This window comes from Hoplias malabaricus, chromosome 7, assembly GCF_029633855.1.
Source record: "Hoplias malabaricus isolate fHopMal1 chromosome 7, fHopMal1.hap1, whole genome shotgun sequence".
NCBI lineage: Eukaryota > Metazoa > Chordata > Actinopteri > Characiformes > Erythrinidae > Hoplias > Hoplias malabaricus.
This window is the reverse complement of record NC_089806.1, coordinates 26,010,962-26,083,050: the sequence shown is the minus strand read 5'-3', so window position 1 is coordinate 26,083,050 and position 72,089 is coordinate 26,010,962. Positions and strand designations below refer to the sequence as shown.

Sequence of the window (72,089 nt, the reverse complement as noted above, 5' to 3'; positions counted from 1 at the left end):
TAATCTGCATTTTTATCTCTTAGGAACTGTGAAGAGCTTTTTTAACCTTCAGCACTTGACCAGAGGTGAGTAAAGAAATCATTCTCACTCTGGTTCAAACCCTGTGTTAGGCTCCATGCGTTCACCTGCTAAGTATAATACTTATGTAGATCCATAACGACTACTGGTGTGTAGTATCCATATATAAAGGAGATAATTGAGTATTCGTAATTGGTCAAACCTCAATTTACAGGTAACCACGCAAATGTTTAGCAGAGCTTATCGTTTTTTAGTCTTGGCAAGCTTTCATAAATTCTGCAGAGTGAGCCTATAAACATACGAGGAAAAAGAGAAAAAAATAAATAATGAAATTAGCATAGATATGGGCTTAATAACACTCACTAAATGACACTTAGAACACTGACAATAAGAAACAGCAGTAAAGAGTAAATAAACAAGTATAGTGACATTTTGATGGTATCGCCAAATAAATTTTACAATTATTTAATAGGCCCTGTGAAGGACTGGCGGCCCCTCCAGGGTGTATTCCCGCCTTGAGCCCAATGATTCCAGGTAGGCTCCGGACCCACCTTGACCCTGAACGGGATAAGCAGTTACAGATAATGAATGACTTAATTTTTTAATAGGCAAGTCATCAATCATTTGTTAGTACATGAATAATATATATACCTGAAGAGAATGACCTAAGAAAATACCAAAATGCAAAAATGGAAGGATAAGGATAATGTCACAAGTACACAGAGAAGTACACCCATTTCCTTGGTAGCGGCTTGAAACAGGAGACATATAGTAGATATTATTATGTACATAGGCATAAGGAAAATAACATCTGGAATTTATCCAGCTTGCCTGTTAACAGCTTAAAAACAACGACATTCTATGTTACATGTAGTATTACATTTATATATTTTTTATATACTAAATTCTATAGATGTGATATTGTTGTGATATAAAAACTTTAAATATGAAATAAAATGTAAGCAAAAGAAAATGTAACAATAAACACACATAAATTACTCACAGCTGTATCTCTCTGCAGCCAGCAAACTGATGTTTTATAAATGACAACAGCACAGAAGCCTAAGTAGAGATTTGGAGGCTGCAGTTGCGACGCTACTAATTTATGACACAGCTTATATATAGTCTCATCAAAATGTAACAGCTTGTTAAAAGGCTTGATTTATTGAATACAGTCCTAGCTTTAAAGGTTGTTGCACAAATGTTTCCTTAGCAATATATGGTAAATGTTAAAAATACTTAATATACAGCATTTTTATAAAATATAGTTAAGCTTATTTCATTGACACATACATAAATTTACATACATATGCTTATGAGTGCACTTACAGTTCTGTGTTTAGTTAGAACTGTAAAAAAAGCTGTTACCAAGATGGCTGAATATATTTTGCTGACATGTTCATGAGCTAGCTATACTCTATATTACAGAAATCATAAGGAATCAGAACTAACTAACCAATCACCCTACACTGCTGTCATCTATTTAAACATTTGGTATCACAGATTGTAGAATTCAAAACATTTGCTGAACCATGTATGATGTACAATTCCCATGCATTTACCACACAGACAGACTGGAGCCTATTGATTTACGTTTCCTCTGTCAGTAGAGTTTGTTTAATTGCTATTGTGAAGAACTAGAATGCTGCATTAACTTGCCTATGCAATTGCCTTGTAGTGCAACAGATAAAGTAGTTACAAATGTAATACCTTTCAAAATGTGCATTCTGCAAATAATAGAGTTAATTCAGTTTGCAGAAAAAAAGCTGATGTCAGCATTTTTTTTTTCTTTTCTTGAGATTTTTTTTTTGTGCTCACGAACGCATGTGGGTGGGCTTAACTTAGCATTTTTTGCTTTTCCATTAGGCACATTCAGTACCTAGATTCACATGCTGATTTTTTTTTTGTTCCTGCTCACTCCAAGCTAGCCAAGTAGGGGCTAAATGTGATATGTAAACATTACAGTGAGTGCTGCTTGACCAGAGAGACCAACCTCCAGCACAAACTAGGCATTTGTAAAATCTCCATACTCCAGTAGTGAACACGTTTTTGTCTGACCCACACTGAAAGCATGTAAAATTACACCATTGTGTTTTGAAGCAGTTCAAACATTCCTTGGATTGGTGGACAATGAAAAGCTCTAGCAAAAGCTGGTTACAGAAACAAAGAACAAATAAACTACACAGATTTGTCTGAACTGATGCGTGGAGCCATGTTCAGTATTAATGGTATTAATGTTACAGCCGCTGCTGTTGTGGTTTCCAAAGCCTGCGGTTCCCATTAGTGTTTTATGATGTCCCTGGCTACATTTCGGCATGTGGAGCTGCTAATGAAAATGTTACCAGGAGATTGGAGGTATACACATTTTTCATACCATCATTGTACAGTCTCAAAATATTAACATGGTGTACAGTATTACTGTGGGGTGGTAGGGGTACTATCATACATATCTGAGAGTGCAAGTCCAGTGTTTTTGGTGCTAGGTAGTTCAGCCTATGAAGAGTTGTCCATCAGACAGTATGGTCAGTTCTGTATTTGTGTTCACACACCTCTGAGTTCTGTTGTGAAATTTGATACCCAAGTCTGTGCTACATATATATTTCTGCTCAGTTCAAGTTGGAGAGTAGGGGTGGGCTATATTTTAGGGTATTGTTGAAATAATAAACTTGGTGATATGACAGACTTTGAAAAGTATTTAAATAATTTCAATAACATACTGTTCCAACCAAATTATTTATTTAAGTATAAAAGTAACAATTTTAAACAGAATCAAACAAAAAAAAAAGAACTATATAAATGTGGTTATTTTATATGCAAAAGTAACATACCAAGGTTCTTTTTTGTATGAAAAACTGTAATAAATACCACAAATCAAAGGTGTATCAAATTAAGAGCATGCATATACACACCACACATAAATATTTATACAAAAAATTCTTTTAAAGATGTACTTTAAATATTCAAATAAATAATGAAACAAATACAAAGTGGATGCTATACTGAGTTAGTGTAGTCAATCTGTTTGGGTCAGAGATCACATACTCACTCTTGCCATTGAGCTCACCTTAGAGAACTTTTGACTTTCTTAAATTCAGCTGGGTGTTTCTGCTTGAAGTGGTGAACCAGATTAGTAGCTTCTTTGGGCGTTACAGGCTTTTATCATATTTTACATATTATTGTGGTTTGTTGTATATCTGAAATTTTGTGACCAAACCACCTCCACACTACCGTTGCTCCAATTTTGGAACATACTTCTCCACACAGTCACTTTTTGCTGTACTTGCTGCTGTGATTGACTCACACAATGAATATACTCCATATTATACATAACTATATGATGTTATTATGTAAACAAGTCAGAATATTGTAATTATCACAATATAGGTTTTTAAAATAATTTTTCCATGTGTACCAATATTATTGCAAAGGGACAGCCCTAGTTGACAGTCAAGTTTTGTAGGTATCAGTATGTCAAATTTTGCACCATTTAAGGTGGAATTGAAAGCTCAGCTGTGCATCCCATATTGTGTTTCTACAAAGATCATACACAATTTGTGCAGAGTAGTATGTTTGGGTTAGGTTTGTTCCAGCCTTGCACCCAGTGATTCCAGATGGGCTCCAGACCTCCACAACCCTTACCTGGGAAGAAACAGTGACATAAAAAATATATGAATTAATGAATGTCCAACTAGTAAGGTAATTTGGTCTGGTGTCCAAATACACACTACGGGAGCAGCATAGCGACAGACTGCTAGTCATTTTCTGTTGATATAAGTTGATTTGTAGTCACAAATCATGCTACTTAATAGGTTATGACAGATTCATCAGATCAATCACAGAAACACTCTCCGAGGTCCCCACACTGTACACAAACACCAGTGACATCACAACAAGCCCTGAACACACCCACAAGAGACAAATGTGGGTTGAGTGAGCGTACCGTAAGCCTCTCAGCCAATCACACTGCAGGACAGAAGGTGTAAGTGATGTCATACTGTGTCCACCAACAGCTGCCTGTGCAGTTCGTATCTTCTTTGTGAGGTCACACGAGGTCAGAATTCTGGAACTCTGGAATTCTGGTCTTGGTACAACAGTCGGGGTAAGAGTCAGTGTCCACCTGCGCTCATTATGGAGGAAGAGAATCAGAAGTCCCTCTCTGTTCAGAGGTGTATGGAGGAAAGGGTTATAAAGGTGGAGGCCTACTCCATCTTCAATGAACTTCGTCTGGAAGATGAGCTCTGCGATGCTGTCATCAAGGCTGATGGAGTGGAGTTTAAAGCTCACAAGCTCATCCTGTGTGGATGTAGCCCTTACTTCAGGTCAGAGTCAGAAACATAGAGTCTAGATCAGAGTTATTCAAATGTTTTCATCCTTGCCAGACTTTTCAGTACTACTAAACTAAAATGTGTTAATACTCAATATACTGCAGCATATGTATAAAAAATCAGGTGCAGAAGTTTTACTTTAACTGGCAAAACCAATGAAATGTAAAGCGTACATAAATAATTCGTTGATGTTGCTGATTATTTGGAAATAAAGCTGTCCATTTTGGAAAATTTGGTCCATTGACAGTTGAAAACACAATGTTAAATTACTTACCTGATGCAAAATTTTTTGTGTTTAAAACTGTAAGTGCTTTATTTAAAAAATATTTTTTTAGATATATTTTTATTTTAAACAATGTAGTCTTTACAATATTAATTCTCACTCACTGCATCATTCTGAATCATGGGAATGATTTATATTTTCAGACTCATCACCCCAGATCAAAATCACATTGCATTCACACTCATTGCATTATTCCTAATTCATTCATTATCTGTAACCGCTTATCCAGTTCAGGGTTGCGGTGGGTCCAGAGCCTACCTGGAATCATTGGACACAAGGTGGGAATACACCCTGGAGGGGGCGCTAGTCCTTCACAGGGCGAGAATGAATTTTCCTAAACATGAGAATGAAAATGTGTAAATCTTCTTCAACACTTCAACTATGCTCCATTAGTTCATGCAAATTATGCAAATTATTTTTATCCAGGGCCCTGTTCAGGAGCGACTGGAACCTGTTGGAGAAGCGAGAGTACAGCATTCCTGGTGTGTCTGCGGAGATGATGCGGATGATCATTGACTATGCGTACACACACTCAGTGGAGATCAACTGTGAGAAAGTGGAGGAGCTGCTAAAGGCAGCAGATTACCTGTTGGTGCCTGGTTTGAAGGAGGAGTGCTGCCGGTTCCTAGAGACACAGCTGTGTTTGGAGAACTGTTTCAGAGTGTGGACATTCGCTGAGACCTTCTCCTGCACCGAACTGCAGAGGAGCGCCAACCTCTTTGCTCTGCACCACTTCCCAGAGCTCGTCCACGTGTCTCAGGAGTTCCCACAGCTCTCGCTCTCGCAGCTCGAGAGACTGGTAGAAAAGAATGAGCTCAACGTCAAGCATGAGGAGACTGTGTTCGAAGCTATCATGTGTTGGATCTCACATGCGCCCGAGGAGCGGAAAGGATACATCAGTGTCTTACTGCCCAAGGTCAGAAATTTTTAGTTTATTATTGTTTGTAGAGGAAAAGCTTTGAGAATCACTGACTACTCACTCACTCGTCCATTGCATCAACACAGTTGTGCTGTGTGTTCAGGTTCGGCTGGGGCTGATGATGCCAGACTACTTCATGAATGAGGTGAAGAACAACCCCCTGGTGAAGAATAACAAGGAGTGCAGGCCCATCATCATCAACGCGCTTAAGGCTTTGTTCGACCTGAACATTCACGGACTGAGTAACAGAGACTTTAACAATCCACTGACCCGTCCTCGTCTCCCAAACAACATTCTTCTGGCCATCAGCGGCTGGAGTGGAGGTGGGCCCACCAACTGTATAGAGGCGTACGATGTCCGGGCCAACCGCTGGGTCAACGTGACAACAAACGATGAGAGCCCCAGAGCCTATCATGGCACAGCATTCCTCAATGGTTTCATCTACTGTGTGGGCGGCTACGATGGTGACATCTATTTTAACAGCGTCAGGAAGTTCAGTCCCGTCTCTGGAACTTGGCACGAGGTCCGTATTCACTCATCAAATGTGATACAGTGTGAAAATAGGCCGTGGTGGCCATTATGTGTAGAACTTTGTGTGCACATGTGTTTTTCTTTTCAGGTTGCCCCCATGTACTCTAGACGCTGTTATGTCAGTGTGTGTGTGATCAATGGCTGCCTCTATGCTATGGGAGGGTTTGATGGTTCCAACCGGGTGAACACGGTGGAGTTCTACAAACCTGACAGTAACCAGTGGACAATGATTGCACCGATGCATGAGCAACGAAGTGACGCTAGTGCGACCTCCCTGAACGGCAAGGTATATACACACACAGAGAGGCATGGTGATTAGTACACTATTACACTACATGGTTAAAGTTTAGCACTTTTTCTGAAATTAAAGCAACAGTAGGTGATATTTTTACCTGTTAAATTAAAGCTTGAAAATCATTGTGATGCCTTAATGGCCTGTAATATCAAGAATAGATCCTTAGTCATTGCTACGTGCAGCTCAGCACTGTAACTAAAAAAAACTGCATGTAACCACCCATCCTCCTTCCCTTCCCCCTTGATTTTAGGACAGTGCTGTAAATGTGAATAACACCCTGCAACTGACATTAAGCCACGTAAACAGAAGTGAGCTCTGGTACTGATCATTGGGATCATTAGTTTTGCATCCCGAAGTTACTGGATGGCTCTCTCCAGATAACACAGTGGCTGTTCCACAGTTCGGTGTGTTATACCCATCTAGTTCACACTTGGGGTTGAATGAAGTGATCTTAGTCTGATGGTGGCTGACTGACATTGTCATATATTCTGCATGAAATAGGTTTCTAGTTTAATCCAGCTGTATGAGGGCTTGAACAGTGAATGACTGATCTACCTGTACAAAGGTATATACAGACTGTGTGTGTGTGTGTTTATGTGCAGGTGTATATCTGTGGAGGGTTTAATGGTATTGAGTGTTTGTTTACGGCGGAGTGTTACAATCCTGAGACAAATCAGTGGAGTCTCATCGCTCCAATGATGAGCCGCCGTAGTGGAGTGGGTGTCATCGCCTATGGAGACCATGTCTATGCTGTATGTAACACACACACACACACACACACACACACTCAACTAGAGATGTCACAAGAACCGATATTTTGGTACCCAGTCGATACCAAAGTTCTGAAAATGATACGGTTCTTGTTTCCTGTGGTGCCGAAGGGCGAAGCTCTCAACTTCCAACACGTCTGGCATTTAAAGGGGTAGAGTACTGGCTTAGAAACAACATTAAACATTCATTCATTCATTCTCTGTAACTGCTTATCCAGTTCAGGGTCGTGGTGGGTCCAGAACCTACCCAGAATCTTTGGGCACAAGGAAGGAACACACCCTGGAGGGGGCGCCAGCCCTTCACCGGGCGACACACACTCACACATTAACTCTCACACTCAAACTCCTCACAGACAGTCACCCAGAGCAGGAGTCACCCACAACCTTCAGGTCCCTGGAGCTGTGTAACTGCAACACTACATGTTGTGCCACTTTGCCGCCCATAGCATTAAACAAAATAAACAAACAAATAAAAGCCCTAACAAATTAACAACGGACTTGCACCTTGTGAAAAGACTCCTGTAATGTCTGCGGTTCTTGGTGTTTGCAGGTGGGAGGTTTTGATGGAGCTAATCGTTTGAAATCTGCAGAGGCCTACAACCCCCAGACCAACACCTGGAGAGTCACCCCCCCCATGATAAGCCCTCGCAGCAACTTTGGCATTGAGGTATACACACACACACACACACACACACACACACTGCATTTCAGTGTTATCAAGATTCTCGCTCTGAATTAGACAGACAGAGGCTGTTCCCCTGTGTAGGTTCTATTTTATTCCAATACCCTCCAATTTGTGGGTGTGTATGCTCACTCCCCTTATTGTGTGTGTGTGTGTGTTTGGGTCTCTCTCTCTCCCTCCTCGATTTTCTCCAGGTGGTTGATGACCTGCTGTTTGTTGTCGGAGGATTTAACGGATTCAGTACCACGTCTGATGTGGAGTATTATGATGAAAGACTGGAGGAATGGTGGGTTCCCAGCCTTTTTCTCTAATGTGTACAAGAAGTAACAGAGTGAGTGTGTGAAACTGTCCACAGATAAAAGTACTAGATGAATACTGTCCCTCCTGTGCGCTGGTGAAAATGACTGACTGCTCTGTAACCCACCCTCCTCAGGTCTGAGGCCCAGCACATGGAAATCAACCGAAGTGCTCTTAGCTGCTGTATTCAGCCTACTCCACTCAGTGCTCTGATCAGACGACCACAACTGCAGCTCCCTGCCTCCAATGACATCGAAACTGTCTGACACAGTTCAAATCACAGTAAAATTAATCGTAATAAACCTTTCATAAAAAGCATCCTGTCTATCTGATACAGCCTTAATATTAATTACAACAACAACATTCATTCATTATCTGTAACCGCTTATCCAGTTCAGGGTCGCGGTGGGTCCAGAGCCTACCTGGAATCATTATGCACAAGGCGTGAATACACCCTGGAGGGGGCGCCAGAAGGGAGTTTGCTCAACCAGTTCACATGTGCTTTATGGATCTGGAGAAGGCATTCAACTGTGTCCTTCTGGGTATTCTGTGGGGTGCTCTGGGATTATGGGGTACTGGGCTCTTTGCTATGAGCTATCCAGTCCCTATATAAACAGAACAGCAGTCAGGTACGTCTGGCTAGCAGTAAGGCCGAATGTCGGAGTTGGACTATGTCAGGGCTGCCCGTTGTCACCGGTTCTGTTCAGAACTTTTATGGACAGAATTTCTCGGCGTAGCCAAGTGGTTGAACGTGTCCACTCTGGTGGTCTCAGGATCTCATGTCTGCTGTTTGCAGATGATGCTGTCTTGTTGGCTTCATCAAGCCGAGACCTCCATCTCTTGCTGGACCAGTTAGCAGCCGAGTGTGAAGCGGCGGGGATAAAAATCAGCTACTACAAATATGAGTCCGTGTTACTCATTCAGAAAAGTGTGGTGTGCTCTCTCCAAGATCCTGCCTCAAGTGAAAGAGTTCAAGTATTTCGGGGTCTTGTTCACGATGGAGCGGGAGGTTGACAGGCGAATCAATGCATCATCTGCAGTAATAAAGACTCTGTACCAGTGAAAGTGGTGAAGAGAGCTGAGCCGAAAAGCAAATCTCTCAATTTACCATTCAATCAACGTCCCAACTCCTACCAATTGTCATGAGCTTTGGGTTATGACCAAAAGAATGAGATCTCTCCCTTGGGTGAGGAGTTCAGACACCTGAGAGAGTGAGCCAGTTTGAGAGGAGCCAGTTGAGGTGGTTCACGCATCTGGTCCAGATGCCTCCCGGTCGTCTTCCTGGTGAGGTGTTTCGGGCATGTCCAACAGGGAGGAGGCCCAGGGGAAGACCCAGAACATGCTGGAGAGATTATATGTCTCAATTGGCCTGGGAACACTTCAGTATCCCCCCAGAAGTGCTGGAAGAAGTGGCTAGGGCGAGGGAGGTCTGGGTTTCTTTACTCAGACTACCTCACCTACGACCCAGATTCGGATACGCAGTGGACAACGCAGCTCAACGCACGTAGTGTTGCAGTCACACAGCTCACATTAACCCATGTGATTAATCTGGAACCTTTAATGCATAGACAAATGGATCCTTTTACCAAATTTGCATAGGGACGTGATTGCGATTTTACCTATTAGTGATGTAAACACAGCATCACTACAGCTGAGTTCAGAAGTTAGATTACATTATTTGATGCTGAAATATGGTCTCATAACTAACTCACTTGTAGTGTCTTTTTCTCTCGCTCTCTCTCTGACGTGCATTCAAAACTTTTTGTCTATTTTATTTTGATGCCTGGCTTAACCCACACATCTGTCTCTTATAAAGTTGATGAAGCTAGAATATAGAGATTTTTATTGTCTGAGTTGTGAGCTGCATCCCTCAGTTTTCTCAGTTAAAGCTTGTGGCTGTGCATTGTTGTGTTTGATGTTAACTCACTCCCTTAAACTGTGATTAATGCAATTCATTTTTATAAATCGATTGACAGCACTAAAATTAACACATTGAGACATAAACCCAGTCTGCTCGAAAAGTAATAATAACAAGATGCACGCAAACTGTACAACCTATGGTCTCTTCCACACAATGAGTTTAGCAATAGGGATCTACACACTGCATGCTTGAACCATAATCAGGATAATCTTAAAAAGCATCTTTTCCTGTCTGACACCGTAATCATAATAAGGTTTAAAAATAATTTGGCATTAGATGGAGATCACTTCTGGTAACACAGCTGTAGGTATTATACCTCTCTTATCTGACACTTACCATTGGGCATGGTCAGTGGCGGATGCTTGTCTTTCAAGGAGGGGAAGCTCAATTTCGGCCTACATCATAAAAAGTTTATTCATACGTAAAATCTACCTTCCGTTCCTTTTCAAGAAAATGATCTATGACCCTGTCGTACCAACAAGGCGTCTTTTCCAGGGACTTGATTAGTGTCCTCTCAATGGCCAGCAGAGCTAGGCTGCTTAAACGGCCTTGGCCCATGTGAAGTGTGTCCGCCTGTGAGTGCTTTGTGACGGTGGAGAGGCTCAGCAGCACCCGCTGGACAGAAACTGCGATAGAAGTCAGAAAGAGTGATAGAAGTCAGTCTCCAAACACAAGCAGCTACAAAAAACCCACCAGAAATAGAAGCTCGATTTGTCGCTAGTCATTTTTAACAAAGAAAATGCCACTAAGAGGATAAAGAAAGTCTCAGGTTCAACTCAGAACAGAATGAAAATGTAATGCTCCGACGGATCTTTACACCAAAGGATTGCTGATTCGCTCATTTTGCTGTCAATCAAAAAGGGATTCAGCCTCAGACAGATCATCCAATCATCATGCAGAAGCTGAGCATCCGGGCCAGCCGAGGCCAGCCCACTGCCCCATAGACCCCCAGAGACGCTGAGCGTCCGATGGGCGGGACAAAGCCCAGCATTTATCCAATGACTCGTCTCGTTTGGCTGCACTTCGCTGCTTCGCTATTGAACTCTTTTATTGAACTGTTTAAAGCACTGAATCTGCGGGAATGATTGAGAGGAAAGCTGCATCTTTACCAGTGATAAGAAGCTGATTCTGAACAAAAGTTGAGCGCGCTGTAGTGCATATTTATTCAATGACATGTACACACAACAGAATATATTTGATCACTTATTTTTTGACATTTTAGGGGAAGCTGAGCTTCCCTTGCAGTCTTAGAGCAATCACCTCTGGTCATGGTGAAGTTAGGCTTAATTTTAGGTGCTCCAGAGTGTGAAAATTTGGACTGTACCAGTTTTGATGGCAGCCACATAAGGAGAAGTGAGGGCAAGTTCTGATCAGTGTTCAACAGGCTTAAGTCAGAGGGCTTTATACCCTTCTGGCCCATGCGTGGCACTGGGCATGTTGGCCTTATTGGCTCATCTCCAGCTGCTCCTGTACATCCCATAAACTGATTTTCTATACAGATTATACACACTGGGTGCATGTTATAGTGTCTTTAATGTTTCTGCCTTGGGCCCAGTGATTCTGAATACCCAGTGATTCTGAATACCCACCATTTGTTCACTCTAGGGGGGCCAGAGAGCATCAGGAGCATCAGGTCAGAGTCAGAAACATAGAGTCTAGATCAGAGTTATTCAAACTTTGTCCTCCTGAGGCCCCCTTGCCAGACTTTTGAGAACCTTACTCCCTTACGAACTTAGCTACCTTAGAAAAACTAAAGTGTTAATATGCAAACTGTTGCAATGTATGTATAAAAAATCCAGAACTTTGACTGACTAACCCTATAAAATAAAAAGGCAGCACATAAGAGCTGAAGCGATCCATTGTGCAAATTTTGACCCGTCGCCAGTTGGGTCACCTGACACTGATTTTGTTTACAATGTTTGGTTTTTATATAAAAAAAATACTAATGTTAATAAAGTGCTTTATGAAAAAAACAGAGAAGTAGGTGGGAACCATCACCTGAACATGAATAATGTGGACATGAGCATCTAACACTCATTGCATTATTCCTAATCATTCATTCATTAATTATCTGTAATCGCTTATCCAGTTCAGGGTTGCGGTGGGTCCAGAGCCTACCTGGAATCATAGGGCGCAAAGCGGGAATAGACCCTGGAGGGGCGCTAGTCCTTCACAGGGCGAGAATGAATTTTCCTAAACATGAGAATGAAAATGTGTAAATCTTCAGCACTTCAGCTATGCTCCATTAGTTCATGCAAATTATGGAAATTATTTTTTATCCAGGGCCCTGTTCAGGAGCGACTGGAACCTGTTGGAGAAGCGAGAGTACAGCATTCCTGGTGTGTCTGCGGAGATGATGCGGATGATCATTGACTATGCGTACACCAGTGGCGATTGCTCTAAGACTGCAAGGGAAGCTCAGCTTCCCCTAAAATGTCAAAAAATAAGTGATAAAATATATACTGTTGTGTGTACATGTCATTGAATAAATGTGCACTACAACGCGATTAACTTTTGTTCTTTTCCTCTCAAACATTCCCGCAGATTCACAGTGATTTAAACATTGCGGACGCTGAGCGTCCACAGAGTTCAATGGAGAAGCAGCGAAGTGCAGGGAAACGAGACGAGTGATTGGATAAAGGCTGGGCACTCACAGGCCGACACACTTTATGATGTAGGCCGAAATTGAGCTTCCCCTCCTTGAAAGACCAGCATCCGCCACTGGTGTACACACTCAGTGGAGGTCAACTGTGAGAAAGTGGAAGAGCTGCTGAAGGCGGCGGATTACCTGTTGGTGCCTGGTTTGAAGGAGGAGTGCTGCCGGTTCCTCGAGACACAGCTGTGCTTGGAGAACTGTTTCAGAGTGTGGACATTCGCTGAGACCTTCTCCTGCACCGAGCTGCAGAGGAGCGCCAACCTCTTTGCTCTGCACCACTTCCCAGAGCTCGTCCACGTGTCTCAGGAGTTCCCACAGCTCTCGCTCTCGCAGCTCGAGAGACTGGTAGAAAAGAATGAGCTCAACGTCAAGCATGAGGAGACTGTGTTCGAAGCTATCATGTGTTGGATCTCACATGCGCCCGAGGAGCGGAAAGGATACATCAGTGTCTTACTGCCCAAGGTCAGAAATTTTTAGTTTATTATTGTTTGTAGAGGAAAAGCTTTGAGAATCACTGACTACTCACTCACTCGTCACAAACTGCTCCACCAGTGGGCGCTGTTCAGTCCATTGCATCAACACAGTTGTGCTGTGTGTTCAGGTTCGGCTGGGGCTAATGACGCCAGTCTACTTGATGAATGAGGTGAAGAACAACCCCCTGGTGAAGGAGTGCAGGCCCGTCATCATCAACGCGCTTAAGGCCTTGTTCGAACTGAACATTCACGGACTGAGTAACAGTGACTTTAACAATCCACTGACCCATCCTCGTCTCCCACACAACATTCTTCTGGCCATCAGCGGCTGGAGTGGAGGTGGGCCCACCAACTGTATAGAGGCGTACGATGTCCGGGCCAACCGCTGGGTCAACGTGACAACAAACAATGAGAGCCCCCGAGCCTATCATGGCACAGCATTCCTCAATGGTTTCATTTATTGCATGGGGGGCTTCGATGGTGACATCTTTCTTCACAACGTTAGAAAGTTCAGTCCTGTCTCCAGAACCTGGCATGAAGTCCGTATTCACTTATCAAACATGATTTCTGCAACTCTATGCATTTTGGTTTAATTTCTCAGCCTCAGTTGTTGTTTTCTTTTCCTGGGGGCTCCTTTTACATCCACACTGTAAAACATGGTCTCAGCTGGTTATAGTTTCACAAGTGTTGCAGGGGTGCCTACTGATGTTGACCCTAGTTTCATGAATTTGCTGGTTGGATCTAAAGTAATGCATCAACTGTCCAAGGGGGCAATTGGCTTCTCTCTTTGAGTGGATGCCTTATGTCTGTGTGATGTCAGCCACTGTGGGTTTCAGACACCTGCTAATGCAATGTCAGCAGAGGAGATCACCAACTGCCCAGTTGACGTACATCAGAAATGTGAACAGAGGCAGTGGTGAATGTCAAATGTCTCAGAGATAGCACCTGCTGGTCCTGATCCTCCCAGTGTTGGGGGAATCGTGTGCAATAGCTGGAGCTCAATTAATAGTTAATGGGCTGGAATTAGAAATGAAGGGTCTGTCCCAAAGCCTAGAGAGCTGTTTACATAAAGAACATATGATGTCAGTGTGCGCACTCTTGAAACTCATAGGCTGTCCCAATTTTTTATACATTAAATATATTGCCTACTGAGACACTTTAATCTGGATGAATTTTAAAGCAGCATCCAACCATACCTCAGCCGTGAAGGCAATCCCATGATGCAACTCAAGCACAACTCCTGTGTATTTTGCTGTTCTTCCAGAGCAAAAACAATTAAAAGTGTTATATAAACAAGAGCAGAATCCATCGTGTTGAAACGCTGAGTGTCTTTGTGTGTGTATCTGTTTTCAGGTTGCCCCTATGTACTCTCGGTGCTGTTATGTCAGTGTGTGTGTGATCAATGGCTGCCTCTATGCTATGGGATGGTTTGATGGTTCGGACCCGGTGAATACGGTGGAGCTCTACAAACCTGACAGTAACCAGTGGATGATGATTGCACCGATGCACGAGCAATGAATTGACGCTAGTGCCACTACCCTGCATGGCAAAGTACACACACACACAGAATAGTACATTACACACCATTACATGGCCAAACATAGATACATAGATAATTCTTCTGAAACTAACACAACACTACGTAGTATTTTTGCCTTACAATTGTACCTTCAGAATGATTGTAATGCTTCACTAACCTGTAATAGGGAAAATAGAGCTTTGGTTTAGCACTGACACAGCACTGCAGAAACTGGTAGGGAGGGTTGGAAAACACCACATCCCTCCCCCTTGATTTCAGGACTGAGCCGTAAAAGGGAATTGCACCCTGCAAATGTAGGGGGAGCCCACCTACCCTGTGTCTGAAATGGCTCCCTATTCATTCTTCCCTATATTGTTCACTATATAGTGCACTATTATAGGGAACTGAATTCAGTAGAGTAGTGGATGATTTCGATGACTAACTTATGCGGGTTTTCACCAAACAACATAGTGGATTATGGGTAATCTGATATCTGCTAGTATACATGGGTAGTACATTACTTTTTGCAGTGCATTGTGGGATTGTTTGAGTGCACTGAAAATTTTCCACTATGTTTTGGACACTACTACAAAATGGTTCCAAAAATAGTTCACTATATAGTGATATACAAGGGCCAGTGGTAGCACCTAATGTTAGCTGGATGGGCTCACTTTTTAATTTTTTTATCATTTCTGTGTGGTTATAATGGCTAGAGTAATACCAAATTTACACTTTATGATTGTAATAACACAGTGTCCAGTGTATATTACGAGTGATATATAAGTTTTATCATGTATTCAACATAATTTTATTCAATTACCCACACTCCCCAGGCTCAGCATTGAGGTTGTGTATCACTAGAAGCCCAGTGTGCTTATAAATTGAAGCGACAAGAGACATTTATGACAGATGTGAATATTCCTCTACTCAGAAGGTCTCTGTATGTGTGTGTTTCTCTGAGAGAGAGAGAGAGACAGAGAGAGACAGAGAGAGAGAGAGAGAGAGAGAGAGAGAGAGAGAGAGAGAGAGAGAGAGAGAGAGAGAGAGAGAGAGAGAGGCAGGCGTGTGTGTGGGTATGAGGCTTGATCTTATGACAATACCGTAAACGTGAATTACACTCAGCAACAGGTAGGAGGAGCTCAGGAGAAAACAAAGCCACTTCTTACATAGTTTTTCTTTAACAAGGCTTTTTGTGCTCTTTTCTTAAAATGCTTTAAACACGATACAGGAACATTACAGTGAGGACCTACATCTGAGTGAGCTCTGGTACTGATGTTGGATCATTAGTGTTGCATTCTGATGTTACTGGATGGAGCTCCATCTCTCCAGAGAACACAGTTCCCTAATCCACAGCCCAGTGCTTTATTCCTCTCTAGTTCACACCTGGGGTTGAGTATAGTGATCTTAGTCTGATGGCGGCTGATTGCGATTGTCATCATATTCTGTATGAAATTAATTTCTAGTTTAATCCAGCTGTAAAAGTATTTGAACTGTGAATGAATTATCTACACAGACATTCTCTGTCCAATGATCTATACAGACTCTCTCTCTGTGTGTGGTTGTGTGTGCTTATGTGCAGGTGTATATCTGTGGAGGGTTTAACGGTATTGAGCGTTTGTTTACGGCCGAGTGTTACAATCCTGAGACAAATCAGTGGAGTCTCATTTCTCCAATGATAAGCCGCCGAAGTGGAGTGGGCGTCATCGCTTATGGAGACCAAGTCTATGCTGTACGTAACACATGCGCACTCAACAGTGCAACTCCAGCGCATACCAGCGCAACACACACTGACATACTACAACCACATCAGTGTCACTGCAGCACTGAGAATAATCCACCAACCCAAATCTGTCTGGGTTCTATGTGGGCCCTGAGTACTGAAAAATTTGGTGAAAGGGGTCTAACAAAGTATGTAGAGCAACAGCTGATCCTTGTTGCATGTTATTTTTGATGTTTGCAGGTGGGAGGTTTTGATGGAGCTAATAGTCTGAGATCTGCAGAGGCCTACAACCCCCAGACCAACACCTGGAGAGCCCCCCCACCCCCCCACCCAATGATAGGCCCTCACAGCAACATTGGCATTGAGGTGGAACATACACACACACACACACTTTCATTTCAGTTTAAAGTTATCAAGATGCTTGACTCTGATTTATGGGGTCCGTATGGGTTCTAGTTTACTCTTATATACTCCAGTTCTTTTCTCTCTCTCTTCTCTTTTTCTCTCTATCTCTCCTCCATTTTCTCCAGGTGGTTGATGACCTGCTGTTTGTTGTCGGAGGATCTAAAGGATTCAGTACCACGTCTGATGTGGAGTATTATGATCAAGTACTGGAGGAATGGTGGGTTCCCAGCCTTTGACTGTAATTCATACCGGAAGTGTGCTAGTGATAGAGTGAATGTGTGTGAGTAAGTGGGTGAGTGTGTGAAACTGTCCACAGATAAAAATACTAGATGAACACTGTCCCTCCTGTGCGCTGGTGATAATGACTGACTGCTCTGTAACCTGTGTCCCACCCTCCTCAGGTCTGAGGCCCAGCACATGGAGATCAACCAAAGTGCTCTTAGCTGCTGTGTTCAGCCTGCTCCACTCAGTGCTCTGATCAGACGAACACAACTGCAGCTCCCTGCCTCCAATGACATCAAAACTGTCTGATTCTGTCTGAAACTGACAGTTCAAATCACAGTAATATTAATCATAATAAACCTTCATAAACAGCATTCTGACAAAATTACAAATTACAAAATGTAACAAAAATATCAATAGCAATGATTAAAACAACAATAATCATAATCATCATAACATGATAATAAAATATAAGTTTAATTTAAAAAACAGTAATTAATAACATCATATGTAATAATAATCACATTAGAACAAAATTAACAATCAAACAAGAACTAAGAATATTAATGATAAAATAGTAAATATAATTAATAACATATTTTAATTTCCTTATTTCTATTCAGGGTGGCACCTGTAGCGTCACTGGTACTGTCGCTGTCACAGAGCTCGAGGGACCTGGGGTTATGGGTTTGGGTAGGACCCACCATGACCCTGAACTGAATAAGCGTCTCTAGGCAACGAATGAATGAATGTTTCTGTTCACTTTTCACATTCACAATAATAATGGTAAACAATCTCAAAATCAACAGCTTCAATTTCTGGACTGTCTACTATTATCAGACCTTTTTTAAGAAGAGGATGGGAATATGGAAGTTGACAACAGAAAAAATAACGGCTGAGCCATATAAAAGCTGACTTATATACATGATCCAGGCTCTTCGTCCATGCTCAGCACAGGCTTTGTATCTCTGTCTGCATTCAGTGCAGATTCCGTCTCACTGACCATACTCGACACAGGCTCTGTCTCTGTCCACACTCAGCACAAACATTCAAAAAGCAATTACGTGATAATCATCAAAGAGATAAAAGGCAATTAAGTATAGGAATTAAGAAACAAGTGTCAAGCATTGGTCTGTTTTTCTGTTTTTTTACCTCATGCTTGTGTTTATCGGCCCTGTGGGGCTCTAGATTTTGCATTCCAGGTTGTCCATTACCGTACGGCAATGCATATGTTGGTGAGGATGCAGTTTAAAGGCTGTCTCAGACCTCCTCAGAATCCCCAGAAACGCCAACGATAGATGATGTCTGCTGATGATGGCCAGGGTTCTGCATCAGTGTTCTGGAGAACTCCTGAGTCAATTCATTAATAGAACCCTGGGTGACTCCTAGGCAGGGTACAGGTCCCAGCCACTGACGGAGGACCAGATAGAAATGTACAGAATCAAGGGCTTTTTTAAGTTCCCTTCCAAGTGTTGTTCCAAGTTATATTCCAAGTGAGAAGTCCAAATAAAAGTTCTGTGCCAAGCAGAAAGTGTTATCACGTGTTGGTCTCCTGTAATGTGTTCTGTTTTGCCTTGTGCATTTGTCTTAGTGTCCTTGCTTAGTGTCTTCATGTCCAAGAGCTAATGCTGGAGCTCTTGTGTTTCTGTTTATTTGTTGGCAGTGTTATTAAACAAGTACATATTATATACATGAAAATCTGAACTTATAAAGTGTTACAGTTGGGGCGCATAACACCGTTTGGCCATTTATTCCAGATGCATGAGGCATGTCATCTAAATACTATTTCACAACGCTTGTCTGAACTCTGGTCTTGATTAACTGTCGTGACCTTGTGAATCTGAGAGGCCTACTCAATTTGTATTCTCTAAACATATCCGAGAAGAATTCTGGGTCTGATATTCTATAGACACATTATATATCATATTAACAACATCAATTTAAAGTCTATTCTGTAACTTCTGTAACGGACTGGTTGCCAGTGTAAAGATTGTAGGACTGGGCCAGTGTGGTGAGTTCTTTTAGTGCGGGTTAAGCTGAATCTCTGAGGCTGGTTAAAGCTGGCTCAAGACATGGTGGAGGGTAAAGATATCAGCTGCTGCTGTCAGCTGGCTGAGTGGACACTGATTGTATACCAGTTTAGCGTATCCTGTAAGCTTTTATGTAATTGGTGTCATATGTTTTTTTTTTTTAACTTAGCTTAAAGGATTTCAAATTTCACAAGATTGCAATGCACATAGAGAATGACATAAAGACCAGAGAAATGAAGCTCCTGTTTCTGCCTTCCTCCTAACCAATTGGCTAAATAATAATTCCTGCCATTTTATGTTATTATTCGTCTTTTCATCCAGGCCATTTCTGCGAATGATATGCTGTTGTTACACTCTTTTCTACTTATAACATTTTACAAAGCCTTGGTCCCAGCTTCAAACACAGATGATTACAGGATAAAAATGCATCATTCTCAGAAAAAAAAAAAAAAAAAAAAAAAAAAAAAACATACAAAAGAAAAATGCTAGATTTTTTTTTGACAAAATAAACAAACACAATAAAAAACATGTATAATCTAGAAGTTATATATATTTATAATACATATATAATAGAGAGGCCTCCAACCCACTTGGAGAAGTAATATGTCACAGTCAAAATGTACTGGAATCCATCTTAACATTATTGGAATGGTCCACTCATTCATATTTTCATTGTCTATAACCACTTATCCAGTTCATGGATGGTTTACGGTGGGTCTGGAGCCTGTCCGGAGTAGAACCACACCCTGGAGGGAGCGCCAGTCCTTCACAGGGTAATACATTCACTCACACACTCAAACCTAGGGACACTTTTGTGTCACCAGTCCAGTCTTACCAATGTGTGTTTGTGGACTGTGGGAGGAAACTGGAGCACCCGGAGGAAACCCACGCAGATCTGTGACTGTGACACTACCTGCTGCGCCACTGTGCTGCCCTGGAATGGTCTAGTTATATCCAAAATTTTACTGGCTATAATTTTACTGTTGTAAGCACCATCAAATAAAGAAATGTCTATAAAATTATCCTACCAGTAGGTTTACTGCTGAAGCACATACTGTTATGTACTGCTGCTAATACAAACACAAAACATAATTTAAAATTTCACGGACATTTTGTTTCAAAGTTTGAGGCGTGTTTCTGAAGATGGTGTCTCTGTGATTTATTAAAATCTACAGGGTATGATCCCATGGACAGAAAAGCATAAATGATGTCCTATTCCTTTACTATTGCTGCATCAAATGTAAAAATTAAATAAATAGAAGAGCATGTCAGGGCAGTGTTAACCCCATTACATGATTATTTACTTACGTTTAAACCGAAAATAACATCATAGATAGATTAAAAACAACTCCATTACTGAGATTTCATGTACAGACACATCTATCTCAAATAGAGTCATGATCAGTTTCTATTAACAGTAATTATTGAAACCATCCCGTTACATTTTAAAGTTTATGTAACCTTGCATCATGTGAGACAGGCAGTGTCTGGTAAAGTTATACCTAAATGTAATTAACATTTAACATTTTCCAACAGGGATAAGAATGGTTCTTGCGCCAACCGGCTTGTGCCCCTCCTCTTGAAGGTAAGTACTTTATGTCTTTGCGGTGGGCTTAAGCTGGTGATCGAATGAAAGGTTCGCACCACATCACAATGTCATCTGTCAGCTCACTGTATTTCTCATTACTACAAAAAGATTCAATCTCCAGCAGCAAATAGGAGCTCCAGGAGCAACTTCACACAACTTTACCACCATACATCCTCATGCAGAAAATTGATCACTAAGAAATGGAATCTTCCATTTCACGGAGGTTGAATAGCTTTTACCTGAATTGAGTTTAAAATTTTGACCACAGTAGTAATCACATAAGAAATCCACTACATTGCTGAGCATTGGGTCTGCATCATGTGCTTTGTGTCATCAAATGACACCTTCACTCCTGAAGGCCTGTGCTTTGATTTGCATTAGAGCTGTCACAATCATGAAATTTTAACTGAAGGTTAATTGTCATACAAGTAATTGCGATGATTAATGATTTAATTATCTGTTTTTTACACCCCCGGTATTTTAATAGGCCTGTATGCTTAATGATAGTGTAATAATGTGTACACACTATTATGATAACATCAGTTTATTGAACAGTTTATTCATAAAGATATGTAAAGAAATCTTTAAAATAATTTTTTATGCTATGAAAATAATAGTTGCAAATTCTCAAAATAACAAACAACCTAATCAAATGTACTATGGCTTAAACATCTATTATTTACTGGCTTAGCATATTCCGAGCAAAGAATATAAGCCTAAATTCACGTTAGGTAAAGAGACCCAAATCCGATCTCATATGTGACGTTCACGTGGACAGCACAAATCACATTGAATGTGACTTTTTCATATCAGATTTGTAAGTGATAATGAGTATAATAATAGTATAAAGGGATTTATATATATATATATATATATATATATATATATATAAAAAGAGTCAGAATCAGTTTTAAGCATCGTTCTTTGAGCGTGTGGGTCAGATTAGGAGTGTGATCTATTCAGACTTATGTCAGATATAGGGCATATTATATACACAGTGTGAACAGCAGAACAGAAATATCAGATTTGGTCACATAATCAGATTCAGTTCAGTGTGAACATAGCCTAAGATACTTGCCCGATAGCCTCCGGAAGAATCTGTTGATGCAGTTGTATTCCCAAGTTCGGCGAACAGTGGTGATGGATCCACAGATGATTTCTCAGGTTTGTTGTATTTACACTTTTTACCACCACCATTTTATAGCAAATTCAACTGTTCTGACGAGCCACATATTGTACTTTTATACCCACAGCTGCTTAAGTAAAACACATACACTGATAAATTCAGTGTATCAAAAATGCTGCCGATAGAAGTATAAGCAGGAGATATGCACAGCCTAAATCTCTTACTCAATTGTCTCACTTTATTTGATAAAAAGAAATACACGTAATTGATATTCTGTCTGTTGGGTTTGAAATAAAATATAAAATGATTGTGGTCAGCACAAATTATCGCAGTTAGCTCAAATAATCGCAATCACAGGTCTAATTTACATTGGTATATATTTCTTTATAGAATAATTCACAACCGCCCTGGAACCACACTGTGACCCCATGCCCCCCCCCCCCCCCCCCACTCAATCAGGTTAGGAACCCCCTAGGTGTAGAATATCAAACACATCAAAGAAGAAGTACACACTCGAGCACTGTTACACCAGAGCATGGTTCAGAGAGATCAGGGTATTATCCCACTGCTGTGAAATTTGCTTCATTCAATTTGGTCACGGCCAAAGGAAACTAACTACAAATATAAACACACTCTTAAGTGACATTCATTCTCCTGACCTGCTGTACTCCCTGTTAATGTTATCTTCCTTTTGCCTCTAAGTAGTCTGTCAACAGTCCTCTCTGCTTATACAAACTCTTTTTTTCTTTTATTATCCAGTAACACAGTGATTAGCATATGAAAAGCTTTGTATGGAGAGAACAGATGATGAGCATGATTCATGCTGCTTGTGATTCAGCACTCTGCTCCTCTCCTATCTCCATAGTGATGGCAGGCAGTGATGTCAGTGAGCTTGTAAGAGTGCTGACGGAGTGCTCATCTGAGTGGTGACTGAAACTATAGATTAGTGTATTTAATCCCCAAAGCTCTGACTCACTGGTGAGTCCAGACTTCATTTTTACCTCTCAGAATGACATACCTTACATATTGTCTCCCACCTCTGGTCAAAAATAGTATATCTATTACAACAATAGTGCATTTATAAGTGTTGTATGTACACCTCTGGTCAAATGACATTATTTTCTACACATACTACAGGGAACACATACATATTGCTTGTTTCTTTAGATTTTAGTGACCAGTTTTTAGGTAGCCTTACGTTTCTATTATTATTTCCATTTCATAACTTGGGCCACTTTTTTTTTAGAAGCTGGATGAGGCGTGAAAGACCAGTATAAAACAACACAAAAGACAACAATGCACCAAAGACAACTGCAGTCTCCAAGACTGTATTCCAAAACTCTACTCGTTAGGTTATTTGTTATATTTGTAATATGGCTGTTTGTAGTCATATTACATTCGGCTTAAATGGGTTTAATGTTATTCTTTTTTTCATATGTTGTATGAAATTGTGCAGCACTGTATCTCTTAACTTTATCAGTTTTGACTGAATCATAAATGTTTTTTCCCCCCGTTTTATTTCGGTAGTCCGAAAACTTGTACAGAAAAATACCAAACAGTTCAGTACTTGTTCAGTGCACACATGAGATCCTTTCAGCCAGAGAAAATATGGTAAACTGAGGCTAGGTATCTAGATCCAGGTGCAGGCCAGGTGGTTTTCTTAATTACTTCAGCTTTTTGTTTGTTGTCATCTTGAAAGTCATTTGAGTAATAATGTCTCTCTGTCTCTCCAGTTGGAGAAAAAAAATTCAGCCATGATGTTAGCTATATGCCTGCATTCTCCATTCTCAAAAAGGCACAATATGGGCAAATATATTTAAATTATTTTTTCATCCTGTTTTCCAACTACAAATATATTATTAATATATGCTTATGAGTTAAAAAAAACCCCAAAGGCTTTCGATGTCCATACTGAAGTAATCAAACCATGCCCTGTGATAAGCTTGTTATCAGAGTACCACACACTCACACATTCACTCATCCCAAACATCCCTTTTGAATAGACAATCCACTTACCAGAATGTGTTGGACAGTGGAAGGACACCAGAGCACCTGGAGGAAACCCTCACAGACACTGGGAGAACACACAGCATCCTACACAGTCAGTGAACCAAAGTGGGTTTTGAAAACTCAACCCCACAAACCTGGAGTTGTGTGACAGTGAAATCTGTGGCACCATTTTGCCAGGGGAAAAAACATTGTGTATCATATCTCTCTGATTGGCGTAATGAAGACTGACAATGTTACTCGAAATTGTACTTTCTGCTGTATAAATGAGACTAATCAATTTGACTGCATTTGCCTGAAATATAGGCTTCATGACAAATGTATTGTCAAATTGTATGCTAGTGATGATTTCTTCTTGTCTCATTCAGGTTCAGTGTGCTGCATTTGCTGGGGCATTTTTGATGGGGCATTTTAAGCGGTAAAGACCCTTTTTGCATGCATGTGGTTTTGGCATCATGGAGTCTGCTAATGCAGGTATATTCTGAAACATTCTGCCAGTAACACTGTAATATTGATTATTTCTGCATTTTGTGAGTTTTAACCAAGCGTAAATTTAACAGCCTTAAAAATAAGCTTCGTGAATTTAAATAATACTTGACCTGTCTGTGTTAGTAATGAATGAAATCTAATAGGGGTCAGTTAAATATATGTACAAGACTTCATGCCAATTAGCTTTGAAAGAGAGCTGAAGAGTCAAAAGAGGTATTTTCCCATGTTAAGTGTGTTATTTTTTATAGCAGGCCATGATCCTAAATAAGGACACATTGTTTTTCAAATAAAGTTTTCAAGTTTTCAAACATAGCCACCAAATATTAAGTGACACAACACCGATTAGTGCTTGAGACTTTTTTTTACACATATCAGTTCAGAAAAACATAATTATAAAACAATACACTGGAATAAATTCTAAAACAAAGATTAAAATGATTATTTTTCTCTGAAGTTAATTGCCATTGCTTTGCCTATGTTTATGATTATCCTTGTTGTACAGGTCTTTGTGTGTTTACAGCAGAGTACCAAAGGGAAAAAATAACATCACCTAAGCATCTCTTGTCTCACGAGTTCTTCATTCTCTGAAGTTTTGCTGATGCTAGGGAAGAAGTGCACTTTACAAATGGTATGCAAATCCACCTCAGCACCTCTGCCAGCTGAGTTTCTCTTTTTACTAATGAAAACAGATGTGACTACTCCTATTAAAGGGCCAGTATCCTTCATTATTCTTGATTTAGTTTTTTTCCTTATGTTCACATAGGGGTGGTGCAGCAGGTAGTGTCGCAGTCACACAGCTCCAGGGACTAGGAGTTTGTGGGTTCAATTCACGCTTCAGGTGACTGTCTGTGAGGAGTTTGGTGTGTTCTCCCCGTGTCCATGTGGGTTTCCTCCGGGTGCTTCCTCCGGGTGTTTCCTCCAGTGCTCAGGTTTCCTCCCACAGTCCAAACACACATGTAGGTGAGTGGATTGGCATTTCAAAAAAAGTGTCCATGTGTGTGTGAGCATGTGTTACCCTTCGAAAGACTGGCGCCCAGTGATTCCAGATAGGCTCCGGATCAACCGTGCCCCTGAACTGGATAAGTGGTTACAGACAATGAATGAATGGATGAATGAATGTTCACATATTACTTGTGTGTAATGTGTACCAAAACCTTTTTTCCATTAACATTTTCCTCTTACTCTATTTATTCATCAGAATTTTACGTTTTTGTAGCTGTGATTTTAGTTACTGTACAGTAACTGAATACATTTAGAATTATATTGCTTTTCTTGACATCAAGTGATTGATTTATAGATCAAACTCGTTCACTTGCCACACTTTCAATGTCTTCTTTAGTGACAGCTGTTTCGTTGTCCCAGGATGCCTGAGGTGTTTAATAGGACATAGAATGACAAAGAAGAATGCGCCATGATTTAGCTAAACAAAAAAAAAAAAAACAGAAACCACCCTGATAATTTGATTGCATAATTGAGTACAACTGACACATTTAGTACAATGGACACATTTATGTACAATTTAGTACATAATTCAGTACAATGGACACATGGAAATGCATATGGTCTAATAACACGCGGCTGTAGTAACAATGTCCACCACGAGGCGGAGACATATCCCCGCGGAGACTGTCGCTCCAAGAACCGCTGTATTATTTATAAGACTCGAGATCACACCAGATTGCGCGAGTGAGGAAATGTGAGGGGGCAGACGGGTTAGTTGTATTTTCAAGGCTGGTATTTCTGATGTATAGTGACTCTGCGCTAAAGCGTGGTAAACATGGTCTTTCAGACGTAGTGCGGAATATCTGAAATATATTTTAGGTAATTTCATATGACCTTAAAAAGATATATATTTCTGCATTCTTGAATAATATCTTTAAAGGTAAAGCATAAAACACCAGAAATAAAGAGCTATCTTAGGTAAAATTTGGGTATCATTTGGGATATTGGTTACAGTGGGTGATATCTGAGTGAAAGTGTTCATTCATTATCTGTAACCACTTATCCAATTCAGGGTCGCGGTGGGTCCAGAGCCTACCTGGAATCATTGGGCGCAAGGCGGGAATATACCCTGGAGGGGGCATATTCACAGGGCAACACAGACACACACATTCACTTTTGAGTCACCAATCCACCTGCAACATGTGTTTTTGGACCATGGGAGGAAACCAGAGCACCCGGAGGAAACCCACACGGACACAGGGAGAACACACCAACTCCTCACAGACAGTCACCCAGAGCAGGAATCGAACCCACAACCTCCAGGCCCCTGACTACCTCACTACCTGCTGCGCCACCCTGAGTGAAAGTGTGGGTTATATAAAGGATAGTGAAAGATATCTGAGGTAAAGTGAAGTGAAATGTGTGATATTGTAGGCTACAATTTAAGATATTAGATATCTGAGTAAAGTAAGGGATTAAATTAAGTAAGGCCTATCTGAGGTAAAGTTATATATGAGATGAAATGTATGTTTTGGGATATGAAGTATATTAAAATTTGGGATATTGGGTTAAGGGAAATCTGAGGTAAAGTAAGGGATACATATATAAAGTGAGGGATATCATGAGGTGGAGTTATATCTGAGTTGAAACATGGAATACATTTCACCTACGACATTTGGGATATCTGAGATTTGGATATGTGTGATGAATTGTGAGACGTCAGATGTATATGTGGGATATCGGAGAAAAGTGAGATAAATTTAGGGATATCTCACTTTGCCATATCTGACGGATGGATGTTTGAGGTAAATTGTGGGTTATCTGAGGTAAAGGGAAGGATAAATCAAGCTGAGATACCTAATATGAAACATTGGCTAATTCAGGTGATATGTGGGATATCTCAGGTAAAGAGAAGAAAATCTACTATAACGTGAGGGTGGCCTGAGTTAAGTATGGTGTGGTGAGGCATTGGGGGTGATGTGGGTGGACATGGGGGTAGCAAACACGAGGAGAAAAGAACCAGGCAAAGGCTGGAGAGTTGTGACAGGCTGAGTATGAGTCAGCCTTCAAACGACCCCCATTCCCACCACCCACACTGGCTACACACGACTCAGTCATACACAAGGAGGAAACATCACATGACATTTCATTTGAAGTCAGCATAGATTCTTTACCCTGTTTTAACATGCGTTAGCCTGTTAGCTGCCTCCTTACATTACTGAGGGGGTGGAGACAGTGAGGGAGGATGAAAGAGAGAAGAGAGATAAATGGGAGAGAGAATGCAGTGGTGTCTCTGGATTGGAACAAGAGCCCAGCCCTCGTACTATGTGTGGGTGAATTGATACTGAAATATTTATACTTCCTAGTCTGATATTTCTTTTTAAGAATCAGTCCTCACAGAGTATATTTACATTGTACTCTTTCAAAAACAAACAGACTATTTTGTTATTAAGTGAAGTATGGTGTGGGAAAATAGGACAAAATAACACAAATAAATATGTATGATAGTATTCACTTACTACTCTACACACACACACACACACACACATCTATAAACTGAATGCTAATGTTCATGTTGAATAGTTTTTCTTTCAATCAGCTTTCAAATATAATTTTTGATGTCCACATTTTTACAGATTATCACTATGGAAATCACAAAGACTTACCTTATTATAGCTATTCATCCATGGTTTATCTTCTGTGTCTTATACGTTCCCCCTCTATATTGATCTGCTTATGCTGATATTCACATAACAGCACATCTTTTTGACTTCGTCTACCCACACCAGCATTTCTTAACACATTTCTCTTCTGTTTCTCACATCATCTCCTCTCACCCCCATTCTTTTCCTTTTGCCCTCAGTCCTCTTTTAAAAATTACACTTTTAGAGCATCCAGCAAAATGTGGGCACAGCTGAGTGAGCCAAACTTTATCAGCCCACCCCATCCGCACTCCTGGTGGTTTGCTTTTCTCTCTTTGTTTCTATCCCACCCTCTTTTCCTCTCACTTTCTCATTCTCTCCATCTATCTGGAAGAGTGTTGCCTCTCTCAGCTTAGTCTGTGAGAATGCCTGTGCACTGCAAACGCCTTACATAAGCCTCCCTCCCTTCTCAATCTCTATCTCTTTCTCTCTTTTTTCCCTCCATATCTCATTCTTCACTGCCCCTCTTTGCCTGTCATCCTGGCCCTTCTCTTCTGCGCATGACCTTTCCCAGCTTCCCATTGGAGTCAGGCTAATGCGTTTGGAAAGGGTGAAGGCTCATGTTAATGGACTGTTGTATAGTGGTCAGCAGAGCAGGTCTTTGCATGATCTTTAACAGGCCATCTTGCTGATTCCATTATAACCATCATAACAAACATGCTGTGTGTCAGCAGGTTGGAGAGAGAGATATAGCATTGTATATGGTGAAGGGAAACAGTAAGAGGAGAAATGATTCTAAAACAGGGGCCATATTAGAGGATTGTTAAAGAGGTTATAAAACTCAGACAAAGAGGAATGAAATGAGATGTAAGATGTAGTACTCTGAATGACAAAATATCCAAATAAAATGTTTTATTTAATTGTAATATTAAAGATTGTTAGCATGTTATAAAAGGCCATATGACAAAAGCTTTTTATGACAACTGACCTGGACCTGCTGTATTTCAAAAACATCTGTCATAATAGCGACTAAGGTGAAATTAAATTAAACTTGACAAATCCTAACTTTGGCAGCTGATGCTTAAACTGTTGGTACAAAGCTTAAGATTTATGTCAAATATGAAAGGCTTTTGTACAAACTCCATATCCAGAAAATTTGGGACACTGTGCAAAAAAACAAACAAACAAACAAACAAAAAAAAACAGAATGCAATTATTTGCAAGTCATTTAAACCCTACCTTTAATTGACAAAAACAAAACTGTATTCAATCATTATCTGTAACCGCTTATCCAGTTCCGGGTCATGGTGGGTCCAGAGCCTACCTGGAATCAGTGGGCGCAAGGCAGGAATACACCCTGGAGAGGGCGCCAGTCCTTCACAGGGCAACACAGACACCCACACACATTCACGGACACTTTTGAGGCGCCAATCCACCTACCAACATGTGTTTTTGGACTGTGGGAAGAAACCAGAGCACCTGGAGGAAACCCACGCGGACATGGGGAGAACACACCAACTGCTCACAGACAGTCACCTGGAGTGGGAATCGAACCCACAACCTCCAGGCCCTTGGAGCTGTGTGACTGCGACGCTACCTGCTGCGCTACCGTGCCGCCCGGTAACTGTATTGTTATTTGAAAAATATATGCACATTTTAAGATAACGTGGTGAATTATCCTGTGGTCCGACAAAGAAATATTTGAAATTCTATTTTGGAAATCATGGATGCAGTGTTCTCTAGGCTAAAGAGGAGAGGGACAAGTTGACCATTTATAAGCACACAGTTCAAAAGCCAGCATCTGTGATTGTATGGGGCCATTAGTACACATGACATGGGTGACTTGCATATCGGTGAAGGCACCGTTACTGCTGAACGATACATACAGTGTTTGGAGCAAGATGCTGCCCTCCAGACAGAAGGCCTAATTTATTTCAGTAAGACAAGGCCAGTCCACATTCTGCATGTATTACAAAAGCACGGCTCCTTAGAAAGTGTCAGGTGCTGAACTAGCCCAGGCCTGTCATCTATTGAAAACAAGCAGTGCATTATAATATGAAAAACACTATAAAGGAGACCAAGAGTTATAGACAAGCAAAATAAAGGGGAAATTTCACTTGCAAAATTACTACCATTTGTCTTCTCAGTTCCCAAACCTTACAGAAAGCAACACAGTTGTAAACATGACCATGTCCCCACTTTGTAGAATGTGTTGCTAGGATCAAATTTCAAATAGGCAAATGTTTTTTGAAAAACAAACTTTATCAGGTTCTATATTTAACATATTTTCTTTGTACTATTTTCAAGTATTAAATGATTTGTATATAATTGCATTTTGTATTTATATACATTTTGCACAGCATACCATATTTTTTTTTGGGCATGGGGTTTGTAGATGTCATGAACGCTGGCCTTCAATACAGTGTTGCCCAGCATTTTTATTGTTTGTCTTGAGCGTCTTAACTAATTGAAGTTCCAGACAAGTGTTCTATGATATGTAATCTAATTTCTAACACCATAACATTAATTATTCCACTTATGTTTTCAATATTTTGTGAGGTGTATCAGAATATTTTAGCCCTGGTTTTGTAACCGAAGATAAACCACAAAATAGTTACTGAACCTAAAATATGTAATCATCCATAGAAGGAATAAAATCACCTAAAAAAGTTTTTAAAAAAAAGCACACTGATTACATCATGAGATTTGATTCCCTTTAACACACATCAACATTTCTGGAGGAAGTATGCCTTTAAAATGACTCAGGGCAGGTGTTTTAGGTAAAACTGAAACTGGCCCTCCATCTGGAGGGGTTGCTACTCCCTAATAAATCACCATCATCTTTAATCGCCTCCACAGTGCTTTGAACCTTGCCTTCACTGTGTGGGAGAGAGGAAATCCTATTTACTCCTGTGCAGGAGGAACCATTGCTCCACACACTCTAAGTTATATTAGCTTGAACATGGAGATAACACAGCAGAGATGTGCTGTTAGCTGACTGACGCATCTGTCTAGCACAGGAACAAAATAGAGGCATGTGCTATTTACTGTCTTTCCCTGCCAATATGAAAAGCCGTATCTGTTCACAGTACACACAGCAGTAATGCAACAGATGTCGGTCTGTTTACAAACAGGGACAGCATCTGGTGTCAAGCCACCATTCACACTGAGCTATTCATGTAGAACTGGACATTGTATGAATCTTATCATCTGTTTGTTTGTGCACCAGGTATGTTTGAGTCAGACTCTAGTCCTGACAGATGTTGGATTAGTCCCAGAATGCTGTGTCCGTCTCTTGTCTACTGACTTCAGGCCCTTGAGCAAGGCTCTTAACCCCAAGATGCTGCAGTGGTGCTGTAATATGGCAGCACTTCATCAGTTTCCGAAGTGCTTTGGACAAGAGTAGGTAAGTCCTGGGTTGTCTGTGAAGTGTTAGTGCTCTCCCCGTGTCTGTGTGGGTTTCCTCCGGGTGCTCCGGTTTCCTCCTATTGTCCATAAACACATGTTGGTAGGTGGATTGGCGACTCAAAAGTGTCCATAAGTGTGAGTGTGTGAGTGAATGAGTGTGTGTGTGTGTGTGTGTGTGTGTGTGTGTGTGTGTGTGTGTGTGTCGCCCAGTGAAAGACTGGCACACCGTCCACTTAGTCCTGTGGAATAAGTTCTATATAATAATGTTTTTAAACATGCATGTAAAAACATACTTCTTCATAAGCATTTTTGTAGATTTTTTGTTTAATGCACCATCTGAACGCAGCAGTTGTCCTTCACACTGTATATACAACTATTAGTCAGAGCCCTATTTTTGCAGATGATACACTCCATATATATCCCTCTGATATATTCTACCTTATAAATCAGGCACAAATAACAACAATTTACTGTAATAGAGCTTTATTTCTCTTTCTCTCTCTCTCTCTCTCTCTCTCTCTCTCTCTCTCTCTCTCTTTCAGCATATTACTTGAATTCTTTCTGTCATCTAAAAAATTATTATATTTTTACTTAATGGAATTGCTTCCAAAAACAATGCTAAAAAAAGTTACCTACAAAGCAGTTTCTTTTTAAAATAAATAATTATGTAATGTAAAAAAAGATTGTTCAAGCATTTTTGTTTTTCTAAAAAATATTAGAAAATGAATATGTCAAATTTCTTAATCCAGCTTAACTCATTTTTGAAAATTATTCATAGGCAAATGCTATTTATGGAGCACCTTTCATACAGAATGGTAACTCAAGAGTGCTTTAATAACACTGTAAAGGGAAAGTACTAAAATATAGATAAAAACTAGTGTCGTGTTTTAAGAAATGCAGTAATTAGGTGTATATATGTAGCCAATATGCAGTGAATTCTTATGTCTTTTGGGCACGGTAGTAGAAGATCTGAATATAGTGAATACACTCTAATTCTTTGTGCCTTTGGGCAGTGGTTTTATAACGCTTTATAGACCAGTAGATTTCAGTGAATTTGTTTTGCATCTGTTTAGAATGAGGCTTCTTCTTTTGTTTTGAGAACTTTTAGAGTTTAAAAGGGCATATTAAATCCCATTTCCACAAGTTAAGATGAAAGTCCAGATGAATAAGAAAATGGTTGCATTATGTCAATGCAGTTGTTAAATAACAAATCATACCATACTCTATGCAGTGAATTGCGCAATCCATGAAATGACTGCATCTAGATCCTAATAGTGCATTATATATTTCTAATACAACATTTACGTTTATTCATATGTTAGGAATCTGAAATTGAGTGATATCCGAATGTAGACATTGTAGTTTAATGTCCTATACTACAGTGAGTGAGGAGCAGTTTGAATTTCAACCAGAGACAGGCATGCAGTGTGATGTCAGCGTTTCAGAAAACATAAGTCTTCCATGTCCACATGAGAACAGTGACAACAGCATTTTCAAAAATCCCCACTTTGGAGAGTGTTTTGAAAACCTCATTTCATTAACCTAAAATGCAGTTTTGTGTTTTTAAAACCTTTATTTTTAAACATATCCATATGCATGCGGATGGAGTCTGAGGAGCAGAAACGCTCGTTTTTAGTCATTTTTACTTTGTTCTCTTTTTTTTTCCATTCTCATTTTCACCATATTTAATCAGTACATTTATTTCTCAGCTCTTACTTGTTTTTCTTTTTTTATCATTGTTTTTACTCTTTCACATAATCACAGGCCTGATGCATCAACTTCATCCCATGATGACATGTCTATCCTGATGGAAGTGGTCTCTTACAGAATATGCTTCATCCATAGGACACAACGGGACACAGAATGGTTTGATTAGTATAAAAATTAGGAATCTGGAGGTTTTGTTTTTGTTTTTCCTTTGGTATATTATCAATTGTTAAAAGTCAAAAGTTAATACATGTCTGTTTGAATGTGTTAATCAGAGTCTTGCAAATATTTTGTTTAAAGGCCTATGCTGAAGACTGTTCCTAAGCCAACTGTAACATTAAATCAAAATGTTCTTCATTACTTTGGAGCTCCTCATGGAGTTGCTCGAGAGAACACCAAAATGAAATGAGTCTAGTGCATAGCTTGATGTTGTGTCAAGATTTGATGTCTCCATTTGTCTAAACCATATATGCCTACATATTTTAGCATATTCAGAGAGTTTTATCTACTTGCAGTAATTGGGCTTCCACCCCCTCCCTTTTATTATCCCAACCCCTTTACTGTTCTGTGACACGTCATCCTGAAATGACATCTATTCCGCATCCTCCGTCTGTTCTTATTCTCCCTGAACTTGTCCTAGCTTTTCTCTATTTAAAGTGATGTCCTCTGTTCCACTTTCACCTCCACAGGGCCGGGAGTTAAACAACTCTGCTGTCATCATCCTGGATCTAATCATTTGCAAGCCTAGTTTCTGTGAATGAACCAACATTTTCTCTGCTCACACTGTTCAGTTTGGCAATGGAACAATTCTACTTGCCCCCTCCAGGGTGTTTTCACATGCCCAGTGATTCTGCATAGGCTCTGGACCTACCGTGACCCTGAATTGGATAAACGGTTACAGACAATGAATGAATGAACATCTCCACTTACTAGGGGGCCTAGACTTGGAATTTTACTGCTGCATTTTTATAGGTTGTATTACTCTGTTGTGTGATTTGTGTGTTGGTTCCTCTGATCAGGCCTCTTGTTGCTCACTCATTGCTCTTTTGCCACTTAGTGACCTCCCCTCCTGGACTTCCTAACAAGGACTCTCCAAGCACCCAATGAGCCAACTCATTGGATGCTGGCTTTTTCAGACATTTCACTCATTCGTCTGCACACAATTTCAAGATCTCTGAGAGAGACCAGTATCACTGTAATGTGGAGTTATTTTTGGGTTCAGATTCCTGTGCCCACATTGTCTCAAGCACGATTTTATGATTCGTACGCACAAAATAAAGTATTGAAATAAAGTTTTGGTGAAAGACCATGCCCCAAATGCTTTCTCCTACACATTCCATGCCCAGTAAATCCTCCTCTTTCCCTTCAGTTTCCTGTGAGGAAAAACTTAAATTACTGCCACCCTATCACCTCCCACTCTTTATGACTGCTTTCTTCTGCTGAGAGACTGGGACCAGCTTCCGTGCCCACAACCAAGCTGCACTGAATTCCTCAAAGTAGGATATTAAAATGTGAGCCTTCTGTAGATGAAGGCTTTCATGTCAAAAATGAACAAAAAATTTCTTTTTTGCATATGATTGAATCACCTTCCAGAAGCTTTTTTTCCCCATTTTTATAGAGACTCACCAATAAAACAACTCTGGGCTTTTGCCAGCATTCATATTTTTCTCCTTTTGATTGCAAAAAATACTGATATAAATTTTAAATATATAGCAAGTCTCAAATCCTGTACGAAGCTGATATTTTTAAGCAGAAATCTGCCAATTGTGCATTGTCTTGTACCACTGTGCTTCTCCTATTCCAGTTTAGAAATAGTGGTTGAACATTAAATAGCAGGCCTTTTCTTCTCTAGTGTGGATATATTGTCGTTCAAATGAATAATGCATGTAACAGTGTGAATTGCCTCATATTGCAACACCTGTCCCCAAGATCTCTCCTCACCAATGCGTGGAAGTGTTACTCAACTGCAACATAGTTCAGTAGTCAGCTCATAATAAATAACAAATGCCTCTGTTATATTTTTTTAGCTGTCAGTATGAAATATTTTTTAATGCTGAACCACTGAGGGTCTAAATTATATTATATACTTGACAAATTGTTTTAAAATATCCTTGTTGTCTCATTCATCATCCATACCACAGTTTATGCATTCTAAACTTATTATGCATCATCATTCAATGATGCATAATAATCTATAATATAATTCTATAATCAATGTGTAATTGATTCTATAATCATAATATAATATATAAAAATAATATATAATATATAATTTGATTCTAAATCAAACCCTTTTCAGCTGAGAGATTTTTTTAAACAATTGTAAAATGTTGTACATTAACATTAATTACATTTAGCGGACGCACTTATCCAGAACAACTTACAGTTTTATCATATCTTACAGAGCCATTTTGCTGTAACATTGTGTAGTTGCTAAAACATGAAAATGAACCCTAGTCTGCAGTGAGGACAGCAGTGGTGTTAACCACTATGCCAGAGGTTCTCAAATGCCAGGTTGCAGACCAGTACCAGGCCAAGGCTTGTTTGGTACCTGGCTGCAACAACTGCAAACTACCATATGGGGGAATTAGCAGCATAACATTTGAACTTTATAAAATATACCTGTTGGTATTTTGTATATTACTGTATATTTTTCATATACAAAAAAATATTGTTATTAAAACACAAGTGAAATTATATGTGATAAATAATATATCAGTTTACAGCATCATACATGTTTTTTTCTGATTAAAATGAAACACTGACCTTGCTACACTGGCCCTGAGGATACCAGGGTTTTATATCCATAATTGTATGTACCAGTTTTTTTTATTATTTTAGAATTCCTGAGTGCACTTTTCAAGAGAATGAAAAAAACATTCTTAAATTTCAGTGTAGAAAGATCTTATTCAATTTTGTAGCATTTCTATTGGTCCATTTATTATTAAATTTTGACAAAATGTAAAGGACAGCAGTTTTCAATGCTTGCGCTCAGGTTTTTTCTGTATGCTCACCAACCATGTTGTGCTTGCACGCTGATATTAAGTGCACTAAATGTTAATTCCAGTCTGTAGAACCTGAGGCTTGTTGGATCTGTCTTGTTGAAATAGCCTATGTTATTTCAAATCCTGAAGAAAAGCCATATTAGGGCTCAGAATATGTTCAGTCTTCTCTGTGATTCACAAGTAAATTATTTTTCAGCTGTTTTGTCTGCACTTCAGACAGCATTTTTTTCATCTTCTCTTTTAAATAGGAGTGATATGGGATGTGTTGTATCGTTATGGCGTCTAATTAAAGTAAATTATATTGATGTCTTAATTATTTTACAGTGGCAGCATATATTGATGCTCATTAATCACAGCTTCTGCAGGCATCCCACATGCATTTCTAGGTGTCCCAGAACTACTAACAAACCCTTCAAGCAATTTTAATAAGCCATAGCCTGAGAGGCTTTTCTCAAGTACTCTTTTAGTTCATTGATAATGTGCTATGTCGTAAGAATACTTCTACTTCCTCTGCATAATATTGTTCAAATCTATCATTTACTTTTGATGACTCCATTAAACCTCCAGGTTTTAAGAGGGTTATCAACTTTGTCCACTCAGGATGTGTTCTAATAAGCTGCTCCGATAGATGTCAGTTCCATACATCCATACGAAACAATAATGAGAACCCATAATGAGGAGGGAGTATATTACTTTTAATCAATTCAGCTAGCTACAAAATGTCAACCACTTCACAGACTGACAGGATACAGAGGGAGTTTTTAATATTACATGCGTTGAGGACATCAATCTCACAGTTTAACCTATGTGTCATTCAGGTAAGGTATTTATTTGTCTTCTTGACTATTCAACATCTCAGCGATTTGGTGTGCATAGCTCTAAGTACAGAAGCAACAAAAAACCTCTTGTAATTTTTTTGTATTATTATAATTTTTTACCAATAACAAACCACACAGGGAAAGTAAACTAACAGGATACAGTCTTCTTAAAAAAGTAAGGTCTCTCAGAAATATGCGTCTTTGCTTTACATTGCAAACGTTTATTTATTTAATTTTTTTCAGAGCATCCAAAACCTATGATACAGTAAACAACCAGTCCCCACCGTTCAGCACTTAGTCATATTCTTCACTGAGCTGCATAATCATTTAGAAAACAGGTCATTTTTGCAGAACCAACCTTTTTGTCATCTCTGTTACATTTCTTCATTTTGCATTATTTTACAACGATGGTCACAGTCTGTAAATATATATTGACAGAAAGAGTTGCACTATTGCAAACTTGCAGGAATATGGAACGTTCAACTGTGTCCTAATACTGAGCATGCGTTTGTCGATTTTTGCTACTGCCATGAATTTTTTTTTTCCATTTTTTTAAAACAAATTTTATTTATAAGACTCTAATATCTACTATTTGTCATGCATTAACGCACAATTCACATCACTTGGAATGCAATGTCTATTACAGCTACAGAATCTAGTTGCACATTGTCTAAACAGTAACTGATTATGTTTGTGATAAGGGAAATGAACCAAGAACGGATATTGTAAGTGCTTTTTGTATTGGTATCAGCATCATCATATAATTAGTCATCTTTTACCCCTTCTTTATTTGTCATGACAACATCAAAATAAGGAGCATGACAGTAGCCTTATGGAATGACACAGTTTTACTAAGACGATACTGAGATACTGAAAAGGAAAGACAGCTTGTATAGCATTCCTATTATATTATATTTCATCCAGCAAAGAGGTAATATATATGTATATGTACACACAAGCATATACGTGTGTACATATATACATATATGTATATAGGTGATAAAGAGAATAAAAACTTCACAAGTGAGTTAGAGCCATCAAGTCAGCACTATATACAAACTTTGGAAAGAATGATACGGAGTATAAGAAATAATTTACGAGGACAATCATTGAAAAAGCCGACAGACAGCACACAGAACAACATTTACAATGGGGGAGGTGATATGTGCATGTGTGCAAACCTAGAAGGTAAATACCATGATAAAAGCATGTTTGCGTCTTTTAACAAACTGCACGGTTGGTAAAAGCAGGCGGATGAGATGCTTAGCCGCTGCCAAGCATCTTTGTGGCCCTCTGGTTGGCTTCATCAATCCTGGTTTTGTTGGACTCAGCCTGGTAAATGACAAAGTATGAGAGAGATTATTTTAAACATTGAGTTTTACATTGACTCGTTATATACATTTGTTCTGAATATTATCTATTTCTCAAATTCACTTTCAAGAGGGAATATTATTAACATAAATATATAATATAATATCATAAAAATGTCAAACTTTTTTGTAAAATGCAATAGAAAAAAAATTTATTATTTAGTATTTGAAAAAATGAATAATAATAATTTAGAAAATATTAAGTATGATTACTGTTTTTAATGCATTTTGCAAAATGTTCCAACTTTTCGGGAAATGGTATGGATGCATGAATGAATGTATGAAAAGTTAACACTGTAACATTAATAAAATGCACAAATATATTTAATTTTTTTATTATTTAAGTGTGGCGGCACGGTGGCGCAGCAGGTAGTGTCGCAGTCACACAGCTCCAGGAACCTGGAGGTTGTGGGTTCGATTCCCGCTCCGGGTGACTGTCTGTGAGGAGTTGGTGTGTTCTCCCCGTGTCCGCGTGGGTTTCCTCCGGGTGCTCCGGTTTCCTCCCACAGTCCAAAAACACACACGTTGCAGGTGAATTGGCGACTCGAAAGTGTCCATAGGTGTGTGAGTGAATGTGTGAGTGTGTCTGTGTTGCCCTGTGAAGGACTGGCGTCCCCTCCAGGGTGTATTCCCGCCTTGCGCCCGATGATTCCAGGTAGGCTCTGGACACCCCGCGACCCTAAATTGGATAAGCGGTTACAGATAATGGATGGATGGATTATTTAAGTGTTTTGCACCCAATGATTCCAGGTAGACCCTGAGCCCACCATGCCCTGATCAGGATTATTACAGAAGATAAGTAAATTAATATTTCATGTGAGTGCCCTGAAACACTTTTGTTCAAATATACCAGCGAAAGGCCCTTACCTTGTCCATGATCCTGTCAATCTGGCGATTCTGAGTGTCAATCTCATTGCCCATGTCAAGTGCCATGTGACGGAGGTTACCAATGATACCTCCCACCTGCTCCAAGTTCTCATCCATCTCATTTTCCCTGGCATCATCTGTTACCCTGTATAGAATCACACATACAGAATATGTGGTGAGAATCCATCAGCAGTTATGCAAATGGAGCTTTTCTCTGAATATGCAGATTATGTTGCTGAACACCAAGAGAAGAAATAGATCCTTTGACATTTCTAAGCCCCATAGCTGTGTTATCCAACCCCTAAGGACCTTATAGCTCAGAAACAAACTCCTTCTGAACATTTCCAGCTCTGAACTGACCATGTGTTATGGAACCCAGAGGTTCCCCTCACCTGCGAATGAAGCCTCCGCTGATGGCCATCTGTTCCCGCTCGTCCACCACACGGGCAGGTTGGCTGTTCACCACGCCATCCTGGTTGTTGCCCCAGGCCTTGCTGCCTCCACTCTTCATTCTGCGCAGGAGTCAATGAGTGCATGAGTGCAGAGCTGACTGGAAAACCTCCATATGGGCAGAACTTCTGCCCACACAGACTATCAATGCAAAGAAACAGCAATGCTGACATATTTCGAGTACCAGGCAAGCAAAAACAAGGACAAACTAAGTTTCTTACCAATTCTATCTAAAATATACCTTTCAGACATAGAACATATTGGCTGGGAGATGAAAAATAAGGGGGAGACTTGAATAATCTTGCAAAAGCTATTAGGGGCTCTTGTTTAATTGTCTAGCAAAAAGTATTAGGGACTCTTGCTTCCTCTCCCCACTGCTATTGAGTTGTTCCCCCGCTAAGATTATGACAAATAACAAAGACGACAGGCCTTGGCAGACAGACAACACAGAGTAACAGGACTGCCACATCGTCAGAGACAAGCGCAAACAACTGCAAAAGAAAACAAACTGGAGGGATGAAAACCCATTCCTAGGTCACGGTTTCTTTTTGGACTCATTTGTTATACGTTCCCATTCATTTTTTAGGGTGGTGGAATATTAATTCTGTGTTAGGGTGTGCCTATTAGAATTTCTAGTAGATTCTGTGGGACTGACTGGTGATGCATTTGCTTATTCCCCTTAATGTGTTGAACATTGTTTAAAGTGGAGGTTCCATCACCATGCCGCGGACCAGTATGGGTATGTGGGTTGTTTGGTACTGGGCTGCAAGAACTGCCAGCTGACGCATAGGGAAGTAGCAGCTTAAACACTGAACTAATATTTCCGATATTATATTTAAATTGTGTATTTTTTCATAATATTCATTTATTGCATTTAAAACTCTCAAAGTAATAGCCCAGCTGAGTTATAACTCTATCTTTCTGTATTACTGTGAAGACATAAAATCTTTGAGCTTGTCACAGTGGCCCTGAAGGCGCTGTTGATTTTCCTTCCTCATGTTTATGTACTGTCAGGATTTTAAAGTGTTCATTTATGGCATTATATTATTTTCAAATATGAGAGAAATATCCATGGAGCAGTGAAAGTCTGAGTGATAAATAAATAAATATTTATTGCATTATAGAGAGTACAAAAAGCCAGCCACTGCTAGAGCAAACATTCCAACTTCTTGTTTTTATCAGTGCTCATTGTACTTTTCTCACTTCATTTCTGTGTCTTTGTTTTACATACCTGCAATAATTTACTTTGTATGTTTTATGGGGTGTAACGATTAAAATAATATCATAGATTTTTAAACAAAACTTTGGAACTGGCTGGACACCAAAAACACTGCCCTTGTCACTCACAGATATAACACTTTGCTGTGACCAATTTGTTTCCTGGTAGCAAGCCCAGGGCGTGTATTAATGCTTATTTAACAAATGTACTGCTGCATGTATGCGACATATAATCTGCCATAAATGGCAGGGGGCTGTCATCTGGTCCGCGGCTATAAAATGGTTGGGGACCCTTTTTTGAAACCAACTCAGATGGATAAAGAACGCTACTTATGACTGTTTCTGCATGTGCTGTCATGCTGCAAAATAGAGCAGGTGAACCCAGCTGGAGATTGTTTATCATCATTGGCTTGTTAGAATTCTTTCCCACTGGTTAAATGCCTGTCTGTCACAATAACAGGCTGGGGATCCTTCTCAGCACACAATCTGGTCTTGCGTCTAAAAATGAGGCAGAACATTTTATTCTGTTGTTGTTTGATAAATCTCAGTGATCCTGTATTTCAGATCTTATTCGATATGAAACAGAGATAACCAGGCCTCCCACTGCAGTGTTATTTATAGATATGGACTACGGCAACAGTTCCCCCGTCTCTCCTACTCTCCATCCTGCAGCGTTTTAAGCTCTATGTAATGTGGCAGGTCAACTAATGTTCTAACCCGTATATACAGCTTAGGATGCTTATATTTGCCACTCTTGCTATTTTTTTCCATCAGAAAGGACAGTGAAAGAAGAGATGTCTGAGGTGTCTGTTCTAAATGAGACACAGATATACAATGGACAGAGATATCCCAACTAGTACAAAAAGATTAAACAGATAAAAATGGTCTAAAGCTGACTCATGTTCAATACATATGTGAGACTAGCAACAATCCTAGACTAAACCTTTAGTGCATTCAGTACGTCTGAGCAAGAAATAAGGTGATTTATTTTCATTCATTCAGCTGCATCAACTGAGGACATAGGCACTACGGGCTATCAAACTAAAACAGAATATATATCCACTGTAGCGCACTCTGTCTGACCTAGATCTGGTCTGCTCTCCCTTTGGGGCTAACCAGCGAAAACACAGTCCTATCCACTGTACTGCGGCTGAGCTGAGCACCAGATCTCTGACTCTGCTTCCTGCTCTTCTTTCCAGTAGCATGTAAAATCCTAACAGTTACATGGTACGCTTGGTTTATTTACAAATAAAGGTTTAGTTCATCAGCAGTATTACTGTTATTGTGCATCGTTGTTTAAAAGGTAGCAGCATTGTCATAAATAGCAAGAGTTGCATGCATTTGGCATTCAGGGACATGCTGTTCCAGTCATACAAGCCTTGATGGATGTGCTCTCAAAGTTGCCTAGAATATGCGCATGTGTTTAGTTCAGAATTATAAATAAAAAAGAATATTTGTCATTCAAATGATGCTCTGATAATATGTTCGGTTACATGTGATTGTATATATCCCATCCGCCTCATTCACATTCACCAGACGAGCTATAGGCAGTCAATGGTTATTGTCGATGAACTGATTTGAACAGAAACTACTAGTCACACTTGAAAAATTGATTCAACTTTGGCACATCCATACATTTTCTATGGTAGATTCTTTGGCTGTTTTTGGTCTCTAAAGGTCCAGCCTATTATTCTTGGCATGCGGTTCTCAGACAGGGGTCTGTGGAAAGGTCAGCTCTTAGGATCAGTGCATCATGCCTTACTTCATATATCTGATTGGCAATCTCTCAGTCACAGAGGACCAGGAGGCAAGGCTGCAGGGCAGTTGTGTGTGAGAGAGAGTATGGGTGTGACCATGCCTCATGCTCATCAATTAATTTGGGGCAGGTCATACTGAAGAGCGTTGGTGGTAAGTCAGGCACCAAGGGCTAGGGCTACACTCCATTGAAAGACCTTTAGGGCTTATTGTTATTGCATTTTGTTTTTATCTTAAGGCAGGCAGGCAGGCAGGCAAGCAGCACCTACTTGTTACATGGACAGGAGCAAAGACCACAGAATTTTCCTAGATCGTTCAAATTCTTTTCTGCATCCTTCATGTCCTTATTGATTTGGTCCATCCCCTCTTCGATGCGCTCCAGTTGTTCTGATTAAACAACAAGCAATTTATCCCCCACAGAACGAAGCACGTGAGAAGAAAACAGGGAAGAAAGGAAGGAGGAAAGAGAGGACAAAGAAGAGAAGACAGAAAGAAATAAAACTTCAGACGGTCACTGTGACAAAAGGAAAATGAAAGGAAAGAAATAAAAAGGACGCCACCACATACGCAAAAGACCCTTCCGTCACATGGTCAGTACCTACTTGTTACACGGACATATGAAAAGGCCACAGCATTTCCCTAAATCTTTTAAATTTTTCTCGGCCTCCTTCATGTCTTGGTTGATATGGTTCATGCCATCTTCAACACGATCGAGTTGTTCTGGTCAGGACAAAGGGATGACAGCAGTGGAATGAATTTTATTGTCTTTTTTTCTGAGAAATGAACACTATCAAGCTGGGCGTGATTTCTGCTACATTGTACGTATTGGGGACAACATGCATTTGAATGGATCAACACTTGCCAGAAGATGTAAAGAGAGCCACTGGTAAATATACCTCATCTAAGGATATGTTAAATGTAATAGGCTGGAGGACAAAGGCTAAAACATTTTGGCTGTGAAAAATTACGTAGTTCCACAGTGCCTTTCAAAAGGATGTCAAAAGCAAATAGAGACAACATGTCCCACATGCGTCGCTGTAGGAGTGCAGCTGCTCAAAGCTGTGTGACTTTAATTAGACCTCAGGACAGAATTAAAGACTGCCCTCATCTTTCACCCAAGGCTTAAGGGTTGCAACATGCTGAGTCATCCAGCACAGGCTTATTAAGGCAATGTATGTAGCTCATGGTTTGTTTGTCTGGGTGGGGGTAAGGATGAACATGACTGGGGATGTTTGGCTACACGGCAGGGCATCTAATCTGTAACATTTAAAGAGAAATCTGGTGAGGTATGTTGTTAGGGGGAAAGAGAAAGGCTGGATGGGTTTGGATAGAAAGAAAACCTAGGACAGTAGTCAGATTTGTAGAATCCCTGGCACTGAACCTAAAAGTTTGGTCCATTAGTAGATTAAAATGATTTTAAACTCAGTGGGGAATTTCAGTGGGACAATTGTGAAGGTGATTATTTACAAATGTAGACTTTCTTCTTTTATTTTTTTGCCCCCTTTCTACAATTTCTTTGCCTGCTTTGCACTTTGATGACAGTGTCAAACAACAATGTCAAAGAGTAAGCTCAGATTAACAGCACCTTATGGCTAAGGGGCTCGTTTAAATAGGCTTTCAGCGGCAATCCCTGAGGTCTAGAGGAGGAAAATCTAATCCCTTTCATAGCCATACCCTGCAAGAGTAATCATCAGCATCAGAGAGGGGGGCTTTCCCACGCAACAGCCTATCAGAGCACCCAACTCAGGATAATGTGCCTAGCAAGGCCAATGGCATAATTTCCTAAACTGCTACAACATAAATAAGCTAATGTATGCTTTTAATGTGGTCATAATGCAAGGTTGCGAGAAATTATTGGAAATATATTCTTTCTGCATAGGCCACTTAACCCTATGAGTGTGACCCAATGCAGTTTTGAGGAACTCAGTCAGGGATTGTACAAAAAAGGATATTAGTGTTCTATGAGAAAGAGTGACATTTGTCTTTACCAGCTAAATCGATCGTCTTATTTTTCCCCACACAGAGAAAGAAACTCGCTGATTTAGATTTAATATGTTAGCCTTATTGTTTATGGTGGTACTGTTTCAAACTGACAAGCTGTAGGATGTAAAAGCTGAATGTAGCCAGTTAATGAAGAGTCTCAGTGGCCATATGAGTTGTATGTTAGTGAAAATAATCTTAGAAAATATCTTAAAGATAAGAAAGAAGCACACTTGTTAGCAAAAGAATAAAAAGATTTAGAAAGTTGTTAGTCAAAAGAAGACAGAGAAAGTTAACACCCCAAACATGTGAAAGAAATATGTATTTACTCATATCAATTTATCATTTGATGCTTTTTTTATTTATGTTACTTTATTACTATTAATAGTTTTATTATCATTTGTGTGTCATTTAGTTTGAATGTAAAGAAGGCTACATAAATATACTTACACATACTACAATGAAATGTTGAAATTCTGAATCAAGTCAGCTAACTTTGTTTTAGGAAATCATGCTTTGTCATCCATCTGTAAAGTGTTTAGACTTACCTCCTTGCTCATCCAGCATAACCAAAGTCCTGATACCAGCATCTTTACTCTATGCACAAAGAGGCATGAGGTGGCAAGGTGGCATGGAGGTGAGGGAAAAGGAAGAAGGAAAGAACAGAATGAGCAGAAACAAAGACAGAGGTAAGATCAGTAGGAAACTTTATAGGGTCTTTATAAGAGTTTAAGAGTCAAGAAAGAGGAACTGCAGTCAGCAGTTAAGGATATGTAGACACCTGGTTCACTGGCCTCTACCTACATATGAACTTGTGGAATATTCAGCAGATCATTAAATGGAATAATTATTGTGTCCATAATGCAATGCTCTTGGGAAACACATGCTGCAGAAATACTGATAAATTTGTGCAGCATTAATATATTGTTGCTATTGAAACCAAACTTTCCTAAAGTTTTTATGAAATTATATCCTGGTCCATTCATTGTTGTATATTCACACAGAGCGATTGGAAACCGCTATTTACAGTAGGTGTAAAAATGATCACTGGAAAGTTAATAAGCGTAAATAGGTTTTGATATAACAGCAATACAGTCAATGATCTTCATACATGATCCATGTGTCTAAGTGCCTAATGTCCAATACTTGTAGCACTCAAATGATAATAAGGAATATGGTCTCCTATGTTTTTAAAACATATAAAAAGTGCAAAATTGTGTTGAGGTAACACACAATTTGTTGAGAAAATATTGTTATAGTCACCGTGGGCAGGCATTATGGGGTAGAGCTATGTAGCACCTACAAAGCATCTGAGGGACTAGACACCTAACTAAGGTTCAGAAATAGCTGCCAACTGACAGACCACACAGCCATTTCATTGTCAAACTTGGATCTGTGATTGTGAAGAGAAAAATTCAGATTTCAGGTACTGATACTTGTAAATATACTTATTCCCATTTGAAAAAATATGGCAGTTAGGTGCTAGCCACTGATGTAAGGACACAATGAGCATAAAAAATGGCTATAAAGTGGATAAACATTGGCATTTTGCTAAATAGTAGGCTTGAAATATGTAAATAAGTGCAAGCCATCAAACAAGGTGGGATAAGGTAGAATAATATATGCCAAGGCTTTACCTGTTATAAGTGTCATTTGAACGTTTCTGAGTACTATGTGATTAATTTGGATAATGTGGGAAACAGTAACCCTCCCATGTACAGAAGGTACATGGGAGGGTTACTGTTTCCCACATTATCCAAAGTAATCACATAGTACTTCTATGTACTTCTGTACTTAAAATCAAAATAATAATTTGCCCTATATCCTGTAGCAATTAAGAATAAATTGAGCGAATGCAAAATTTGAGAGAGATTATAAATGTTAGTGAGTTAACACAATGTTGTTAATGTTTAACTATTTCAAACTACTTAGAGTGGCTGTAAATTGCAGTGGTAATAACTGATTAATCATAGTGATTATGGATTGCAAGTGCAAAAATCAGAGTGCAAAATTAGGTTATATAGGATGAGATATGCAGGTCAATGTAGATTAATCTGTCATTCATCTCTACACAGAACAAAGAGATGATTGCATCCTGATGAAGAAACAGATTTGCACATTACTAATTCAGTCATACCCAGCACAGTCAGTGATTACTAATGAATGCTGAACTCCCACTGCTCTGTTGGGGTGTGGCTGTGACACACTGAATCACAGATGTCTATGAACTTAGTAGATACCCAATGCATTGATTATTGATTCACTTTGATGGATGTATTGACTTGCCCCTGGGCTGCATTCAAATCTGCTTGGTCACTGAGTCTCCAAACACACTTTTATTCTATTTTCAGACACCTAGAAGTTATGGGACACTTCTTAGTATAGTCGATAGGGTAAAGTCTTCTTGCTGCTCTGTCTTTTGCATCGTTTATAAAGTATTTGATAAATCTAGCACCTGGGCTTGTGAAGCATACATTAGAAGAGCTGCTGCATCAGTGATTTCAGCAGGAAGCTCAGCATCGATGTTTTGGGTAATCAGGGTTGCATGGTGGCATAAATCAGGCCTGAGACCAAGCAGCAGCAGGAGCCCTGAAATTGCCTTAAACAGGTCCTTTGGGGTTCATGAGTTAGCACAAGGCTCTGCTGAATCTCCACACCGTTCTAGAAAATGTGGTATAAACACCATGTGTTTCCTGGGGTAAATAATGCATGTAATTTACCACTGGCTTTCTAGTTGCTTCCTGATGAAAATACTATGACAGATTTTATTACCGCAAGTCAGAGTGTGTAGGTTCAGATGGGGGCCACTTGGGGACGTTTTACCCATCAGTTGGTATGACTAATCTTTATCAGTGCCATAACCTTGTCCTCCATTTTCCTTCACTTCTCCCCTTTGCTGGGGTTTCTCCAAGCAGCTTGAACATTTGTCACAACCCAAGCAACTTATCGCTGTTCTCCTTCCTGCCTGTTAATAGGCACGAGGTGGTGCACTTTGCAGCAATTATGGTCACTGATTATCAATATGACCTTGAAACATACTGCAGAGGCTTTCCATCGCCAGTCCCTCCTCCACAACGCTCCCTCTGTTTTTCACACTCTCTCCCTCCGTCCTTTTCTCTATCAACTCTCCTGCTTATCCCAGTTTAGAGTGACTCTACTTGCTCCTGGCTACAGAGGCCGCCTGTCAGCTTGTCAGAATCAGACAGGAGCCAAAAACAGAAGCAGCATTCTAGCCGCTCAAAACGCTGCAACATAGCATCCCAAATGTCAGTCATAGTGAAGGTTCTTTTGTTTGTGGTCTTTATTTTGTTCAAATATAAAAAGATCAGAAGCATATATAAATAAAAAAATGAAATAGTCTTGCACTTTAAAGATTTATATAACTCTAAATGCATCCACAAAATCAATCATTCTAAAATAATAATAATAAAAAAAAAGTGATACAGCATTGAGAATTTAAAGATGAAACAAATTTAATGTCCAGTATGACTGTGAACTCTGGTGATGTAATTGGTGATCTTGTTTCCAAAAACAAGTGCAAAATAATATTTATAATTTTACAACTTTTATGTGGAAAAGCTATAAAATATTGAAAAATAAAACTGATATCTAGCTTATCCAGGTAGGCTCCGAACCCACCATGACCCTGAACTGGATGAGTGGTTTCAGACAATGAATAAATTAATAAATATCTAGCTTAAAATATTGCATGTATTGACATTCCGTCAGATAACCTTTGTCTGTATCTTTCACTGATAAAAAAATATTTACTATGAGCACAAATTTCTCATTAAAATAGTATTGTATAAACCAAAAGCAATAATTATTTACATTGTTGATATTTCTTAAGGGTGGGGTGGGGACTCTGATCAGATAACTAACTTTCATAGCTAGCATCAAGCTTAGCAAGGGGCAGTGTCAAATATTCATTCATTCATTCATTCATTCATTATCTGTAACCGCTTATCCAGTTCAGGGTCGCGGTGGGTCCAGAGCCAACCTGGAATCATTGGGCGCAAGGCGGGAATACACCCTGGAGGGGGCAGTGTCAAATATTAGAGGATGAGATTTAGTAGATTTCACACAGTATAGTAATATAAATGGACAATGTGGATTTTTGTGAATGTGCAATATTTTAAAGGGGGCAACATGGTGGCAGAACAGGTAGTGTCGCAGTCACACAGGGACAAGGACCTGGAGGTTTCGGGTTCAAGTCCCGCTCCGGGTGACTGTCTGTGGGGAGTTTGGTGTGCTCTCCCTGTGTCCGCGTGGGTTTCCTCTGTGTGCTCCAGTTTCCTCTCACGGTCCAAAAACACACTCAAATGTGTCCGTAGGTGTGAGTGAATGTGAGTGTGTGTGTCGCCCTGTGAAGGCGCCCCCTCCAGGGTTCCTGCCTTGCACCCAGTGATTCCAGGTAGGCTCTGGACCCACCGTGACCCTGAACTGGATAAGCAGTTACAGATAATGAATGAATGAATATTTTAAAGGACATTTAATGAATTCATTAGATGTCGATGTGACTAAATAAGTTATTTGTGTGGGTTTTCTGACAATGTCTAAATGATTCTTTTTATTAATTCTGAGTTCCACTACCCGATTGTGCCTATAGATTATTGTTTTGTGTTGTTATGGACAGTGAAAATATTTGATCAACAAGAAAATGCTAAGTAAAATGCCAGTTTGTCCATGTTGGTTCAGCAGTTTTGTACAATATTTTACAGGTTACATGTATAATATTGGGTGTGAATTGCTGGCAAAAGAACTTACCTCTTCAACGAGCTGCAGCATACGGCGGGTGCTCTCCAGTGACTGTGGAAAGAAAAACAAGACATTACAAAAGGAAGCCAGACCCAGCAGATTAAGATCTTTATCGCTATGTGAGAGAAGAGAGTAGCAATATGGGCTAATCAATTTTGAAGCAGTTAGCTAGATTTGCAGCACTAACTGAATAATATATTCAAACAATTACTCTTTCACAGAATAAAGGAATGACTGTTTTTTTTTATCTTGACTAAGATCTGATTTGATATCCATGATCAGAGTAAGTCAGTGAAAGGAATGTTAACAAGCAAATAATGCAGAAAAATATCCAGAATCTCCTGAACTCCAAAAGCCCAGAACTAATGCATTTTGTCTTGATGGTATTTGAAAGCTGTATCTCAGAATTTTTATGTTTTCCTTTTCAGGTACATGTGAACCTTGATGATAGCTGATTTATGTATTTATTGAAAGTAATCCGTACACTCTGATTAAGCTGGTTTTGCTCATTCATGCGACTATAACGGTGCGGTACAGTGGTTTAGAGGTTCGCCTCCAAGCGCTGGGATCTTGAGTTCAAGTCCTATCTGGGTGGAGTTTCCATGTTCTCCCTGTGTCTGCGTGGGTTAGCTTCAGGGTCTCCAGTTTCCTCCCACAGTCCAAAAACATGGAGGTTATGTGAATTGGCTTTTCTAATGACTGTCCTGGTGTGCCCAGATATGGATTGGCGCTCTATCCTGGGTGAAACCCTACTGCCCGATGCAGTCCTCCAGGTGCACGGTCATTCCTGGCCGCTTCTCAGCAATGTGGGTGTGGGTTGAGTGTTGATTTTAAAGCTTTCTTGGGTTTCTAGAAAGGCGCTATATAAGTGTAATTTTAAATAAATTAAAACATTTTAAAAATAACAGAAGGCTCTTTTTATGTAAAAAAAAAAGTTTTTAAAACTAATTTATTCAAATAAATCTTGAGTTACCATAAATTATTTTAATAATTTCATAAATCTGAGGGCTGCTCTCCACACCCAAAGATCCAGACCACACACATCCTCCTCATTCCCAGCACAGTCCCTCTGCCTGCTGAGACACCCCCGCTTCACAGTCAGATCAGGATGATCCAAAATGGCTGCTATTCATAAAATCCCTGCAGTTTTGCAGCCAGCGCTTTTCAACTGAAGCCTCTGAATATAAATGAAGGGGTTTTATTTTTAAGCAAGGTTTATCTTCTTGGGCTGTTTTGACATTACTATGTCATATGTGTCACACTGACGTAAAGGATTGTGTCTGTGCGTGTGTCTGTGTGAAAGACGAGAGAGAAGGAGTAAAAGAGAGTCCAGATTTCTCCAGATGTGAGACCCACAAGAGGTTTTTGCAGCATGTGGCTGTGTTGCACTGGCATTTTAATATTCTGCTAAGCTGTGAGGGTGAATCATAGTGTGTGGTGGTAGAAATGAGCTCCATCTGACTGCAAGTGTGCACAAAAACTCTCTGAGGCCCTGCTCTCACACACACACTTCACACTCACTTCACACACAAACAACAAAAGCTGCAGGGTTATGTAAGCCTAGGTGCAGCTGGACACTCCCTACACCTGACAGAAACACACAGACACATGCACCCAAATACACACAGGTCAGTTGCACAGTCACAGCTCGGAGTAGGTATGAAACCAAAAATCTGTCATTTGAAATAAGTAAACAAGTAATGCAATTTTGCAGCAGCCATCTGTTCCTTTTAATGGTCATATTAAAATGTATGGTGTAGGAGACAAATGAGTGCCATTTTTGAAAAACTGATGCCATCTCCACATCTTCTCAGCTAAAATGGTACCATGCTTCTGCTGTATACTATTTTTCTTCTTTAATGTAAATCACAGAAACTTCTGAGTCGGCCACATGCAAATTAACACTGCAAACAATTAACGGACACCAAAGTTGACTAGGCAACCTTGCCAAAATATCCCATATAAGCTCTCAAACTTTATTAAATGAATTTTAAATATGATTTGGCATTAGTAGAGTGTGGGTTCTTATAGTGAAATGTTTAATTTTAATACAGTGCTGAATGGAAATATGGTGATGGTGTTCTTCCATTTCTGTCCCTGTGGTTACTGTTGTCTTTTCCTGTGCAAAGAATTCTAGCCATAATGGGTTTATGATTGACATGATTTATTAGAAATCCAGGATAGGTTGATCCAGGATGAGCAGACTCACAACTACCTGGGTTCTTAAAGGAAAATGACACACCTCACAAAAATGCAATCTCTGGAAAATATTGATAAGCTGTTTGGACGTATTCAGTATCAACGTGACCTTTAAGACTGCAGTGTATTTCACCTGACTGAAAAATGACTTACTGACTTGGCTGTGCAGCGACATGGCTTTTCAGTTTTTCAACTGGAGAGACACCCAGTGTCTGAGGACAAGACGAGGGCAAGACCAGGGGAAGGGGTGTCTGTTTTCTGCTGCTAGAGCAGTGAGGTGGAGGTTTTGTCAAGGATAAATCAATCTGAATTTGAGTGTCTGATGGTTAAACACAGGACATTTTTCCTCCTGAGCGAAATCTCAAGTGTGATTTTATTTGTAATCTACATTCCAGCTCAGGCTAGTGGAGCAGGTTTGTTAATTTGGTAGACATTATTAATAGACATGTAAACCAGTATCCTGCCCTAGTTATTGTTGTGACTGGGGATTTTAATCATTGCAGTGTGAGTAGTGTCATAATAAACTTATTTCAGCATTTTAACTGTAAGACGAGGGGGGGACTAAGCAATTTATCAGTGTTATACATCTATTAGAAAATCATTTTAAAGCCCTCGCCCACACAGCTTATGGTAAGTTCGATTATCTATAGGTTTTCAATGTTTTTGCAAAAAGTGTAAAGTTAAGGTGATGTTTGCCCATTTCTATGTTGGAGTGAGGAAGCAATTTCAAGGATTTCAAGGATGCTGAATATTTCCCAAAGCTCTGAATTAAAGTTAGTTTTTTGTGTTGTTGTTTTTTTATGTGATTCCTGACTATGTAAAATTAGTATAGACATTTGTTTTCTTGTTAGGACTGCTACTCTTTTTAATAATCATAAGCCATGTCTTAAAATTATGTCAGAGAGAAACGGAAGGCTTGTGTGTCACATATTATCTATCATAATATGTGACACATAATATGTGAGATATTAATCTTTAGAAGACAGCTATGTATGATCTCTATAAAGCCAAAAAAATCTCGTTTAACCTTGTAGGCTGTTTAGAGGAAATGATTTTAGTTTAAGTTTGTGGCATGGTCTTAGCTCATTGACCTTATATAAGGGGGCAAGCAGTGTAAGTCAGATCGTGCTATCATTAGCAGAGGAATTAATTCAAGAAGAAATCACTTATATGCATGCTTTGAACATGGGAGGAGGAATCCAACAGTGTTTGATCCTCCTATAGCCTGCTGTCCTTCAGTTAAAATATCAGAGGCTGAAGGAAGAAGACAAATCCAAATAAGGTATGGACCGGATGGTCTCTTTGCAAAGGTTATTAAAAAACGTGACAGGTGATTTCACAGATACTTGTAACTTGTTACAGACGTGTACATTTCCAAGATGTTTTAAAATGTCTATAGTGGTTCCAGTTCCAAAGAAAACTAAAGCTACCTGTTTGAATGGCTATAGACCCGTGGTGCTTACTTCCATAGTTATGAAATATTTTGACCACCTAATAAAAGACTTTATACAGTTATTTATTCCTTGAGCTATTGTCCCATGGCAATATGCATACAGGGAGGATCAGTCTTGTGAGGATGTAGTTGCTTTGGCCTTCCATTGAGCCCATATGCATATTTGGAAACATCAGTTCTACAATCTACAATCAGTTCATTCATAAATAGCCTGAAACATCTCAGTTGCATTGTTGATTGTCCAAAACCACTGAAAATATACAGTAGACTATGATCCTGTCTTTAATAAGCTGAAAATACCAATATGAAACTGAAAAAAAAAACATGTACTTTAAAACAGAACAAACAGAAATATACTTTGATGCCTGGAAGAACTGGCCCTCACCTCATCGGCCAGCTGGTCAGCACGCTGCTGCATGTCTGATAGCTCATTGCGCATGTCTGCGTCATCTGCCATGGCTGCTGGATGGAGTGGGTGGAGTTGGTCTCCAACTAGAAAGTCCTACTGGGAGTCCGGGAGGGGCTGGGGGTTAAAGAGAGAGAGAGAGAGATACATTATATTATTCATACATTGGTTTTGAACTCTTCAACAACCCTCAACTGCCCTTCAGTCAACATTTCAAGGGGATCCTTTAAATAATAACAGATTTTTGAACAGACAGCTATAGTCATTTCTTCTGACTATTGCCTGGCTTGGAAAGTCATTGATTTGTGTGGACTAGGGCCAGTCGAATCCACACTAGTTAGATTTAAGGGATTAAAGGTCTAGACATGGTGACTGAAGGTCCTGCTCTCCCCTCTTTAGATCCATACCACCAGAGATACACCCACCGCTTCAGGATTAGGAATTACAAAGGTCGGTTAGATGTATAATTGGAACTAAGCCATTTAATTTGTCCTGGCTAATTAAATGTCATGGAGAGACCCTCAATATATTCAGGCCAAGAATCCCACTGTTTTCATATATGATATTTGTACTGACATCAGCCAATTCCATAAACCGATGCCTGAATGCCAGCAGTGAGTGCATTTTCAGAGCAGCAGGGCACTGAATAACAATGAAAGGAAAGACAGAGTGCTTTTTATGAGTGGGATTGTAACAAGCGTCTTTGTGACTGTGAAGCTCTGCTGATAAAAATTCAAACCCTCAGGACCTTGATGTACCATCAGTGTTAGCTTTCCTCATGTCATGGACAGTGCTAGGCAGACATTAGTCAAATATCCTCAGGGAACTTGAGGAAAAGCAAAGCTGGACAACTTTTTCTGGCCCCAAAGACATCCTATCCCATGTCAAATGTTCAATATATATAATTCAATATGTAACACCAGTCTTCCAGACACTTTCAGTAACCCTGCACATTGTTATATAAACATCTTCCATCAGAATGTGCGTTTACAATTAAAAATCAAATTAGGAATACAAAGGCATTAAAGACATTATAAAAGAAGAGCATGGCCCCCATTAATTGAGTAACTTAAAAAACGCAAGCAATTCGATTTAATGCAGTGGCTTGACCTTTCACTGCACAATGGAGAATGTGAGGTGGTGCCTCCTTCATCACACTTAAACCTTCAAATGGGGTCATCATCTCCGTTAGTGAGGGATCAGAGAACTACTTCAATGCCGGCAGCTGAAACAACTGCACCAAAGGTTTATTTTGTTCAACACAAGTACTGTACAATACTTGGAAATTTGCATCACACCCCAATTCACCATAACATTAAAATCACCTCAGTGTTTCTACACTCATTGTACATTTTATCAGACAACTCACACTATAGGTGCCTTTTTAGTTCTACAATTACAGGCTGTAGTCCATATGTTGCTCTGCATAGTTGGATAGCCCCATTTTACCCTGTTCAGTGGTCAGGAACCCCACAGGACCACCACAGTGCAAGTATTATTTTATTGGTGGATTGTTCCCAACACTGCAGTAACACTGATATGGTGTAGATATATTAGTCTGTGTGTGTGTTTGTGAGGGAGTGTGTGTGTTGTGCTGATATGAGTGGATCGGACACTGCAATGCTCAATTTTTAAATACCTGTGCCACTGCTGAACTCAGAATTGTCAACTAACCAAAAACATCCAGCTAACAGCGTCCTGTGAACAGCACCTTGTGGCCACTGATGAACGACTAAATCATAACTGACACAAACTCTGCAGCAATAGATGAGCAACTGTCAGATGAGCTACTTTACATCTACAAAGTGAAACAAAATGGTAGGTGTCTAATAGAGTGGACAGTGAGTGGGTACAGTGCTTAAAAACACCAGCAGGACTGTGGTGTTGGCGCCACCATTATCAGCTCTACACACACTAAGGCGAAACCACCATGCCATTGTCACTGCAGCGTTGAGATTGATCCACCATCCAAATCTTAGCTGCTCTATGGTGGTCCTTATCATTGACAATGTAGAAGCAAAGAGGTGATTATTAGTGTTATAGCTGATCTGTGTAAATGCTCCATGCAGTAAATGTAGTACATGATGGACATCTATTAATAAGTAATTAACTGATCATTTTATCATACTGATTTTCTGAGCAGGGTGAATATCTGCAATATTCTCTAAGTATATTTCCAGCCTGGAATCCAGGACTCCAACTAAATGCAGAAGAGAGAAGAATATTTGTCACTGAAAGCACAGTGATTAGGAAAGGTGTTAAAACAAATGTCAGCCAGGCTTAAAACCAACTCAAGTAGCAAGTGGCAAGCATGTTGAGCTTTATGTACCTCAGTGTATGGCTAAACTTTGAACTTTCAAACTAAACCAAGGAAGGACTCCCACATTTCTGACAGCACCATGTTACTTGCCGTATCAAGTCCCTCTTCAGGATGTCAACCAGCCAAGAAAGTCAACATCAGAGCTTGGTCAGTGAAACCTCTGCACTCATTCTCCCCTAATTTTCTCTTCCCTGTTGAACAGCTGTCAATGTATTCACCTTTTTGTCCTGTCCCTCCTGCCACTCCACATTTTCACTCTCATCCAGCAGAGGCTCATCTAGTTAGTACAGGCCTCAACAGTAAGGTGTAGCATTTGTTTTGTGTAAGTAATTTTTTTATTGTGCTATGTCTGTTTTACTGTTATGTCTGTTTCTTAATTGATGGAATAGGGGAAATTTTCTATTTTGCTATCTACCTCTGGTCAGGAGTATGGAGTTAAATGTCTTGCCAAAGGCAAGCTATACCATGTCCATCCCCAGATACCAGACCAGACAGGCACTGCTAAATTTTGTGTGGGTCGGACTTGGACCAACTGTGACGAGCCGGGCTAGCCCTGGATTATGGCATGTGTTGTATGGGCCATACATAAGCCAAATTTGGCCCACGTTTGATCCACACCTCACATCTAGTCCATATAATTTGGACCTGTGGCTGAGTTGAGGGAACCAGACTCACCATGAGTCAACATTGTCGTTCAATACAAAATGTAGGCTGTAAGAGATCTGCAGCTGTGCCACATTTGGGCCAGATATTCATTGCTATCTGGGTCCTGGGAACTGAATCCATAATCTTCCTGTTGCTGCTTCACGTTCTGACCAATAGAGCACAAGCTACCAAGTAAGCATCAAGTCAGTGAGTGTCTAAAATAAATCCACAGCAGGACAACTTTTGCTTTAGACTGCTGTCCCACCCAGTCCTATATGGATTCCTGTCTTCAGCTCAGTTCAGTCTGATGCAATGTAGGATGAACAGATTTGCTCAGTTGCGACTAGGTTACAGATCAAAGCAATGTTTAACATGACTGGTCTCTATGAGGGAAATTGGGCGTGTCTTTCAGAAATAAGTGAAATTTCCTCTGATCCTGAGAAAATGGCTAGTCGTCTTGCTTTGAACTGCATTGCAGTAAATGCTCAGTTGCAGTACTGGAATTGCTGTGGTGATGTTTAAACAGCTTCATCCACTAATTATTTGTGATGTTTTTTTGCTTCCATCGAAGCTATTTTAGTAGTGTCATTGCAGAAATAGTCTAAGTCGGAATTTATTGTTGCTTTGGTTAAAACCGATATCCTGCACCTCAGTCCAGTTGTCATTGTTCTAACAGAAACTCAGTTATTTTCTAAGCCCTTTAAAATCCGTGTGGTGTCATCTGTTAAAATCTGTGCGGTGACATCATATCCTGTCCCTCTCCATCAACAGAGGCCAGAGAACAGAATTCAGAGATGAACCTCAATTCTGATGCATTGACCTGCTCTCAGCCAGAGCCTATTGGGTCTCCTCTACGGAGAGGGGACTGCCCCACAAAGCACACATACACCATTCAACATAATATCATGAAAGAACAAAGTGGCTAGTTACAGGGCAGTGGGGAATATTAATTCCCGCTACAGTCAGACATTGTAAACATTTCAGAAATGTGTTCAACTTCCCATTTACTTGACAGCTGACAGTGATTTAACACATTCCGATTCAGTCTGCAACAAGACCTGGCATTATTAAGTATGCATTATTTAGTTACAGTTGTCTGCATTATGTCATTACAGTGCTAGGAGTCATAAAAGCCTTCATTTTGTGAAACATAATCATCCAGTGTGCAATAATGAAAAATACAGAGACTCTGATTTCCAGTCCCCCGACAGCTGTCATTATTTCTTCCATATAGAGTCATGGCAGATTGGCAGTAAACCTGCCTGTCATGATCCCAGTCCCCATACACCTATTTTACAGCAAAACCACTCCGCCAGAAGCAAATCCCTTTTCACCTCAGAACTGAAGCCTGCGCCACATCACTGACAATCCCACACCACACCACTGGCCTAATTGCCAATATGTATAAATGCATATAGCTCATAGATTACAGACACTTGATGCACAATGATATTTGGAACCATTGTGGCATGAGAAGATAATTGCATTCAAATGTTCATTACATTTGATCAATATTCAAAACCAAATTTTGCATACATATTTATTGTATTTTGAAAGAGTAGAATGTTGATGTGGCTTTGCCCTACCTTGCTGCATTATCTGCATTCCTTTAATTTGATTTCCGTGCTCTTGGGAATCTTGTTCCCAAGTACGGAATTTTCTATGGACTAGCTTATGCAGATGTGTATATGAAAAACATTAGATATCACCATCGGTCCACAGTTTTCGTATTGATGCATCAAATTTGTTTTTAAAGGTTTGTGAATCTGTGTCATATAATGCTTATTTAGGAGTTATATACTTGAAAATGTCCCTGCAGGTAAAGTGTAATACTATGTTGTATTACCTGCATTGAAAGTATCAAAATCAAAAATTGTTTTGGTGCATGTGATAATATATATTCTTCCAAAATACAGTCATATGGGAAACTTGAATCAAAGATTATTCATCAATGGCATGCATTGTTCTGGCTGCATACATCTGAAGCACAGTCTAATGCAAATACTGCGTTAGTAGATGAGCAGTAGACTGTACACTGTGCTAAGTAGTAATGTAATCATAACAAGACACCGGACTCAACCATTAATCTTGATAATTCTATAATGTAGCTTTTAACACTTAAGACATCAGGGTCGTCACCACTGTTGTGAACAATTCTGACTCAATTTTTTTGAAGTCACTGCACTGCTGCAGTCAGGCATGTGAACTGTTTGAGCTCAGTTGGAAAGGCTCCTCACTGTGCCGAGCGCTCACTGCTCCTCAGCCTGAACTGGCTGCCATTTTGTTTCCCTCATTGAAACATAGTCTGAGCCTCTGCTGCAGCAAATCATCTTTTCCTCTTCCAAAACCCACTACACAGAAAAAGCCCTTCAGTGCTAGCAGTCTGCTCCTCTCCCTGTCTGCATTCCATGTTGCATGCTCCAGCCCAGAGTTCACCTTATATCCCCTCAAAGGCCATAAACGCATTCAGTTTGACCTCTAAATCTTCCTCGAGTCACAGGAAACAGACGCATTCTATGAGATTATCTTTCAAATCGGGTCATGATATTGCACTTTCCAGTGTTACGTATGCTGATACAGATTAACCCCCTCTGCTGAGTTATGATACTGGACATGGATTTCTGTCCGTCTCAGTGGAGCATAATTCCCATTCTTGAGCTCTAGATATCAAATAGAAGCCACTAAGAGGGACAGAAATTGCCTCTAAATTAGAGCCCCTAATATGTAGCCATGTGGAACCTACTTGATGTACCACAAAATGGTGCATTAAAAACAATTCAGGATTTAAACAAAACAAAAAAAAAACACACTAAGTTACTAAATTGTCTCAAAAACTAATTATTCTGACATAGTAGTATACTATTATGTATACTACTGCAACTGATTTTGAATGCTTTCATCTAACTTTTGCACCTGAAATAGACTGCTGCAGTCTTCAAGCCTTCTTAGGCCTCAAAGTCTCAGGTCCCTTAGGGTCACAGACCATCAAAGACCCTGGGCATTTACTCCTCTGGCCTGATCATTAATCTGTCACCATGCCTTTGATTAGAACCAACTGGAGAACAAAGTGTACCACAGCATCTGCAATCAAAGCAAGAACACAGAAGCCGTTTATTGATAGGTGTTCTTTTCTGTATATGTGTTCTCATGTTCTTGGGAAACGTCATCAGTCTCAGCCCAAGTACTGTTCCATTTAAAAGTCTACATCTAGCCAAGTACAGTTCAATTACCCGGTTGTGTTCTTGCTCAGCCCATATTATTAAGGATGCACTGGCATGTGACTTCAGTAGACTTGAAAGTCAGATATCCCAGAATGCATTTCGTGCCAAGCTCAGCGCTATTAATTTTTTCGCGCCACGGAGACGGCGACTCATCGAGTACACAGGCGTTCCAATTACATAACAACCACAGCGTCCTCAGGAGTTTGTACTCACGAGTCGAACTCGCCAAGTTTGTACTATGAAGTGTTGCAGTTCTAACTTTTTTTAACGTATTTTATGTATTTTGTATTGAGAAACACCCAGTGTCGCAGATACAAAGTTCTGAAGCCTTTGTGGAGCTTTTGTTAAATGTGAATGAATGAGTGAGTTAGCTACAAACCTGTTACATTAGAAACACTAGCATTTGCTAATACTCCACTGTACAACAGGGAGGGAATATTAGATACTGACTCCTCTATATGCCAGAAAAGTGTCTCACTCTTGATACACATTAAGATGCTGGCATCATCTACTGGACGTCGCATTGCATGAGGGAATCCCATAAGTCTAGACTGCCAATTCTGATCCAGCCTTGTTCATTTATGAACCTAAACATGTCACTAGCAGACTCTACTCTGTGTCGAGCAGCATAACATCTCTCAGACACATGTGGGGCACCCATTTAAAGCGAGTGTATCTTAGATTCTAAAAGCATTTTTAAAGTAGCGTATTGTCTAAGTCTGTTTATCTATAAAATATCTTGTAACAACAGTATCATAGTGCACCAGGATGATTGTAAAAACCTGCTAAAGAAAAGTACAAAACCTAAAATGCTTTTAAGATATTTTCAAGGGAAGCATTGGTATCCAGCCCTGAATTCACACTTCCAGCGTTGCCTCATGACTAATCTCAATTATACTGCATTCAGGGGTACGCAGTTGCATTTCAATAGCGTAAGATGTTCCAAACAGCTTTTGCAGCTCAGTTGAATCAATCTTGCTAAGTGTGTTTAAAATGACAAAGGGGGACCCTGTGTTTTTTTTCCTGTTTTTATGCACTAAGGTTTGCTGCGTCACTTGCTCAAGCAGATGCAGTACACATTATGCTGTGAGCTGTGTCCACTGGCTCCACTGGAGAGGGCTGTTGATTTAGTGTGGGTCTTAGTGCCTGTGCAATTGATCTGACAAGGGTCCATTTCACAAGCCCATCTGTGCTCATTCTGCAATAGCAGCACCAGGTCCCACTGCAGTATCTAACCCCAACCCCCACATCTACCTGTCTACCCTGCAGTGGGCTGATACCAGGCCAGAATAATGCTGCCTTCTCACGGGGGAGCTCCGGGATGGATTTATTAACCATGCTTCCAATAAAACAGACGCAAACCCCCCGTCCAACTCTGTCTCTCCTTGCTGCCTTGCAGAATCTCTAAGATATGACAAGCGATGAGTGCGACATGACAAGAATGGGTTAGGGTCGAAGGGATGGGGGCTGGGGAGGGGGGTAGTGGTACCAAATCTGTTGTTACAGCTATGCAGCATGGCAGGCTGTTTGAAATTGAAAGCGTGACCTTCCCATCTTTTTATGGTCACTTCATGGTGTTGTGGTAATAAAAAAGGAAATGGCACAGGCCTGATTTTGCCATGGGAGCAAGCACATCAATCCCTTTTTAGTTTCCCAGATGTGCAATGAAGATGTGATGGAATTTCCCAGCCGGTTGTTCGCCCTCCCTTCCCACAAAGAATATGCCACACCCTTGTCCTCGAAAGATGCATTTTCTGTATTTTTTTCACATTTACAAATACATATTGTTGCTGTCCAATGAAAAATATGCATCTCCGTTTTTGTCCATTTTTAGTTTTACACCCAGCAGATGTTCTTCACATTGATTGAAAATTTCATGATGAATGGACCAATAGAAATGCCAAAATTACTTGAAATAAAATCTTTTTACATTGACTTCCACTGAAAGTTAAGAAAGGTTATCCTTCTCCTGTAAAGTTACTACTTTGGAGATTGATGTTTTTCACTGGACAGAGATGATATGGACCAGGACATGCAGTTACCTTTTTACACAACATACTGTTTATATGACATGACCTACATGATGTTGCCCGGATGAATTGCATTAGCATCTCAGAGCATCTCATCAAGCGTACCATTGAAGGTAACTTGAACCAACACTATAAATCCCTAACTGCTTGTACAACAATATGGATGAAGACCTGAATACGTCTGCAAGCACTGTTTTGAGAAAACAAACCCTAGAGCTTCTAAGCTTTGAGCTGCAGGCCGTAGAAGGTAGGACACGCAAGTCATTGCATCAGTGCCTGATAAATATTTGAGGAGCTGCGAAAAACAAGACATTAAAAAGCAATTAGGGAGGCCAAAACCAGGGCACATGAACAGACAAAGCCTGCGCTCAGCACAAGCTCAGGATTATAGCACATAAACATAGTCTGCTGTAAGTGAAAAATGATGCTTAGATGTTTTGAGTAGCCTTTCATTTCCATCCATCTGACTTCTTCATCTCATTCCAAGAAATCAATATGTGAGTAAATCAATCACTGGTTCCTTCATCACTTATGGGTCAACTTCTGCTGTATGGACAATACAGTGGTCACACTGTTTTCGGCCTAAGGATGAGAATATATCATATTAGGTTGATGAACAAGGGTCAAAATTATTGGTTGATTCCTGTGTCTTATTATTATTATATTACTACTTAGCACAGTGTACAGTCTACTGTCTGTCTACTGACGCAGTACTTAAATTAGACTGTGCTTCATATGTATGCAGCCAGAACAGTGCATGCCATTTAAAGATGAATAATCTTTGATTTAATTTTCCCGTATGACGGTATTTTGGAAGAATGTATATTATCACATGCACGAAAACTATTTTTGATTTTTTTGTTACTTTCAATGCAGGCAAAACAAAGTAATAATACACTTTACCTGCAGGGCCATGATTAAGTCTATGACACCTAAATAAGCATTAAATGACACGGATTGACAAGCCTTTAAAAACAAATTTTTTCCAGTAAGCACCATTTGTTATATAGGTTGCCAACAACACCCCCCTTGTTCAATATATTCCAATATACTTTCACTTGGAAAATCTAAATATATATAATGGAATATTATGTGAGTTGACAAAAAGTGTCCAGTTTTTGCATAAGGCTGTACACCTGGTGCCACTGATTTTTAACATTTGTGTGTTGATACTTTCTTGGGTGACATATTTTACAGTGATTTCAAGACTTGGTGTAGGTTACAGTGACATAACACTGAAAATATGACATACAAAGTCAGGCTGGTTGAACATTTTCTGTGACCTTTAGGTACGTTGTCTTTATCAGCATTATATCACAGTAATATACTCTAGCTAGAACGCCAGTTGTTATCGTGTATTATGCTGTTTGACCCAAGACATGTGTTATGACTCAATCCAATGCCTTGCAATATCAATGTCACCTGATATAAAGGAAGTTGGCCAGTTGTCATGACAAGCTTATGTAGCTGTCATTTAGTTTTATGAACCAGCCAAGTCTCGAGATTAGTTAGCACATATCTGACTAAAATGGCATTCCCAGAAATCCTAAAATGTGTCCAAAATTTGGTTATACAAGTTAATTGCCGATGCCAACCAAGCAAGAAAATTCAATATTAACCCTTCCAACCTAAACCTAAACCTAACCCTAAGCCTATCCTAAGCCCCAAAAGATCAGAAGTGACAGGATTTTCTTTTCCCAGCAGACCTTAAATAACCTTCTCGCACAACTGTTTACAACACTCTTTAATCCGTCTTTGAGTACATTGAGTGGTTTGAGTGGAACAGCACTAACAGTGAATGGGAGCTCACTTGGCAGTGGTCATAAAATACCTATATATCATAATATTATGAATATCTGCATTTTTCCTTTCATCTTATATGTACTAATTATACCATTTATATCATGTTTACTAATTAAAAGTAATAAAGTATTTCCAAATATTTACATAGTAATATAATACTTTCCAAGTATTTTTATCGCCATTTTCTTCTGAGGATGAACACCATACAAAAGTGAGTCTGAATTTGCCTCTTTGATGTCAGTGAAATGTAAAAGCTTAACAGAACAATTAATGATATGTTTGAAGTCCTAGCATGGTCATGTTGACAGATGCAGATTAGGTGGCTAACGTGCCCATTGAGGAAGGGATTAACGGGTGGTGTTTTAATCCCTGGCACTCAGGCTTTAGATGGGTGTGTGATCTGTGACAGAGCTCAGTCAAGTAGATTTGCCCTCTCACACACACTTACATATGGCCTTGTCCTATAGGCAAATGCTGTATCATGACAGCACATTTTTAACATATCAGGTCCAGTGTCCCATTGAAGGGGGCATACAATGTACAAAATCATCTTTTCAGTGCATTGTTACATTATTTTTGTTATATGAAGCCTATCAACACACAAACTGTGAAAGAAGACCACCCAGCCAGGTTTTGTGATCTCTCTAAGTCAGAAAACATGAGATAAAACAAGTCATTCTGATGCTGTACTGCATCTTACATGGAGTGCAGTATTTTATAGTTGTTATCTGAGTCTCTTCAATCACAGTGCTGGACCCCTCATATATGCGAGGGCACAAAGATGAGGTTACATGGAGCAAACCACAGCAAGTGCAGAGAAATAATTGACTATTCATTCATTCATTGTCTATAACGGCTTATCCAGTTCAGGGTCGCAGTGGGTCCGGAGCCTACCCAGATTCATTGGGCACAAGGCAGGAACACACCCTGGAGGGGTGCCAGTCCTTCACAGGGTGACAAATACACTCACATTCACACCTATGGACACTTTTAAGTCGCCAATCCACCTACCTACCGTGGGAGGAAACCGGAACACCCAGAGGAAACCCACGCAGACATGGGGAGAACACACCAAACTCCTCACAGAGAGTCACATGGAGCAGGATTTGAACCCACAACCTCCAGGTCCCTGGAGCTCGGTGACTGCGACACTACCTGCTGCGCCACCATGCCGCCCTAATAACTGATTAAATATGGTGAAATGAATACAGACGGGAATCAGAAACAAGTAGCAATGAAAAAAACAGAGATTCAGCTCCTCACACTTTGGCTCTTGTGTTGAACAGACCTATGGCTTGTTCTTGTTTAAAGGAAAATGTGCTGAAACAGGTTGCTCTGAACAAGTCCGTTTGTGGGGGGGGGGGGGGGGGGCAATGCTGCGTTGTGTGATCCTTGTGGTATTTTCACAAAAGAATGTGACAGACGTTTTATTAAGATCCACGGAGAACTGTGTTAACATGTGCAAAAACGGGTACAAGTCCCCTTTAATGTTCAAGAAGGAAAGAAGCAAACAATGGGAAAGGAGAGTAAGAGATGACCCAGTCAAATATGGTAATCCTGAGACTCACTAACAATTTTGTTAGTTCTCTTTTGGGTATTCAACTTGCTTAAAATGCAAAGCCATTCTAGAGCTAAGGTGAATCATTTGGCAGTTAGCTAATCCTGCGTTTATATAATCATTTCAAGACTGTGTTGTGGTTGACTGCAGTGACCTCTCTTAATCTGATGGTGACTCATGCAGGCAGATGTTAGTCCAAAGAAATAGACCACCATATGACCCTCTCTCTTTCCCCAGCTTTAATCAGTCACCACGTTTGTCAATATTTTCTGGATTGTGGAATGTGGAAGCTGATTACGCTTTTTTTCCCCTCTTCTGACTTTTCTGTTGTCATCCATCTTCTCTTTACTCCTCAATGCTTGAATTTTAATTTTCCCCCTATTTGCTCATCTGTTCATTCGTAATGGTCTTTGTGACAGACTCATTATATCTCTCAGACTGCTTTGAGAAAGGCTAACTCAGGGTTTAAACAAGCAGCTTAATTTTGAATCAATTCAAAAGTTCCTATGATGCATATGAACATGTTTTCTAGTTCCAGGCATCCATTGGTGTGCTGCTTCTGTGAAACCTTGACAGATTTCTCTGGCTGCCATTTTGAATTAACTGAAACCCCTAATCTAAATACTGTCATAGTGAATAATGTTTACTGCTTTGAATCCAAATAGTCATACTGCAGTCCTCTTAAATCAAGAGCGATCTTTGTGCAGTGTTTTTCTCTTTAACATGATCAGTATTTGTGCCTAAGCAGCATCAAGAAGTAGACTACAAAGAGGAGTGAAATATCACTTCCTTCACTGCTGTATGTGCAGCAAGTGGATTCTGTGGTGTGAAATGTGGGAATAGCAGTAGTGAGGCATCATTAAAAAGCAGAGGGTGGGGAAAGTCGTGACATGAACACCCACTGCATCGCAGCTGCAACATTTGACCAGAGGGTACTGGCAGTGGAGACCTCCCAAAACATACAATGCTCCAACAACTGTTCACATACAATGAACATGGCAGTAAAGGTCTATAAAAAGTGTGTACCAATATGATCTCAACATGTCAACTGTTTGATACAAACAGGCTGTAGGCCTTAAACCCTTAAACTGCAGGTATTTAAAATAGCTTGATATAGCTTAACTACCGTGTAACTAAAATTTAAGTATGTACATTATAATCGTGTGTAAGAAAATTCAATTGTCTGTCCATATTCTGGCCTTTTAAACATTGGCAAAATGATAATGGTTTGTTTCTCCAGACGGTTTCAAACCACATGTGAAGTACTCCCAAATCTTCCATTTGACTCTGCATCACCACCACTGCAAGATAATCAGGAATCTAACAGATCATGCTATTATCAAAGATCAGACCTTTGTATGATATAATCCATGGACTTGGAATGTGACAGGAATCTTAAAAACTCTTGGAACTGCAGGTATGTATCAAAGACATTAGTTAAATACTGTATATGATTCCATAGGCCAGTCAGGGATTATGCTATATAAATAATGGCAAAATCATTGCAAAGAGTTCTTAAAAGATCTTGTGTAAAAATGCAGTGCAACAACTTATACAGTCATTCAGTAATCAAAAATAACTATACTATTAAAACAGCGTATTTTATTATATTACTAAAAATATTCAATAGTATTATTTTTATTGATTAGGAATGTATATTGTAACTAATGCATATTTAATATTATAATGTTGAACTGATGATTTCTAACTGTCATATAGAAGAATCATCACATATTAATGAGAATCTAAAAGCAAATTTGGTGTTTGTTGACTATTTTAGTTAATCTGCCTGTTCATATTAAACATGGTTCATCATATATCATTTTAAAGATAGCATTGTTTTCTTGTCATTATAACGTAATGATTTTTGCCCATCTCTAAACACATATTTTCAGTTTTGATTGCATCATCATGCACCAGCAGGCAGGGAAAATATTAATCAATATTATTATGTTCCACCTCCTCCTTCCACTGCTCCCACATATTATTGCATGTTAGCTCAAAGACCCTCACTGACGGAGTGTTTCACACAGAAACAAAACAATCTTGGTACAGTAACAAAATGCATTTTGGGTTTTGATTCATGCTGATTAACAAAAAAAAAACAAACACATTTAGCTAATTCTGAAAGTAATTCCACATAAAGCATTCCAAAGTAATCTGATGAGCACTTAGGCAACTTAAAGTCTTATGGTTTATGGCTGAAATTCAATATTGAGGTCTGTTTTCCTGGATTTACTCACACTCTCTCAAAAGGCTGCTCATGTTTCATGTAGAGACATGGATAATACATTTCACTTGCAACATTAGGCTGTGAAAATATATATGGGTCACTAACTTTATATTTTAAAAGCAAAAGCTTACTCCTAAACTGTTAATGATCCCTGTGATGAGTGCAGTTTGGACATATGTTGACATATCTGACACATTGATAAACAGCTGTAGCTGTTGGACAGGAAAGTTTTTAAATGCTTCTTTTAAAGGAAAAAAGAAATCTTAGTTATATGACAAAGAATAATGGAAGCTGATGTCACTTAGGTAAATGAATAAATAAATAAATAAATAAATAATAAAAATAAGAGAGCACAAGTCCTGTGCCCAGTCACAATCTTTCACATTGATATATTTTATCTAAAAAAAAAATATATATATATATATATATATATATATATATATATATAAACCCGCCTTATTTCAAAAAAGTGTTTGTAAGAGATTTTGTTTGTATTTTTTAGCATTTAGCTGGAATTAGCATGTTGCCCCTCAGCTGTGTGAACCTTTAGGGGCTCTGCAAAGTGCGTTAATACAAATCGTTATTTTATTTTAAAGCTAAAATATAGTGTTTCCTCAAGTATTTCCTTTCGTTTCAGATGGATATTACCTAAACCTAATGTCTAAGTTTAATATATTAGGGGATTTGTACCAAAATTCGGTAGCTATTTGGTATATTTAAAGGAGGAAAAATAACAGCTTACAATCCTAATATAGCGCTTGTGCTTCTCTAAAATATAAAAGCCAGCTCCCAATATTTTATCGACGTGTTATCAGAAAAAAAACGCCAAGGTGGTCGGAACACAGCTCTTGTGCTTGACGTCATACGGGTCCATTATCGATAGCGGCGACCCCTGTGATTTATAACCTGTTCTCGAGAGTGAGGTAGCTGTGCTCTGATCAGTCGCTGGGGCTGTGTATCATGAGTCACCAGTTCTTTAGGGAGCGAACCATGCAGCCGCGCTGCAGTCAGTCAGTCCAGCATTAATCCGCATTAAAGCACCACATGCAGCAATCGTGCCAAAAAAGCCAACGTGTCTCTCGCGACGAGCCAGACACAACCGGGGGCCAACTACACACCTTCGGAATGACGCAGTTTTAATACTAGGCTTTTTTTTGCTGCTGACATTGGAGCAGAGCTCCTCTGAAACCGCCGTCCACTCCCAAACAATATGTTGTGGGGATTTTTCCCCTTCCTAATGCGTCAAAAACGCAGAGTGACTAATCAGCAAGTGAGATGGAGCAAACATACTCCGAACGACCACCGTTTACGCAAAACACACACACACAACGTGGATTGAACGGGGAGTATGCAGGTGTGGGGATGACCACGTGACCGAGACCGAGAGAGCGAGCCATTCTGCAGGACGCAGTTGGACGCAGTTGAAGACCCTGCTGCTGACTGGACTGCGGCGCCAAACGAGGCTCTGGGGCTAATTCACGGGGATTTGACACCAACGATGTAAATATAGGCGCAGCTACATGTAATAAGCTTATACGGAGCGCGCGAGTAAATAGAGAGGTGGTGGTCGAGGGGGTGTAGTTGGGGTAAAGGGGGGGGGGCTGAAGATGCCTCATCAGTGCGGGTATCTTCCACCATCCGCCCCCGCGCGATGCAGACCCCCGCCCATCGCCCACCACACTGCCGCGTCACGTAAACACGGTAGGGCTGGGGCTAGCTCTCCCCCCCTCTCTCTCTCTCTCTCCTTCTGTCTTTCTTTGGCGAAATAATTGGAATCCGCAAACATAAACGGTGCTCCACTCAATAAGTTTGATTAGAGTCCTAGAGGCTTTCCCCCTCATTAGTAGTCCCCTCCCTCTCCCCCAAGTCTTACACACACTTCCTCGCGCTCTTTCTGTCGCAGTTTACCGTGCTGTCAGCCCCATGTTATATACGCACGAGCTTTTTGATGCGGGTTGATTTTTTTTTCCTCGACGTCACATCACCTTGTCAACACATGCCTCTTATTAGGAAGGAGCGGTCCAGAAACACGGCAAAAAGACTTCGTGTCATTACACACACACACACACACACACACACACACACACACATATATATATATAGATAGATAGATAGATAGATAGATAGATAGATAGATAGATAATGCCGACGGGATAGACTGACATCCACCGTAAGGTACGGTTTCGTTGCTAATACTGCAGCAAGAAATTGTAAACCCTAACCCGGGTGGATGGAGAATGAAGAGCGGCTCTGTCCGCGGTGCTGAAGCAGAAACCGCCCACCTCGTGCGCAGTAGTACGGCGCGGTCCAAAATGCGCATTCACGTCCTCAGCACACAGTCGTGTTTTAATGGAAACAAACACGCCCTTTCACCGCTAAATGCGCCTGGACAAACCCCACAGGCGAGCACAGAAACCAAGAGCACCTCGAACGTGGTGTATAAGGTGCGGGGTTGAGCTCCAGATGCGAAACCTTAGCTAGCGCTCCCTTTGGTCCAGATTACTTATGCAGTGATACAGGCCTAAATAAAACGCAGTGTAGTTATGAAAGGATATAAAAGTACAGTGCATTCATCCGCTGGTTATAAAAGCCCTTCAAAACTCTCCTACCTGAGCCCGTGTGTAGCTGTCTCAGCCGCTGAACTGCACTGAAGTGAGTGTCGACCCCCTCGCGCTGGTACTGACTCACTGCAAAGGCGCCGTGCGCGTGTGATGCCCCCCTTCACTTCTTCCTCTTTTTCTTCTTCAATGGGAAGAGAGAGAGAGAGGCGGGGGAGAAGAGAGAGAAACAGTTCTGCCCTCGACAAAGATGGCCGCCGATTTGACGTCAGCGCCTTTTAATAGCAGTCTGGCGAAGGGGGGTGGGGGTTGGGTGTTGGGGGTGGGTGGGGGTGTTGGTGTCTCCAAATCAAACACAATAATAAAGTGGCGCATAAAGCGCTGCTTTAGACCAGCAACAACAACACGTTAATCAATGAGAAATGGATGCCTTTATTTTGGAGCACTAGAAGAAATTGTGCCATGTAAACTCCTGTGAATCCCCAACAGTGTCATCAGTGCATGACTATAATGAGCTGCTTATGTCCTATTATAAGGGCATGTAACCATCACACCTAGATGAGGTACATGAAAACAACAGCCCATTATGTTAACCATAATAGGATACACCTACGGTCTCCCAGACAACCAGGCAAAGGCTAAGGCCTGTGCAGTGAATCACACACAGGTTTTATAATCTCCAGAGAAGTGCATTGGTCCTTAGATTAGGGCAGTTGTGAGCAGCTGCACATGAGTCAAAAGTCACCATACTCAGTGTGAGCTATTGGCTACACTTTGACCCCCCAACCCCTCCCCACCCACAAACCCCAAAAATGTTTCTCACAGTTTTGTCCAATTGGTGGAGGGACATATGTGACACAGCCGGAACCCATCACCGAACAGCAGTACTTACTAACATTCTCAAGGCTGAATGCTGTCAAATCCTCACGACAGTGTTCCAACGTCTACTGTAAATGTTTTCTACCGCAACAAAGGGGACCAGATTACCCATAAATACCCATGATTACACAATGAATTGTTGGATGAGCAGGTGCCCACATCCATCTGGTCACAGATAGATAGTAAGACAGACAGAATTTTATTGACCCCAAGGGAAATTACAGAATGTAAGAAAAGTGTTATTGAGTGTCCTCCAACAGAAATGCCTCGGATGTCATTTTAATCAATAACACAGTACTAATGTCAGGCTCTGTAAAAGTAAGAGTTAAAGTATCTGATTTCCTGTAATCTTTTGTCAGTAGACTACTAGGTATTTTAATTATTTATACCCATTGCTGCATTTCTCGGCGGGAGAATATTTACCAAAATGTTTAGTGTAATTTGCTGTGAGTTCTGGAGGATCCCATTCATTCTAACACAGTAAGTTCCTGAAAAAGGAACTATCCCCCCAGAATTCCCTGCAAAACTATACAGAACTGACATGAAAAAACAAAGCACTGTTTCAAATTCCACTTCATTAAAACAAAGTATACCAGATTCCACCAAAGGAATTATCAACTATAAGTTAAAGTGTAATGCTTTAATAATAATATAGAAGTAATATGGTGACCAAGAAGCAGATTCATCCTGTAAAAGCAGTAACTACTGTCCTATATTTTACTCCAGCAGCACTGCCTCAACACCAGTTTCACTCTAAAGATGCTGTAGCTTTAGCTCCAACTACAACCAACACCAGCCTTATGATCCACAGACTCCACCTATCCCACATGTACACACACAAACACACACACACAAGGACACACATTTCGCCAAGGACACACTCCTCTGTTTCACTCTTTGGATGTGTGTATGCGTGTGCGTGTGTACGATAGGTAGAGTCTCTGGAGTGAATCTGAAGCTGGGTCAGTGTAGCTTGAGTGAATTGGGTTAATTAACAGTTTTGGTAAACAGTGTTAAGTTACAATTTAATGTTTTTCTTAAATGAATACATTTGCTGCAACTCACCAATCAGTGACTGAATAGGTTTAGATAGATACTGTGTTGTTTTCCAAACATTTTAGGCTCCAGATAAACAAAAAGTCAGTAGTCAATTACCTAAAAAACATGATTTGTTCAGAAAACTCTTTTGTTTTATCCTGACTTATATATTTTAAAATGTGATTTGGATTTTGCAGGATGTGAAACCAACAGCCTTTGAGAATAAGAATATTGTATCATTAGTTAACCTTTGTTTCTACACTCCTTGTCTATTTTATCAGCTCCACTGATACTGATACTGATTCACTTTGTAATTCTAAAATTACAGACTGTAGTACATCGGTTCTACATACACTGATTGCACCCTGTTCTTTAATGATCAGGACCACCACAGAGCAGGTATGATTTGGGTGGTGGATCATTGTTATGTTGGTGTGTGTTACACTGGTATAATGGATCAGAAACAGCAGGCCTGCTGGGGTTTTTAACCCACTCAATGTCCTCCAACCAAAAATATCCAGCCAACAGCATCCTCTGACCCCTGACTTGA

The 72,089-nt window shown here is 40.0% G+C and overlaps 2 protein-coding genes and 1 pseudogene across 2 annotated transcripts; 2 read left to right on the top strand and 1 right to left on the bottom strand.

The window, feature by feature from the left end:
- Positions 1–4,127: 4,127 nt before the first annotated feature.
- On the top strand, positions 4,128–8,412 carry LOC136702053 (kelch-like protein 10). Its single transcript, XM_066676884.1, has 8 exons — positions 4,128–4,337; positions 5,053–5,542; positions 5,649–6,068; positions 6,165–6,362; positions 6,974–7,123; positions 7,692–7,808; positions 8,018–8,109; positions 8,257–8,412. Exons 1-8 carry the CDS (start codon positions 4,147–4,149, stop codon positions 8,384–8,386), a joined length of 1,788 nt encoding a protein of 595 aa, XP_066532981.1. The 5' UTR covers positions 4,128–4,146; the 3' UTR covers positions 8,387–8,412.
- A 3,901-nt stretch (positions 8,413–12,313) lies between these two features.
- LOC136702706 (kelch-like protein 10) lies at positions 12,314–17,770 on the top strand (annotated as a pseudogene).
- An 18,890-nt stretch (positions 17,771–36,660) lies between these two features.
- Positions 36,661–69,823, bottom strand: snap25a (synaptosome associated protein 25a). The gene is made up of 8 exons (XM_066677354.1): positions 69,674–69,823; positions 53,234–53,371; positions 49,206–49,247; positions 44,987–45,035; positions 42,728–42,845; positions 39,428–39,547; positions 39,036–39,180; positions 36,661–38,130 (listed from the first exon to the last, which is right to left on the bottom strand). Exons 2-8 carry the CDS (start codon positions 53,303–53,305, stop codon positions 38,062–38,064), a joined length of 615 nt encoding a protein of 204 aa, XP_066533451.1. The 5' UTR covers positions 53,306–53,371; positions 69,674–69,823; the 3' UTR covers positions 36,661–38,061.
- Between the last annotated feature and the right edge of the window lie 2,266 nt (positions 69,824–72,089).

What these genes read in the sequence shown, in the direction of transcription:
- LOC136702053 (XM_066676884.1), top strand. Translation starts at nt 4,147, where the DNA reads ATGGAGGAAGAGAATCAGAAGTCCCTCTCTGTTCAGAGGTGTATGGAG. An exon ending in TCAGTGTCTTACTGCCCAAG is followed by an intron (nt 5,543 to 5,648) that starts GTCAGAAATTTT and finishes CTGTGTGTTCAG; the next exon opens with GTTCGGCTGGGGCTGATGAT. An exon ending in CGACCTCCCTGAACGGCAAG is followed by an intron (nt 6,363 to 6,973) that starts GTATATACACAC and finishes GTTTATGTGCAG; the next exon opens with GTGTATATCTGTGGAGGGTT.
- snap25a (XM_066677354.1), bottom strand. Translation starts at nt 53,305, where the DNA reads ATGGCAGATGACGCAGACATGCGCAATGAGCTATCAGACATGCAGCAG. An exon ending in CTGACCAGCTGGCCGATGAG is followed by an intron (nt 49,248 to 53,233) that starts GTGAGGGCCAGT and finishes TTCTTTCCACAG; the next exon opens with TCACTGGAGAGCACCCGCCG. An exon ending in TGCTCCTGTCCATGTAACAA is followed by an intron (nt 39,548 to 42,727) that starts GTAGGTGCTGCT and finishes ACTCCTGCGCAG; the next exon opens with AATGAAGAGTGGAGGCAGCA.